Source organism: Blennius ocellaris (assembly GCF_963422515.1).
Source record: "Blennius ocellaris genome assembly, chromosome: 5".
Classification (NCBI taxonomy): Eukaryota; Metazoa; Chordata; class Actinopteri; order Blenniiformes; family Blenniidae; genus Blennius; species Blennius ocellaris.
The window spans coordinates 28,236,610-28,305,763 of record NC_137654.1 but is presented as its reverse complement, the minus strand read 5'-3'; the positions used below and the strand labels follow the sequence as shown (position 1 = coordinate 28,305,763).

At 44.9% G+C, this 69,154-nt stretch overlaps 7 protein-coding genes across 9 annotated transcripts in view; 4 read left to right on the top strand and 3 right to left on the bottom strand.

Moving 5' to 3' along the window:
* The first annotated feature begins 4,232 nt into the window (after positions 1-4,232).
* On the top strand, positions 4,233-8,547 carry mmp9 (matrix metallopeptidase 9). The gene is made up of 13 exons (XM_080496168.1): positions 4,233-4,481; positions 4,766-5,004; positions 5,151-5,299; positions 5,536-5,664; positions 5,782-5,955; positions 6,050-6,223; positions 6,349-6,522; positions 6,611-6,766; positions 6,860-7,067; positions 7,156-7,295; positions 7,384-7,534; positions 7,619-7,722; positions 7,829-8,547. The coding sequence occupies exons 1-13, from the start codon at positions 4,344-4,346 to the stop codon at positions 7,951-7,953; spliced, it is 2,061 nt and encodes a 686-aa protein (XP_080352294.1). The 5' UTR covers positions 4,233-4,343; the 3' UTR covers positions 7,954-8,547.
* A 1,317-nt stretch (positions 8,548-9,864) lies between these two features.
* Positions 9,865-22,488, top strand: LOC308130644 (zinc finger protein 335-like). Of its 3 annotated transcripts, none has more exons than XM_080497059.1 (28): positions 9,865-9,972; positions 11,777-11,970; positions 12,072-12,348; positions 12,434-12,511; positions 12,728-13,771; positions 13,851-14,030; positions 15,102-15,170; positions 15,283-15,541; positions 15,614-15,791; positions 15,899-16,011; positions 16,552-16,570; positions 16,697-16,813; positions 17,100-17,176; positions 17,262-17,422; positions 17,526-17,746; positions 17,855-17,954; positions 18,945-19,033; positions 19,110-19,366; positions 19,456-19,570; positions 19,645-19,842; positions 20,222-20,364; positions 20,452-20,591; positions 20,725-20,822; positions 20,916-21,002; positions 21,144-21,227; positions 21,316-21,375; positions 21,471-21,576; positions 21,890-22,488. In XM_080497059.1, the coding sequence occupies exons 2-28, from the start codon at positions 11,779-11,781 to the stop codon at positions 22,000-22,002; spliced, it is 4,575 nt and encodes a 1,524-aa protein (XP_080353185.1). In that variant the 5' UTR covers positions 9,865-9,972; positions 11,777-11,778; the 3' UTR covers positions 22,003-22,488. The 3 variants fall into 3 exon arrangements, with proteins under 3 accessions (XP_080353185.1, XP_080353183.1, XP_080353184.1); XM_080497057.1 differs by having other exon boundaries at positions 14,979-15,170; XM_080497058.1 differs by lacking the exon at positions 9,865-9,972 and adding an exon at positions 10,156-10,594 and having other exon boundaries at positions 14,979-15,170.
* Positions 22,489-29,218: 6,730 nt separating this feature from the next.
* On the bottom strand, positions 29,219-30,802 carry prok1 (prokineticin 1; the record flags this gene model as incomplete). The annotated part of the gene is made up of 3 exons (XM_080497229.1): positions 29,219-29,338; positions 29,660-29,785; positions 30,728-30,802. 3 exons carry the CDS (start codon positions 30,800-30,802, stop codon positions 29,219-29,221), a joined length of 321 nt encoding a protein of 106 aa, XP_080353355.1.
* A 2,775-nt stretch (positions 30,803-33,577) lies between these two features.
* Positions 33,578-36,409, top strand: lamtor5 (late endosomal/lysosomal adaptor, MAPK and MTOR activator 5). Its single transcript, XM_080496829.1, has 4 exons — positions 33,578-33,690; positions 33,771-33,832; positions 34,754-34,871; positions 36,127-36,409. The coding sequence occupies exons 1-4, from the start codon at positions 33,656-33,658 to the stop codon at positions 36,185-36,187; spliced, it is 276 nt and encodes a 91-aa protein (XP_080352955.1). The 5' UTR covers positions 33,578-33,655; the 3' UTR covers positions 36,188-36,409.
* A 2,596-nt stretch (positions 36,410-39,005) lies between these two features.
* slc16a4 (solute carrier family 16 member 4) lies at positions 39,006-53,565 on the top strand. Its single transcript, XM_080497161.1, has 9 exons — positions 39,006-39,069; positions 42,452-42,583; positions 43,448-43,580; positions 43,694-43,837; positions 43,914-44,075; positions 44,153-44,779; positions 48,792-49,003; positions 50,820-50,913; positions 53,292-53,565. Exons 2-9 carry the CDS (start codon positions 42,467-42,469, stop codon positions 53,498-53,500), a joined length of 1,698 nt encoding a protein of 565 aa, XP_080353287.1. The 5' UTR covers positions 39,006-39,069; positions 42,452-42,466; the 3' UTR covers positions 53,501-53,565.
* A 5,402-nt stretch (positions 53,566-58,967) lies between these two features.
* Positions 58,968-63,478, bottom strand: rbm15 (RNA binding motif protein 15). The gene has a single exon (XM_080496231.1). It carries the CDS (start codon positions 63,351-63,353, stop codon positions 60,810-60,812), a length of 2,544 nt encoding a protein of 847 aa, XP_080352357.1. The 5' UTR covers positions 63,354-63,478; the 3' UTR covers positions 58,968-60,809.
* Positions 63,479-67,424: 3,946 nt separating this feature from the next.
* alx3 (ALX homeobox 3) overlaps positions 67,425-69,154 on the bottom strand; it is a gene marked incomplete at both ends in the record, with an annotated part of 4,552 nt that continues 2,822 nt past the window's right edge. Inside the window, 3 exons of the mRNA XM_080496210.1 lie at positions 67,425-67,799; positions 67,887-68,012; positions 68,119-68,393. Of these exons, the coding sequence (XP_080352336.1) occupies positions 67,425-67,799; positions 67,887-68,012; positions 68,119-68,393 (776 nt within the window). The remainder of the gene's footprint in view (positions 67,800-67,886; positions 68,013-68,118; positions 68,394-69,154) is intronic.

Below are 69,154 nucleotides of genomic sequence, written 5' to 3'. Positions count from 1 at the left end.
TCTATCTCAGGCGTGGACAACTCAGTTTTTTTTTTTTTTTCAAAAAGGCAACGTGAAAGAAATTTTCCCCGAGTGTTGAGGTCAGAGACACAAGTTGACTTGAGTTTCAGTCGATTAGAATTATCTCTTGATAAAAAAGCGTTTTGTTACGCAATGTTTATAAGCTACCGATGCTCTGCGTCAGTTTCTCTCTTCTCTGGAAATCATGATTACATTTCTCTAAACTTCAAGCTCAATGAATAAAAAACATTAAAACATTTTCTTTAACCGTGTTTCTTTCCACTGTGAAACATTTAGGGTGAAACAATTGCTCGTTCTGTTAGGCAAAATGCTAAACACAACTAATAATGTAAAAATAGCCAAAAACATGAAAACTGTGACTATTTTAGATGTAGTAAACCCAATAATAATATAAATAAAAGCCACATGTGGCCCGCCCACTTTATGATGCCCAGCTCTTTGAGCTTTATTTAGGTATTTTGAATACAATCATCATCATCACAAACTGAACGTCATCACAGCATTTCAATTCATCAAAATATCTCTATTTAAGGGATTTTTTTGTTTTTGTTTTTGTGATGATATATTGGAATCCTTTCATTGTTTCATGCTCTTAGTTTCGACCTGTAATCTTGATTTTGTTCAAGACGTCGGTAAAGCAGAAGTGACGCTCCTGCACTCTGCCTCGGGGTAAGATGAGTCAAAGCCGAGGCCTCCGGCCGCCATCAGATGACTGTACACAAGGCTTAGGCTTCCGTCTCAATGGAATATTTCTGTCCATCATTTATTACTGTTTGTGAGTCACAACAAGCGAGATGGTGGGAGCGACACTCCATTGCTTGTTTTGATCAGTCGAGGTATTTGGTTGTGTATTGTTGTTTTGCTGCTCGTGCTCTTTGGGATCTTGGTGTGCCTATCCCTGCCCACAAGCTCAATATAGGGACGAATAACAAATATTCTGAGACACTGCATTAGACGCACTGTTTTGGTTTGGTTTTGTCGTAATGAAGAGAGCAACACGGAGTGATTAAAAATAACACAAAGGAAATGCAGAGGCCGTCGCGGGAAAAACCAAAATAGACTGCTCGCGGAGTTTAGTGGGGTATAAAAACAAAACTATTCCCAGAATAAGTGCGAGGCCCCGCAGACTCAGCAGGACTTGGTAAAGTACCTGGACGCGGTGATGGGGTAACGCTGGCCCCCACATCAAACGCAGCGACGGTCCAGTGTGTTGCACAGTCTCACAGTCCCGCCGCAAAATCAACAAACCAGCCGTCGTAAAACACAGCACAGCTGAAATAGGAAGCCGGCCGAGGAACCACATCAACTGTGGCAGACAGGAAGCGATCGTTGCCTTTATAACTGCCTGCTAGAAACATACCATGAGGCATAAACAGTTTGCTTTAACAAGGCAGTTTGAAAGCGTCACAATTGAGACCAAACTTGCTCAACTCGCCGTAGTGACAGTGCTGAACCCAATGGAGTGAAGAAACGAGGCTGGCGAAAGAAAAATGTGCTGAGGTTTGGTGAAAATACACAACTTTTGTATACGAGTGTCATAATCAAAGTGTTTCTTTATCCCGGAGCTATCGCTGACCTTAAAAAGCCAACGTTCAGATGTGTGGGATGTGTGTGGGTTTGTTTTTTTTTTGTTTTGTTTTGTTTAGTTTTTTTTGTAGTAGTATCTGCTTCTCCGTCTGCACCAACGGCCTGAGGAAAAACACAGTGATGTGATGTGATCGCCCAAGAAAAAGAGGACTTTTTCGTTGTTGCATGGCAGCGCCATGTGTAGGTTAACCTATAGACGTAAAACTCGTGAGCCCACGTGAGTGGCGAGCGTCTTCACCCCGCATTATCTGACATTATCCAGTCCTGCCATGACGCAGTTGGCCACCCCACAGGCCCGTTTGGTGGCTTGAGCTGCTCCAGAGGGCAATTCTGGGAGGAATGCCATCTTGAAATGTGTATTTTTCAAGGTCCTCTGCCAGACGTCCTTTTAAGGGAGCGAAGTGGCAAAGCCAAAATGAAATGTGGCATTTGTTACAATGCGCGGAGCCATATTCATTAAACCTTTGACGCCATGTGGAATCAGTGGCAGATGTTTTCAAAGGAGGTCCGGGGATCCTCCAAGAAGCCACACAAACACAAATAACCTTTGAATGAGCAAAAAAGAAAATAAAAAGATGCCTCGAATGAAAGAAGGCTGATGAACAGTTTTTGATTGGAGGCTTCAAGCATAATCCCTTATGATCGAAAATATAGTGCTACAACAAAACCAACGTTGTTGTTTTTTTGTTTTTTTTTGTGCCAGACAAATGTTTGATGGAGATACTTATCCACACCCACGGAAAACAATTTACATTGTTTAATTAATGGGCAACTGCATTGAGCGTTTTCCAGGAACAGCCAGTTAAATTAAATACCAAGAATACCACATAACTGCTGCACAGCCTCAAGTAACTTTAGATACTCTCTGCAACCCTCATATATTCAGGCCTATTGCTGTTTGACTGCAGTGTGTTGACAGGACTAGAATCATGTATTCGTCATTGAAAACCACAATTAATATATAGTGCATGATATCAGAATACGGAAGCTGACCATCAAGATATGACAACATCGGTGAGAACACATCACTATTAAATTGGCAAATGAGTCAAGAGTGTGAAAATGTGCAAAGCGACAACCGCATCAGGAAACAATGAAAATATATATTAAGAAAGACATGTCCACCTCCTCTTTGTTGAGAAGTCTAAAATTTCCATTACCCACCAAAAAAAGGCGTTGTATCTAATTCTGTGTGCTAATGAAGCTTCCTCTATTGAAGCCATTTCTGCACAGGCCCTCGCTTTTTTTTTTTCTTCTGTTTTTTTAATTTGCACATCATTTAAAAATCATGTCGGGCATTTGAAAAACCCAGCAGAGTAACTAAGTAAACATGTTTGCACAGGAAGACGGAATGTCAGCAGTGTGTTTGCTGAATTTGAAAAAAAAAAAAGAAAGAAAGAAAGAAAATAAAAAGCCCTTCATCTGCAGTTTTGACCATTCGTGTGGGAACAAAGTGATTCATGACATGCTGGTTGAGACGTATCCCCGCCCACCTCCATACCCACACATCAACTCAAATATCAACATTTACTCTGGATGAGAAAAAGAGCTACAGAAACGTTGGACAGGTGCTTTCAGAGTTACAGAATAACACGTTGTTTTTGTATAAATGGTTAAATCACATCAGATTATGTGTAAGTGTGTATGTGAGCTATAGAGAAGTTCGATGATCATCTGAAGAAATACCCAAACACATTTGTGACTAAATGACTGAATGACGAAACACAAAGGCATTGTAAATTAATTGAGTCATCTGCGTTGAGACACATGTTGCATCAGCAGCCGTGTGAAAATAAAGATCTGGTCTTACCAGTAAAAACACTGTAATACTACGATTTGTTCATTATATTCTATTGCAGAAAAAAAACATCAATTAAATGAAATAAAACAACTGTTTTCCTGTAGGGGAATCCACATTGGGTTTGACTGACTTTGATGTTGCATTGCAGGAAACATTATTTTTTTTAATTTAGAACTAAAAAAAGTGGAACAAAACCTCTTTTTTTTATATCAAATATCTTTTTATGCATCAGAATAACAGAAGTGTCTGGCCAGGTCCCATGATGATTATGTACGAGCTATAAAAAAAATACTGTAAGGTGTAAGAAAAGCTTTTTCCATCCGGTGAAAAGATGATAATAATGCATGTGGAGGAAATAAACAAGAAGTAGATTTTTTTTTTTCTGTTTATTGTATTTATGGGACTGTTTTAAAGCAGATCTTCATGGTTTTCAAGGTCATTTGGTGACCTATTTTTTTCAATTATGTTCAATCATTGTGTGTTTCATTAGCTGAAAACAACACAAAGCTCACACACACACACACACACACACACACACACACACACACACACACACACACACACACACACACACATGTTGACCATAATTGGTCTTGTCCACCTCTGTCACTGTTCACTCGACACATCAGCTGTTGGGCAAAAGTCTAAATGTGAATATTTTGGAAATTCCCCAGGTCTGCTCAGCCAGTACAGGCTGCTAAGAGATGTAAGGAGGAGGTATGAGGTTAGAGGTGGGCGGGACGGGGCGAGGTGACTAAGAGGCTTCCCTGCATAAATACGAGGTCCGCAACCCCAAAGAGAGACGACAGTGTGGAGACGGCGGCAAGAGGCACCAGTCAAAACACAGAGTGAAGAAAAAGCAGAGAGAAGTATTTTAACAGCTCCTTTTTTTTTTTTTCTTTTTGGTTGTTGTTTTTCAGCAGTCGATCTCACCATGAGATGCTGCACTTTAGTGGCGTTTTTACTTTTGGGGATAAGCGTGCAGGATGGATGGAGCATTCCCCTCAAGTCTGTCTTTGTCACCTTCCCGGGAGATATCATCAAAAATGTGACGGATACAGAGCTGGCAGAAGTGAGTAACAGATGGCTCATTTTGTTTGATAGATGGAAATTCCCCCTCCAAAAAGAAAAAAAAAAAAGAGGGAGCCATCAAGCTGTGCAGAAAAATAATTACCCAAACAGAGTTTGCTATCATCTTGTCAAGAACTTTATTTAGACTAACTGAAAGGTGCAACAGAGAAATAAACAGATGTTGTAGAATGTAAGAGTTTGTTGGGGTATTTTTTATTATGCATATCTGTATATAACCATCTGCATGTACTCACAGATTTCGTTTCTTCCCGCTGTGTTTTGTAGAGTTATCTGAAGAAGTTTGGATACATGAACACGCTGCAGCGCAGCGGCTTCCAGTCGATGGTTTCCACCTCCAAGGCTCTGAAGAGGATGCAGAGGCAGATGGGGCTGGAGGAGACCGGAGAGCTGGATAAACCAACCCTGGAGGCCATGAAACAGCCCCGCTGCGGAGTCCCCGACGTGGCCAACTATAAAACCTTCGACGGAGACCTCAAGTGGGACCACCAGGACGTCACTTACCGGTGAGTGGCGAGGACGAACCTCTCACGGGAGTCAGTGACGCCATCATGAATTCATGTATTGAAACCAGCACGGACGAGTTCCTCGTGCTGCTAAATCATCAAGTATCCCCTCGGACATTATCAATGATATGTAAATTCCTCCACAGGATCATCAATTACACTCCGGACATGGAGAGCTCATTGATCGATGACGCCTTTGCCAGAGCCTTCAAGGTGTGGAGTGATGTGACCCCGCTGACCTTTACCCGCCTCTTTGACGGCACTGCGGACATCATGATCTCATTCGGAAAAGCAGGTACAGACGAGTCAGGCGTACATTTAATGAATCTTTATATAAGATGATATACTGTCTGTCTGGACTGAGAACTCATCCAGGTACTCTTAAACAATTGTGTATAAAAGAAGGATGGATATACTCGGGTTCAGCCGTCTGTTTGCAGCGGGGAACAATGAGCTGATTTCACATGAGCTAGTTTTAACGAAGCGCAACCTGAAAATGTCACACTGACTTTTAATGCATTCTCCTATTAGACCATGGCGACCCTTACCCATTTGATGGGAAGGATGGCCTTCTGGCCCACGCCTATCCTCCTGGTGAGGGCATGCAGGGAGACGCCCACTTTGACGATGATGAGTACTGGACCCTGGGAAAAGGATCAGGTAATCAACGCTGACAACATGCGGTTGTCTCCCCCAAGTGTTCACTTCACAGATTGCATTAAATATATCCTCTTTTTTATCTCTCTCTCTCTCTCTCTCTGTCTCTTGACAACTCAGTGGTGAAGACTCGCTTTGGGAATGCAAATGGTGCAGAGTGTCACTTCCCGTTTGTTTTCGAGGGGAAATCTTACAGCACGTGCACCACAGAAGGGCGCTCGGACAACCTGCCGTGGTGCGCCACCACCGAGGACTACAGCAGAGACCAGCTGTACGGCTTCTGCCCCAGTGAACGTAAGCCCGACACCTTTTGTTCTCTGTGGGGAGAACCACGGGTCAGGAGTCAGTGTTTGTGATTAAATACTGAACCTCTAACTCCTCTCCACAGTTCTGTACACGTTTGGAGGAAACGCCAACGGGGCGGAGTGCGTCTTCCCCTTCATCTTCCAGGGAGAGGAGTATGAAGGCTGCACCACAGACGGCCGCAGTGACGGATACCGCTGGTGTTCCACCACAGCAAACTTTGACAAGGACTTGACATACGGATTCTGCCCCAGTCGTGGTGAGTGACCGCAAACCAACCAACCAGCCAACCAACCGCCGTGCGTAAAAGCGCAGCAGGACGCTCGGCCCTGCAGAAACTGGTTTAGTTTTAACTGTTTGTTTGTGACACACTTGTTTATTCAGACACTGCTGTAATCGGTGGAAACTCTGAGGGAGAGCCCTGCCACTTCCCCTTCGTTTTCCTGGATAAGGAGTACAACTCGTGCACAAGTGAGGGACGCAGCGATGGCAAGTTGTGGTGCGCCACCACTGATAACTACGATGACGACAAGAAATGGGGTCTCTGCCCTGATCAGGGTAAGATACATAAAAAACTGACCGAGTACAGATTATTGAGATGTATATATTGGATCTGTATTAATCTGCCATGTCCATACTTTTGAAGGTTATAGTCTGTTCTTGGTGGCGGCTCATGAGTTCGGTCATGCTCTTGGCCTGGATCACTCCAGCATTAGAGAGGCTCTCATGTACCCCATGTACAGCTACGTGGAAGACTTCTCCCTGCATGAGGATGACGTTGAAGGCATTCAGTATCTCTATGGTAAAGTCCAGATATAGACTTCCATCTGTGCCAGTTGTCCAGCAATCTTACACAAGCTTAATATTTATATTTACACTCTTTGTTGTTGTCCAGGGAGCAAAACAGGACCCGACCCCACTCCCCCACAGCCCAGGCCCCCCACCACTTCACCTAACCCAGGCCCTGACCCCACTGACAAACCTGTACCAACCGACCCCACGACGCCCGTCGTGCCAGTGGACCCAAGCAAAGACGCCTGCAAGCAAACCAAATTCGACACCATCACCATGATCGACGGAGAACTGCACTTCTTTAAGGATGGGTGAGCGGCTTGTCCTTTCCTAATGGGTAAAACTCACATTTTTAAACGGGAGGAAATCTGACGTCTCAACTTCCACGTTGATCAACAGACTGTACTGGAAGAAGAGCAGCAAGAGTGAAGCAGAGCTCAAGGGACCTCTTACCATTTCCGAGAAGTGGTCCGCGCTGCCAGCCGTCATCGATTCATCCTTCCAGGATCTTCTCACCAATAAGCTGTATTTCTTCTCAGGTACGGTGCCATCGCAGTAGTTAAAACATCACTGCCATGTTAACAAATACCACAGATGTTCCTAATTATGGTAAACTTTGTCCTGCAGGGACTCGATTCTGGGTGTACACAGGAAAGAATGTGCTGGGTCCTCGCAGCATTGAGAAGCTCGGACTCCCCAGCAACGTTCAGAAAGTGGAGGGAGCTTTGCAGAGGGGGAAAGGCAAAGTGTTGCTCTTCAGTGGGGAGAACTTCTGGAGGTGAGTTTGAAGTGTGCGCCTCGCGAGTCACGAGTCTGCGTATATGCGATCTCACTCTCTGGATTGTGTGCCTGTTCAATGAAGGCTGGACGCAAAGGCCCAGAAGATCGACAGAGGCTACCCAAAATATACTGACGCTGTATTTGGCGGCGTTCCCAATGACGCTCATGATGTATTCCACTATAAAGGTAAGCAGATCTGCTCATATGATCGATCACTAAATAAGAGTGGGGGGAAAATGTAAGACCTCCTGTTTGTATTATGTTAATCAAACATCAATGTGTCTCTCTTAAGGTCACACCTACTTCTGCCGGGATCGTTTCTACTGGAGGATGAACTCCCGCAGGCAGGTGGACCGCGTCGGCTACGTGAAGTACGACCTCCTCGGCTGCTCAGACTCAGCAGGCACTCGCTATTAAGCGACTAGACAGATGAGCTGGGAATTGTCTGTAATGTGGTAGCATCCGTTTCATTGTCCGTACGCAGGTGTCATGGGGGGGAATGTGATACAGTGTTTGTGTGTGCCGGCTCTCTGGGATGTATGTAGTTGACCTTCATTTGGTGGCGGATGATTATAAGAACATCCAGCTCAGTGTACATCGAAGTCCAGCAGAAAGCAAAGTGCATCGTAAGGCCCTGCCCCGGCCTCAGTCCGATAATCTGTGAACTTGGTTTTTAATGACCTGAAATTTGAGAGCCGCAAATTTTTGACACAGCTGTCTGGATCAGCGTCCAATCATTTCCTCAATGATTTCCATGTCTGACAGGTTCAGACTCCTAACATAAATATTTTGATATTTATAACAATATCTTAACATGTTATTTTTGTCTCAACCTTTTTTTTTTTTCTGTAATAATGTGTTTTATTCTGAACGAAATGGCTTCAAGGCCGAATACTTGCACTGGACGACAATGCATGTCTCCTTCACTGAAAATATTTATGAATCTAAAATATTTGTTTTGTATTAAAGTTTTAACTTTACATGCAATAAACATTTGATGGGAACAGCCAACCAATCCTGTCTGTCATCATTCCAACAGCTTTATTCCTTTCCACACCCTCTACTATTATGTATTTATCCAACAAATCCAGACCAACAAAAACATAGGCACATAAGTCTGGGATGTTAAACGAAATCTGTCGTTACAACAGACCAAAGTTTTCTTCCTTCTTTTAATTTAGGTATGAGAACATTGTTCATAAATGGGAAATAGAAACAAACGAAACAACACTTTTTCAAATAAATTAGAATTTTATAGTGTCTGCACAGTGGAGCAGATGTTAGCACTCCAGTGACCCTGAACGGTGGATGGATGATATTTTATTGAGTTTTTATAGGTTAATAATAAAAAAAATGTAAGATGGCCAGGCATTAGCTGTTATCCTGGAATGACTTCTGTGCTTTTAGTTTAGAGTTGGATAACAACACCCAGAATGGCTTTGTAGTAATTCAGTCGTAAGTGTTTCTATTACTTTAGCTTTTAGTAGTTTTATTTCATTCATGTCATACAATTTATTAACTTTGTCTCAAAAAATGTATAGCACCAAACCAAAGCATATATATTATACAGAAGAGGACAAGTGTTTTTTTTAACACACACACCTATACATACACACACATATCTATTTCAAAATATCTGAAAATAGCTTGGAAGAAGTAAAGCTTATTTAATCACACTCCTCTTCTCTAGTTTTCAATAATCCTAATTTCACATTTATTTAGACTGCACAAACACATGCACACACAAAACATCTACACTAAAATATAAAATTATGCATACCAACAAACATATAAATAAATAAAACAATTCCATTTACTTGATGATATCTGTGTTTTGGAATGTTCTGTTTTTGGAATGTTTACTGTTTTAATGAATTTCTTGAGAAATGAATGAGCTCCAGTGAATAAACATTCAGTTTATAAAGAATTTAATCCTCAGATGGGATGTTTTAAGACACACCATGTTGCCATCTTATATAAAAAAGGTCTGATGAGTAATAAGTTTGAGAAGAACTTGGAGTTTAACCCACAAATAAAAACAAATGCATATAAAATGACTTTTATAAAGAAAATACAACCGATTTAAGTGGACGTGTATTACTCCGCGCCCTATTGCGTAATGCGCCTTCCTCTTAAAACAATAGTCCATTAATTGAATCCAAACATCGCGTCATTTTCTCAATTTTATGGAATCTAATCTCCGAAAAATAATTAGTAGGAATACAACGTACAGTTGCACGAAATCACATTAAAAGGGTGAGCAAGAGAATATTAATTCTCAATAAAAATAAATAAGTTCCGGTTGCACGAGCAGGAAGGAAGCGAGGAGATACTTATGGCGCCCGACTAGAAAGAAGCAACAATTATCGGCAACTAATTCCTGCTGGATTTTAACGCCTCCGGAGGTTAGGACGCCCTTCAGCTCGAAAAGACACGGTAAGAAAAAACGTGTTGAGATCGCGGAGCCGCGGAGGAGAAAATGTTTTCATTTTCTTCAGGGAGAGTTTTCGGGCGGTCTGCCGCAGCTCAGGCCCTCGAGGTCCCCAGTAGAGCTTTGAGATTGCCTGAGTGTAAAAAGGGGGTCGACTGGTGGAAAATGGCGACGCGGAGCAGGCAGGACAGAGGGCAGCTAGGCCCGCTTTAAAACAGCTAACGCGTGTCGCTCCGCTCGTCCTTACCTCCCCCTACTCAACTTGTGCACACGCTTTTTCCAACAACAATCTGCCGAGAAACAACCAAAAGTGCCATTATCGTTCCCCAGCAAGCTGTATATATGTGTTCATTTTATAAAAACGAACATCGAGGGAACGGCGACGCCGCTTAGCCTGTTCTGAGCTAACATGCTAACAACAATAATCTGGTGTTTACTCCAGTTCGCAAGCATAAACATTGACAGAACATGGACTGATGTATGTTAAAAGTGGATATTTATCTAACTTATCATAAATCTAACGTAACCGAGTGTAAATATTCGACATCGATGCCAACGACTACCTTGACAGCGCTGATCGCTTTGCTACATATTTACACACTGATGCATATTTAACATTGAACAACGGTGAGTTAATTTAAGTAGAGACACAAAAGCACGATTAAAAGTTTCCGTGAAAGCATGACCACGACGAGAAAGTAAAAAAGAATGGTGTCTGTATCCGAAAGACTTGTGATTAATGCCTGTATGAATTTATTCTTTGTGCAGTAAACCGTTATTAACTAAGATTTACATGTTAAAATCATTCTCTCGACTGTTATTCAACCTATATGCTGATTGTTTAGTTTGACCCCTGAGATTGATTTAGAGTTTAGCGTATTCAGTTTATTCTTAACATAAGCATTGTGTGTGTGTGTGTGTTCCCAGTTAATCACTGGGAAAACACACTCACATTGTCACCTTCAGGTAATTCAGGGTCACCAGTTAACCTCCAGTTCCATTTATTGTAGGAGAAAACCAAAACAAGCATGGAAAACACAAACTCCAGACCAAAAAACCCAACCTGGAGTTGAACCCATAACATTTCTGCTGTGAGGCGAGAGTGCCAGCCACTACACAAGCCTCTATATGGGGTACACTTTACTAATATTGTGTTGGACCCCCTTTCTCATCAGAATAGCTTTATTTCTTAATTTCCTGAATTGGTGGAAATACTCAGTTATTTTTATCCATAATAGCCGAACTACTTTGATGTGATTTGATCTGAGTGACCTGCTGCGTTATCCTGCTGGAAGTATCCAGTACACTGTCGTTACAAAGGTATGGTCATGGACAGTAGCCTGTTGGAAACGCTCAGCGATGCTCTTCTGCACACTCCAGATTGTCTTTCATCATCTTGAACCAACCCTTCTCTAGCCTCTGACAGTAAAAAGGCATGTTTCTTGTGTTATGATGGTGAGCACTATCCTCTATTCTGCTGCATGCTGGGGCAGTATAGTGGCCAACACCAACAGGCTCCACAAACTCATCAGAAAAGCCAGTGACGGGGTGGGGTTGGAGGGACCCTGTGCAGGTGGGGTCAGAGAGGAAGATCCAGTCCAAACTGAGGTCGATCATGAATAAAGTCTCTCACCCCTCCATGATATCATGGTCAAAAGCAGAAGCTCCTTCAGTAACAGGCAAACCCAATGAACGCATGAAACGATGCATAAACATTTGTTTGCATCCTCACACGATGCAGTCATGGTGATGTTCAAAGATGCCACTTTGAATTTATTGTTGACCCTACCATCTTGTTTCTCTGTGCAGGTATGGATGTGGAGGAGAATGAGGTGGAGAGCAGCAGCGATGCCGGCCCCTCCGGGATGGAGGAGCCGTCTGAGAGCGGCATGGGTATGGAGTCATCGGAGGCCATGTCTGCAGACAGCAGCGATGCCGCCGCCTCTCACGCCACCGCCCCAGAGTCTGACTGCCACGTGGGACAGAGCTCGGAGGGACTTGTGGTAATTGACCGTGTGCATGTGTGAGAATGCCACAATGCAAATAAAAAAAACCCAGTCAGGATATGTTTTTCTAAAAAGTGATCTTCTGGTCTACATTCCAGGTGTTCATCCCAGAAACCAGCTCCAGTACAGATGTCAGGGTGTCTTCAGTTCACCTCCCGGACTCTTCCTCAGTGGCTCAGTCCACCAGCGTGTCCAGTGTCTCCACAGTGACTCAGTCAGTGCTGGTGTCAGAGTCCGCCCAGGTGCTGGTGCACTCCAGTGCAGTGTCCGAGGGAGCCATGATGGTTTCCGACTCAACCGCTTCTACCTCGTCTGATTTGGGCTCTGCCATCGACAAGATCATAGAGTCCACCATCGGCCCAGACATCATGAATGGTATCTCTAAAGCGACTCTCGGAGGCAAAATGAAGTTCAACTCCAAACGTATCAAACAATAAACATTTCCTTCCATTTATTTCAGGTTGCATTGCAGTGACCAGTGCAGAGGACGGAGGTGCAGAAACTACACAGTATCTCATATTACAAGGACCAGATGATGGTAGGTTCTCACCGTCATAAAACAAGCAAATCGGGTCATAAATCTGTACAACGCAAACTTTATTTTTCTTATAACTTGCAAAATACACTGACACTGTTGACCCACACCACAACTATGGGAATTCTTATTAATGCTTTGTACACAATCCATCTTGCATGTATTTGTCTGGTCCTATGGTAGCCCAGATGTCATCTTCTGCTCTGTTCCATCGTATAGCCATTGAAGCTCTCGCTGAAGGTCCCACCTCCACCTGCCTGGACCAGGGAGACCTGCAGGGCGGCCTCGAACCCGACGACCAGCCCGGACACTCGGGTTACCCAGAGGACAGCAGCAGCCAGCCCGACCAGCCCCAGCACTCCCACCCCTCCCAGTACATGGACTGCACTGCGGACGGCCCGGACCAGACGGGGGAGTCTTCGTCTTCCTACGTGGAGTGTTCGGAGCCCGACCAGACGCGCTCGCAGTCCATCTTCCCCAACTACGGCAGGAATAACAGCGACCACGACCTGCCCGGCTACGTGGAGTGCAGCGGCGCCGACTCCAATCCCACCAGCGGGAGTCGGTACGTGGTTGAGTGCAGCGTTGGGTACCTGGAGTGTTCAGTGGATGGGGGAGAACAGCCGCACCACTCGCGCAGTTACATCGATAGCAGCGCAGACCACCGGACCCAGTCCAGCCGGCAGTATGTGTCGGCGTACGGAGGAGAATGCGTTGCGGCCGCAGACTCCGAGCAGCCCGGCTGCTCCCAGTACCAAGGCGGGGACGACGACGAGGATGACGAGCAGAACCAGGATCCAGATCAGCCTCAGCACTCGCAGCAGCAGCCACAGCACTCCCTCTACATGGAGAACAGCAACGGCCCCGAGGCCTCCCTCTACGCTGACGACAGCTCCTCGTCAGACCACCCGCAGGCGGACACGGTGGGCTCCGGCGGACTTCCCGAGGGACTGGAGTGCAGCGAGAGCCAACCGGGTCCCTTCATCAGCAGCAGCGGGACGTACACCTCAAATCCCGAGCAGCAGTGCTCCCAGAGCCAAGAGGAGCCGCAGGGCTCCCAGGATGGAGCGGGGCTGGTTAGAGACATGGAGACGTCCACAGTGGCAGCAGGCTCCGGGGACCGGCCGCCGAACCTGGCCGAGTTAGAGGAAATGATGGAAGTCGTGATCGTACAGCAGTTCAAATGTAAAATGTGCCCTTACAAGAGTGCCTCCAAAGACACACTCATCAACCACATGAGAGACAAGCACTTCAAACCTGCGGGTACGATGGCGGCGACACATCACCAGGGCCACTTGGCCGTCACTTTTATTTAGGTCTGGTTTTATTTCTGCCCTTTTAGGAGAAATGCCAAAGAAACGTAAACGTGGCCGACCTCCGAAAAGTGAGACGTTGGCCCGTCAGAAGGCAGCGAGGGAGGAAGAAGAGAAGAGGAATACAGGACAGATGAAGGCCGATGAGCCCCAACAAGCAGAGGAGGAGGACGGTATCGTGGACGCTGGTGCTATTGATGATCCTGAAGGTCAGTGAGAAGCTGTTTAATCCGACATAAAGAGTATGTTTCTTTTAAAATTCCAACTCCAAATTGAGAAAAGTTGAATCAGGATTGCCAGACAGAGATCAAGCACAATGGATCCAGAGACTGTCGCTCGAGAAATTGTGACACGAGGTACAATTTATCAAGAAATTATTTATTTGTTGAGTGAAACTGAAGATAATATAAAAATAGTGCTTATTTTACATGTGGCCGCTTGGAAAAATGAGTTGCCCACCCCTTCAGCTGTGAGTAAAATTAAGAACAAAAACCTATAACAAAGTGCTCAAACGTCCATCGCAGGCTGTAGAGTAAATAAAACCTCCGCTGAAGGACACCTTTTTTTTTTTCATTTTTCATTTTACCAGAAAAAACCTTGTTGAGATTAAAAATCTCTTTTTCAAGAGTGTCCTGGCCAAGACAGGCAGCAGTACATTGAAGTTTCAGACAAAAGAGACACATAAAAGACTTAAAACATAGAGGAAAATTTCAATACATTTAAAAAACAAAAAGGTCCACAAATTAAAATTAAGTCTATTATTTAAAAACATCTGCAGACAAATGTGTCACATATTCACAAGTGTGGCTCTACAAACACTTTTACAAGCATTAATCTTAACTACATACACTCAACTATTATAAATCACACAAAAATAAATTCCCAACATAAATGCTGAAGGACCATTTTATTAATCATCAAAAGTCTGAATGTTCTTGTATGAGGATTTGGATTCTTCTAAGCGATGCTGTTTCAAAATTAGACATCATTAAGTTATTGTCTCCCAGAAGCAGAATTGGATGTCTGCTATTGAAGAGCTGATACTTTGCAGTGCCGTCGATCCGAGAATGTTTTTAATTAATTGGAAGAATTAATTAAACTCTTAAGTGCAGTGGCTTTAGGCAAAATTAGTTTGTGACAGTGTGGCTTATCTCCAGTTGACAGTGACTACAGCCCAGTAGATGAGGACGGCAAAGGGAGACCACCTGCCATTCTAAAGAAGACCACTACTCCCATCTCCTCCTCCTCCTCATCCTCATCTTCCTCCTCTTCATCTCAAGGACGCCCTCGACGTAAAGTCGGCCGTCCGAGGAAGTACTGCGTCTTAGATGAAGGCTCCAGCAGCAAAGGTGGGTTCGACCAAGAAAAACGAACCAAAACAAAAAAGAACCCTCACGCTTAATAGAAGAGCCACAAGCCTTCACATTTCTTTAATCTTTTATATCATAATTTCCTTCACAGAAGCGGAAGGTGTTGCTAAGAGCTGTGCGGGAAATACCGACACTGGAGCGTCTGAGGAGGCGAGTTCCTCTGGGTTGGGCAACGGCCCGGGTCTGCTGGTCGATGGAGACGCAGCCGAAGCAGCGGTGAGCCAATCAGACTCTGAGAACAAAGACCCGTCATCCAACATGCAACCAGAGGAGGAGTTCTTCCCCAGGAAACGAGGTCGGCCGTCCAAGCGCTTCCTTCGCAAGAAATACAAGAAGTATATCAATCGAAAGTGAGTGTCGGACTAGTTCACTTTATCAATTTTTTTTTAAATGAAACTCATTATATCTTCACTATCTTGCAGCCGGTACTATAAATCTCTGAAACCTCTGCTGAGACCTCACAACTGTTGGATTTGTGGTTCTCGCTTCCTCACCCAAGAGGACTTGCGCTTCCATGTTGACTCTCACGAAGGCAACGACCCCGAGCTCTTCAAGTGCCTGCAGTGCAGCTACCACTGCAAGCGCTGGTCGTCACTCAAGGTCCGCCGCAACCAGACAAAGTTCACACCTTCACAAGCGTGTTTTTGTTGTTGTCGTCGTTGTTGTTTTTCTACCGTGTCCTAACAGTCCCGCTGCCTGTTTTGCAGGAGCACATGTTCAACCACGAAGGCAACAAGCCGTTCAAGTGTGAGGAGTGTGATTACTCCAGCGTTTACAAGAAGGACGTCATTCGACACTCGGCGGTCCACAACAAAAAGAAGTGAGCAAGTCGCGTGTGAAACATTCTTTAAAACCAGGAGGGTCACATACAGTCCGATATCCAGTAAAATTGAGCCATAATAACTTAAATTTAAACTGTCAGGTTTTTCTTCATTGTTTGGTTTCACAAAACCAAACAATTACTATTGAAAATGACCAGAATGTCATTATAAAGCTAATTTTAATGAAACTTCTGGTACAAAGTAGTGTGAAATGTCACAAATACTTCTTCCATAGCTGTTGCATTATGCATGTGTTTACAAACTCACCCTGACAGCTTAGCTTTGAGGCTTGTTTGATATCTTTCATGGCAGCATCACCGAGATCTCAGCTCAGGTCTCACTGTTGTGTGCGTCGCTGCTGTTTAAGAAATTTGTTAAAACAGCCATGTTTTCTTTGAAATTCTTGCAATTTTCTTGGTGGTTTGGCCGGATTGGAGCTTTCTGCAGGCCTTATGTTTGACTCCCCTGCTCTAACTAGAAAATAGCTTGTGTTTAGAAACGATGACTGATTTCTTTTTTTTTTTTTTTCGATCTTGCAGGAAAAAGAAAACTGAGCAGGTAAGACTCAAGTTTTGGTCTCATTAGGGCTCAATGATGTATATTTATAAGCTTCCCGTATATATCCTGAACCGCTGCGGTGTTCCGTCAGCACAGCAGTGTAACCGCTCTTCGTTTGTGTTGCAGGTACCTAAAGTGTCTGAATTCCCCTGCCCTGTGTGTCACCGGGTTTATCCCATGCAGAAGAGGCTGACTCAGCACATGAAAACACACAGCAATGAGAAACCGCACATGTGCGATAAGGTCAGAACAAGTTCACACTATGCGAAGCTATACAACATTATCATATGGTATTTATTCACATTTTAAACTAGTTGTGCAAAGAAGAGTTTCTATAATGTAATTTAAGCTCAACATGTGAAGTGGCAGGAAACTTTCCTCATGTTTTTTTTTTTTTTTTTTTTTTTGGTAATATGCTCCTGGCATTTATCAGTTGATTGCAAGGTAATGTTTAGGAAGTGGCAGCTAAAGAATTGCAGTTTTTCATGGTAGAGGTTTGTCGCTGATGATGCCTCTTTTGTCTTCACAGTGTGGAAAATCCTTCAAGAAGCGGTACACGTTCAAGATGCATTTACTGACCCACATTTATAGTCTCGGGGACAATAAGTCAGTACTGAAACCTTCATTATTCACATAACAGAGAATTCTCATCCTACCATGAATAATGACCTTTTGCTTTTTCCTGCACCAGGTTCAAGTGTGAGTTCTGCGACTATACTTGTGAAAACAAGAAGCAGCTGCTCAACCATCAGCTGTCCCACACCAACGATCGGCCCTTCAAGTGTGACTACTGCAAATACTCCACCTCGAAAGAGGAGTTTCTTGTCTCACATTTGGCCATCAAACACACAGGTCAGTTCAGAAAAGAAGGAGAAAAAAAAGCCTTTTTTGGAGCAGCATATTTTTCTGTTGACCTCGTCTGACGATAAAAATGTTCTGTGGCGAATCTCTGCAGGTGAGAAGCCGTTCTCCTGCGACATGTGCCACTTCATGACCAAGCACAGGAAGAACCTGCGTCTGCACGTGCAGTGTCGCCACCCCGAAGCGTTCGAGGAATGGTCCGTGTCTCACCCCGAGGAGCCGGTGAAGAAGCGACGCAGACCGTTCTTCACGCTGCAGCAGATCGAGGAGATCAAGCAACGACACGATGACACGCCGATGCTGCAGAACACTATTGTGAGTCTCTTTTTAAAAGTCTGTGTTTTTTGCTTTACCGGGAAGTCATTTGTGTGCTGTGTTTTGTGAAACGTGAAGTTCGACCTTGTTTGTTCCCTTCTTCATCAGGTCGCGGTCGATTCTGCAACACTACAGGCCATGCAGGGGATAGAAAATGCCTCGGTGTCCCAGGACGCTTTGGGAAACACCACCATCATCTACGAACAAAGTCAGAATTGATTTCTCGAGATATTTTAACACGTGTGACATGGTACATTAAGGACAGGCGCTGACTTCACACCTTTGTTCAAATTCTCTTTATTGAGATTTGCACAGAACAAAACGATTGTTGGACAGTCATACACAGCGGTTCCGTCGCAAAGCAATATTTCTCTGCAACAATTATCAGACTGTCTCGCTGTAAAGGGTTCCCATGTCTTGTGAATGGTGTCTAACCAACTTTTCAAAGAGAACTTAATCCTCTCCAAAGTAATGCATTGCAGTATCTCCTGAATCCACATGTTATGAGTGTGTGGGGTTTAATGAGTCAGCAGGTGTCTGTCTGCACCTATTGCAAGCGTCAGTCCGACCAGGGTGGATCTTGGCAAGTTTAATGTTGGTAAAATACACTATGCAGAATTTTACATTCTCAGTAGGTGTATTTTGCACAAATACAAATTGTGTGATCACTATTTAATATCTCCTGCCAATTTTCATCAGATAAGTGAATCTCAAAGAAGTGTTGGAGCTGAGATGCCACAAAGTCCTTGAATTTTTTGTCCAGATGCTAAATGAGAGTTAAATCTCCCGAGATTATTGGGCGGGCTGCCCTGAGAAAAGCTTATGTGCAAAGAAACCAGACCATGATTAGAGATTAAAATACTCTGGCGTCCGCATGACAGTGTGTCTGAGGTGCAGGAAAAAAAATCAATCCACGAGTTTGACCCGTGAAGATGGGAAAAGAAAGAAAAGACTTTCCTGGAAGGACGCATACAAGCCAGAATAAGACAAAACACACACACCCCTATCGTTATAGGAATATAACCCATGAATCTTAGCTTCGATAGAGCACCATCATGCTTCTACATTACTCCATTCAAGAGTTTCCAAGAAGGGAAACCTGAAGAGGTCTCGGTCTCTTTCCACTCTAAAGGGCATTTTAGTCAATGTAAACGAGGTCCCAACATTGGCAGCAGCTTCACACCTTTCTGTTCGTCAGGTGAATCCGGTGATCTGTCTGCTCAGAACGCTCTGGACCTGCTGCTCAACATGAGCAACGCCCGGGAATTGGTTGGAAACTCATTGCAGGTTAGTTCTTCACAAATTCAGACGGTTTCGTGAGACAAATTCTTCTTGACAAACATTCCCTGATGGTTTTCTTCAGGTGGCCGTCCTGAAGTCTGAAGGCAAACCTTTTGAGAAGGGAACGTGGAGCGCAGTCAGCACGGCGCCGGGCCAGGCCCAAAAGATTGTCACCTTCCATGTGTCGGAGAACGGAGAGACGGTTCTGCAGGAGGCCTACGAGGCGGCCAACTCCGCCACCGGGGAGCTTGCACACATTGCCATCGAAGCCTACGAGGGAGGAAGTGACTTCAGTGTGGTGGAGCAAGCGGCTGAAGAAATCCACAGTCCTGGATACAGGTGATCAAACGTCGCGTGGAAGGCTATTCCGATGATTTCGTACGATGTCCTAACACCCATTTTTTTTTAAACTTCCTGTGTCTCTGCAGTAACGGCGACAGCAGCCCCTCCCAGGCTTTAGAGGTTAGCGGCCCTGAGAGCCTGAAAAGTGACAAGTATTATCTCACCTCGGCGCTGGCAGAGGGTGTGCTGCAACAAGTGGAGGTAGTTATCACACCAAAGCGTTCAGTGTTCGGCGTAAAGAGATCCTTTTCTGACCGTCACTTGCTCTCCCTCAGCTGAGCAGCGAGCCCCCGGCCTCCCCGTCGGCCACGAGCCCCCACAGTCCCGGCACCAAGAGGTTTTCCTGCCGGATCTGCATGGAGTCCTTCCACGGCCGCTCTGACATGGAGAACCACAAAAAAGCGCACTTGGATGCGAACACCTTCAAGTGTCCCGACTGTGACTTCACCTCCACGTCCTGGCCCGAAGTCAAGGTGACTCCCCGACAGTCGCGCAGCACGAGCCGCGATCAGATCGATCGGTTCTCCGAATGACGTGATCGCAATGACGGAACGAGAGTGACCGGTTCAGCTTCAAGCCCAGAATGCTTTGCATTGAGAAATTCACACATGATCTCAGATCCGACTGAAGATTGTTTAGATGACGCGAATGTAACTTGATCAACATCAATTGTGCTAGATATGGCCCATGCAACTGTAACTACTGGTAATTACCCGTCTCTTTAAGAACGTTTACATTAATCCATAATTTACTTTCAGTTGCAGCAGTGATGTGAATGAATTCATTGAGCAGGTTTCCGTCCATAAGGCCGACTCCCCCGCTGACTGTCGGTGTCCCGGCGTTTTGTTTCAGTCTCACATGGTGCAGCACTCGTACCTGCGTCCTCACAAGTGCCCCAACTGCAGCTTTGCCTCCAAGAACAAGAAAGACCTGCGCAGACACGTGATGACACACACCAACGAAAAGCCCTTTTCTTGCAAAGTCTGTGGACAAAGGTGGGAGCAAAGCATTATGTTGTTGATGGATTTACACGGAAGTACAGACCAGCTGTCAACATCTAATGTGTGTGTGTGTGTGTGCAGGTTTAACCGTAACGGTCATCTTAAGTTCCACACGGACCGTCTTCACAATCAGGATCATCCAGTTCGCAAAAGCCGGACGTCCTCGAATCAGCAGACCATCATCGTGAACAGTGACGAGGAGGCCCTGGTGACGCTGCAGTGTAAGAAACGGCATGGCGGCTGAGTGTGTGTTACTGGAACGGCATTAATAATAAATGACTCCCGCTTCAGGCTGCACTGTACAAAACGATAAAGCCCGGCGACTGTGTGCGTGATTTGTTTTGTGTGTCGCAGCTCTGCAGACGCATCAGACGGTGATCACCCCGGAGCGGCTGCAGTCGCTGGGACAGGACCACATCATCGTAGCTCAGGACCAGGCGCTGTCGGACCAGGTGACGGCGTCACACTCCGCACAGCAACACACGGTGACGCTTGGTTTTTTTTTTCCCGCTGCCAAATCTAAATGTCACGTTGCGTCAATTCAGGAGGAAGGCGCATACATCCAGCAGATCACGACTATAGACGGGCAGACGGTCCAGCACCTGATGACGGGAGACAACCAGGTGGCTGAGGTAGGAGCAGCGCCGCGTGGTTGTGTCGCGCCGCAAACGCCATGACGGAACCGTGTGTCCACAGCCAAACTGCTGCTGTCGAGCGTTAAAAACCACCAGTACGCGTTTGTTTTTATCTCATCATCACGTGTCCCGTTTCAGGTCCAGTATATAATCTCACAGGATGGCGTGCAGCACCTGATTCCCCAGGAGTACGTGGTGGTGGCCGACGGCAACCACATACAGGTCAGAGTTTTTAACCCCGCGGTGGATGAACTGAGCTTTTTTTTTAAAAAGGCAACCTTGTTCTGACGCTCCTCTGCCTGTCGCTCAGATGGCCGACGTACCGATCATCCAGTACGAGCACGAGAGGGCCTTTCTGCAGGAGCAGCAGGTGAGACGGATAACCCCAAACATCTCCGGAGGGATTTCACTCTTTTGAAAAGCTCACTGCAGTGTGTGTGTGTGTGTGTGTGTGTGTGTGTTCAGATTGCTGTCAGTCATGATGGTCAGATCCAGTACCTGCCCGTCAGCTCGGAGCAACAGGTGGTGAATTCTGAGGAAGCGGAGGCTGCTTCTCACTCCGCTGTCACAGGTATTCTTCTTTTTATTTAGCTGAACTGGTTTTTTCTCGTGTCCAGGGTAACTTTATAGATTTTTAAAGGATAGGCAAAAAAATAAGCCTTGGCTTCAGCCGAGACCCATTTTGGCTAAAAAGAAGAAGAAAAAAAAAGTGCAGGAACTTTCTCAGCCCTATAAACTGAAATTTCCATTTCTACACTGTAACCGAAATAAACCATTCATCCATTCCTTCTGTATCCAGTTCAGGGTTCAGATGATTAAAAAAAATGCTGTAATCATTATTAAAAACACCAAAGTGTGTAAACGACGTTCGCTTCTTCCCGCAGACGCAGCCGCGGCTCAGTCGCAGACGGTTTACACCGAAGCTACGCCCGAGCAGCTGGAGCAGCTGCAGCAGCAGGGCATCCAGTACGACGTCATCACTTTCACCAACGAATAAGGCCAAACGGACGAGTGGAAGCCATTAATGGCCGACGGAACACAGACCTCGACTTATTTATGCATCCAGCCTCGTTGGCTTCGTTTCTTTTTGCGAATTCCGATTCCTGCACTCATCGCTTCTGAACTAATCACGGAGGCTGTGCATTAAAGAGTTAAAATAAACAAGGTTGGTCTGTCCTGTAATGTTTACGTGCCTCAAACGCTTCGATTTGCAAGACAATGGTGTGCAAGTTGAAAAGTGCTAGATAAGTGAAATCCATTTAATGTCAACAAGAGAGTCTGAACACGTTTTGGAAAAGTGTCAACAAAATAAAAGTCTGTTCAGTTTTTGACCGAAGTGAAAAGAAAAGGGATTGTTTATTTTTGACCTGTAATTATATATGTTAATTGTTTAAATTCTGTTAAACATTGTGTTTGATTATTATCATGAATGTGTAAATATATTTAGCTTTTTTTTTTTTCTTTTTCTTTTCTTTGTATTGTGGGCTCCACAATACGCTTTGGATTGGTGATTATAAAGTCAATAAGCTGCAAGTTCACACCAAATAAATCACTTTATGTATACATGTAGATATCCTTTATTGTGTTCAGATTTTTCAGAGTGACGTCATGTTTATATACTTTAAAATAATATATGATTCTTCGCAGTGACTCAGTAAAGCAAAGACGTGGTAATGCATGAATTCAGCAGATGCAGTTTTGGAAATTTTAGCAATAAAATGCAATGTTTTACCAAAAGTATTTGCTCAGCTATTCAAATAATGGAATTTAGGTATTCCAGTCACTTCCATGGCAATATAATGTGTTTAGTGTAAATGACAGAATGTGGGGCCTCTAATAGAATCAGCACATTGATGTTGACTGTTAATTGCACTGAGGCAAAACAGTACGTTGGATGTGTGACGGAGGCGCCGTCGCAGCCTCAAGAGGAACTCGTCTCGCTGTCCTCCAGCTGATAATCGCGCCACTTCCTCTTCTCTCCCCTGAGGAGGAGCCTCCGTTCCTTCAAAGTGGAAAACTGTCAAATGAAAAAGTGCAGAGACTTTGCGAGAGTCACACCAACGATGAAGTCTGTCCTCGTCTTCATTCTGTTATCGGGTAAGATCAGACTCCCTCCCTCCAGTGCTCCGTGCTTTTGAAGGTGCCGCTAACTACATGTGTTCGTCCTGCAGAAGTTTCTCTCTCAGGAGGGCAGCAGAGGATCCAGGAGTTTGAACAGATCCTGCTGAGACTCCCCTTCCCTTCCTTCTACAACGGCCACAACAAGTCCTGCTGCAAACTGTATCCGGGCGGCTGCTACCGGCTGCTGGACAGCGCCGGGTACAGGTGTGACCTCCTGAGAGGAAGAGTGACGAAGGCCGAGGGCGACGGCTGGGTCGAGTTCAGGATATCAGACGTGCGATTTGGTGACGGAGGCTACTACAGATGTGCCGTGCTCGGGACCCAAAGCCACACCTACAAAGACTACTACGTGGAGGTGCTCGGTACGTCGTCTCCAGTTTGCATGTAACATCACACTGTGACGCTTTGACGTTTTGTTTTTTTGTTTAATGTATTTACACTTCTTGCACTTTGCAGAGGGGTCCCGTCGCCACGGCCAGACTCAACCTCCTCTGACAGGAACCGTCGCGGCGTCTTCCAGCTCCTCTGGCCCGCCGGACCTCAGCGGGCCCGTTCTGGCACAGGACCGCAGCGAGAGCGCCGGGTATTCACTCACTTCCCGCTCGAACTGTGCAAACCGACAATGGGGGTGGGGACTCGCCGCTCAACCTGCGCTCCGTCGTCTCTTCCAGGGTCCCCTGGAGCTTCGGTTTACCTTTAGTCTTCATCGTGTCGACCGCGGTGATGATTTCCACCGCTTGCGTGATCGGCGTGGTTTGCCACAGGGTCAAAGCCAAGCGTCGGTCGGGTAAGCAGTTTCCCGAAATGGGTCGTCTGCCAGTTCTTTGTGATGCGGCGTGATGTTGTGTTGTTTTCCTTTGTAGACAAGTATGGAGAAATGCTGTGTGACTCACTGGAAGGAGAAGTGCCGGTAGGTAGAAAAAAAAAACAACAAAAAAAAACAGGGAACATGTGGAGTCTGTGACTCACGGTCAGGTCGTGACTGACCGCGCTTGTGTCTTTCAGGAGCTCGGCGGCGGCGTCGTCTACACGACGGTGGACTTCAGGGCTCACGAGAAGCCGGACGAGCTTTACGCAAACCTGACGACACACAGAGGAGCGGCGGCGGCGCCTGGAGCGGAGCATGATGGGACAGTGGAGTACTCCACACTGGCACTACGCCGGTGAAGTCAGGTTCAGCCCTGCACAAGAGTACATGTTCATGATGCGTCCATGAAAAGAGAAATGAATGTCCAATAACGGCCTCTTATGAGGTGACAGTGTTTTTTTTTTTTTCTGGTGATTCGAAGGAAACGCTGTTGGCAAAGCTGAACGTGCTTGTTTGTGATCTCCCTCGACTCACACCTTTCTCTCACACCAATTCTGGAGGTGTTGATTGACGTTAATACATGTGACGACGCCATTTTTCAACACTTTTTACTGAGCACTGTCACATTTTGCATGAGGCCAAATAATACTGGACATTGTTTGATTAAGTTACTTCTATTTGCATTGTAATGTTTTTTATTTTTCACGTTTTGTAGGCCAGTTTAAAAAAACCAGGCAAATGTAGTTTGCCAACATCAAACACATTTTAGTTCAGGGGTCACAATTTCATCTGGAGTTGACCTGGACCGGTAAAATAGTATGATAATAACCTTTACATTTCAACTTTAAAGTGTTTCTTTGTTGTTGGTGCAAAGTATCTGAGATGAAAAGTCGATGAAAGTGTCTGTATTTGTGCAAAAACTAAACGATTACAATGGAAAATGACTACAATCAAACCCTCTGGTGCAAAATACAGCGAAATGTCCGAAAAACTTGCATGTTTTTACAAAGTCACCCTGACAGCGGGGCTTTGAGGCTGATGCTACTTTTCTTTTATGGCAGCGTCACGGATATCGCTGTGTTTTCAGTGTCCGCTACCTTTAAAGAGAAGTGTGTTTAAAACTCCTTCCTGTCCTCTTGCGGACCCATTTTGGCCCTCGGGCCTTATGTTTGACACCCCTGCACTGGACTGTATATCTCAGTTTCCAGCTTTAGTTTCTTGATCGTAAATCTTCTCTCTCTTGTTTTAATGAGAGCAATACTGAAATACCTCTTGTGATTGTGAAGATTATTGATGGAAATGACATTAGACGTGCTGATTTGAGAAAAATGAACTTTGTTAATGATCTTGTTCGCCCCCCTGTTGTCAGATTTCGCCGTCAGATTGTCTTTTGTCGCGCCGCCGTTGCTCCTTATCGGCTTCATCAGCTCGCTAATCTCCTCGCGGTGTCTTCTTCCTGCACACAAAAAGCTGGAAGAGTTCTCCTTTATATCCTTTGTAAAAGGTCAAGTTTCTCTCAGCAGCGAATGAGCGAATGAACGGACTGATTCTTATTCCTCTGACATTTTAGTACGAAACAAAAGGGAAAAAAAAACATTCTTGTACCGCTGTTAATCTGTAGCTAAAACTGACTCGTACTTTAATAAATCAGCAGGATCCTTTGGGTTGCCTGGGCGTGCACGTCGTTTCACTTTGTGTACTTGGAATGACTTGTGTTGTGACGCAGACTCGCTCCCTGACCAATTCATCATCTCCCACAGTCCAAGAGAGCGCCCCGTGGGACTGGAGAAGACGAGATTTGTTTAGTCGACCCTCCGCTGCAGCGTTGAGAGTTTCCCCCGATGAGGCAGGTGGCGGTCCGGGTCGACCCGACCTCACAGGCGTAGGCAGCTGCAGGGACCGTGAAGGCCTGAGGGTGACATCAGGCGAGCCCTGGACGCCCAAACGCCGACCAGCGTGGCTCTTATTTATTGGTATTTCAAAGGTTTTCCAGCAGAAGCGACTGAGCAAAACCTACTTAATTATTTTCATTGGAGAACTTTTGACGTCAGGGTAATAAAATGTTTGTTTACACGGGATTCAGAAAAAGAGAAAAACCTATGTCGGATGGTATAGCATGACGATATGACTCACAGCTGCTCGCTGCTCAGTTTAGGTTCCAACCCTGGAATAAATGCTGACCGTCCAACACTGACGGCAGTGCCAGTGTCAGTGATCGGATATCAATTCGAGCGCAGTCTGTCCATAAATACAGTTTGCAACAACAACGCAAGAAAGCAGCAGAAGATGAAATACAACTAAACTTAATGTTTTTTTTTCTTCTTTTTTGAAGAAATGCCAAACTTTTGTTGCATTTTGTGAGTTGGTTCATGCGACAAAGCTGCTCTGAGCCACGGAAAATGTACTTTATTGAAAACGGCTCCCGAGGTGGAACTTTTGGAAAATGCTCCGTCTCCATGGAAACGAGGGGGAAAACGCAACTCCATGAAGACAATCAGGCCCCGTCTCCATGTGGTCGGCGGAAACACTGCGACTGCACATGAACGCCATGGTCGTAATATATTGTTCTTTTGCAATCAGTGCAAATGTTTCCTCCATCGTGTCATGACTCCTAGTCAAAATTCTCCTGGGACATTTTATTTTGACGGTCAACGTTAAAAACAATCCACCTCAGTCGTCTGTCCACCAGAATGTCCATGTTCTCTCACCGTTAATGTTCATATCCGATGAGCATGTGTGTGTAGTTTCATTACAAAAATTCACAACAGCACCCACTAGTGGCCAGACATGAAAACGACATTGTTTTCTGTGTTTCTGCCTTTCCCATGTTAACGGGCATCGTTTTTAGAATCTTGCAGTGTCGACGGGAAACTTTTCTGCCACAAATATTATATTTTCACTTGAAAGGTTGTCGTCTGAACGGTTACTATGGAGGGAAAAAAACGGATCATAAAACAAAGATTGTCGACAGTAGCGTTGTTTTAAAAACCACCACACACACATTTCTGAATATGATCTGAAGGCTAAACCTCCGTCGTCAGTCTGCGCGTTCGCTGTAGAACTAACGCCACACACGGGTTGGCCTCCACCAGGCGGCCCACTTCGACCATCCCACTTCCCACTTCCCACTTCCCACTTCCCACCAGTTTGACAGACCTCAGCGACGCCTCAGTCCAAACAGACTTTCCTTTTTGTTCCAGCGATGTTGGAAACCTTGACACCGGCCGGTCGGGTATCCAGCCTGGAAAATTAGAAGGTGGACGACTGACGTGAGTTGTCCCACTTATGATTAATGGACTGTTTCATGCAGTAAAGCAAACGTATATAGAGATATTTCAGAGTGATTTGTGCCACTGTGGTACATTTATGCTGCCAGTACTGTGTAATGTGTTGAACTCTGTGGTTAAGGTGGAGCTTCAGTTAAAACAATTGGAGTTGTTTTGTTTCAGTCAGGGGATTTTATTCACAATAAACTTTCAATTCGTCTATACAGAGATGTTTTTTTTTTCTACACGGTATGAAAAAAATTGTAGTTTCCCAATGAAAAATAGTGAAACTTTTCCATTATTGGTTGGGCGTCACACCATTGTCAGACAACTGGAGGAATATCTACGGATGGTGGACGACAACTAGACCAAGTTTAAAAAAAACAAAAACCTGCTATAATCTTGTTTTCCAGTGGAAGAAGAAGAAGCTCCACACTGCAGTGAAATAACAACACAGTCCAGACTTACTGGGCTCATTACCAATCTGGACATTTACAAACAATAACTTGACCTTTGGGTGTTTTGGGTGTGTTTTCTTTTGTTTTGTACTTTCTTCTTCACTTTTTTTTTATTTTTTTTGTAGTTTTGACCTTTAAACAAAGTGAGAAGCGAATCAACAAAATGTACGACATTCAGGTGGAAGACACAATCGCTCTGCTTCAGTTTCTATGGTTTAACACTTTAAATAAGGATGATTCCAGACGATCCCAAACACTTGTTGAATGTCGAACAATAAATGGAGGAGGAGGTTAAACTCGCCTCTTCATGTTCTGACTGTTGGACTCCGACGAGTTCATTTCCAACCACGCAGTCCAGCCACAGCAAACTAAGTTTGCGTTTTCAAATGTCTTCCTACATAAGCTGATTATCGAGAATTAGCTGGAGTTATGAAAGGTGGGATGATGCAGGACGTCTTCTCAGATTGTAAACAGATGAACCTTATTTCACCTGGAGGCCAGTTCACATTAAAACTATGTTTAATTTGAATCAGCAGAAATTGTACCAGTTAATGTATTTTGGTCTTAAATCCACAGTAACAAGTCATTATGGGTTTTATTGATTGGATTTGTGAGGAGAGAGTCTTATTATACATGTAAACAATGTTGAGAGGAAAAATGCCACAACAACGTCCTTTAAAAGCTGCCAGAAGTTTCACTTTTATTATGCAACACGTCATTTAATTGAAGATATGATTGGTTAAAAAAAAAAGTGAATTACAGTTCAGAATGAGCATTTTAAAGGTTGACATGCAGACGAGAGCTGATATGGAAGAGTTTACACTTATATATACCGCTCCAGAAAAGTAATTTATTCTTATTTGTACTGTCACCTCATAATAATAGGACACAACACACTGGCATGTATAGCATTAATAATTTGTAATTGAAAAGATCTGTTTATTTTTAGATTATTTTTCAAAATCCAATGTGAATTCAGGTCATTTATTGTCATTTTCTATATCATTGCTTTATGAATATTCTGTCTATTAAGCATCAAGAGAGACTTTAAGACAACCACTAAAACATGTGAGTTGTATACAAACGGTCATATTCTCATTGTTCTTGCAGTGGCTGGATTTTTAAATCTTTTTTAAATAATGTAAAATATCTATGAATAGCATGTTGCACAAAAGTCACAGACTGAAGAATTACAATGCCTTGTTGAAACGTTTATGTTTGATACAGCAACACAACTCCACAGAGAACCATGCGACTGATACTAGAGGTTTATTGACAATAACACTCGTACATTTCTACAGATATATTGACACAAAACAATCACGAAATAATGCAGATGTTTTAAACGTCCCCCACCCCCCCGTTGATTCATTGAAATGTGCGAGCCTTGGCTCTGCTCATCGGCAAATGTACCGTCTTAGCTTGTATTATCGGCGCGCTGGTTGCCGTCGTGTGGATTAGTTTGTTTGAGTACACAAAATAAAAACAAAACATAAGAGTCAAGAGGAGCTGGATCCTGCTCCAGTCCTCGCTCCGATCTGCTGCTTCCGGCCCAGTTTGCTAAAAGTCCAGGTTTTTGAAGTCCTCTGTGCATCGGTACTTGCTGTCGGCGTATCTGGTGCAAAACAGGTGGGGCAGACAGGGGCAGGTGTGGTGTTGCCTCTTCCCCTGATAGGGAACCTGAGGGTGTGAGAGAAACAAAGAAGCAAGGAGTTTCAGAGATGGATGTGATGTTGGCAGAACTAATTGTTGCCTTGTCGGGATAAGAGATGTACGGTTCTGATCGCCTCCATCACTGTGGAGAAGATCAATAGCTTCTGCACTTATCAGCAATTTCTTTTGTTTGTTTGTTTTTTGTTTTTTTTGGGGTGGGCGAAAAAAAACCCTTCCAGCTTTTTTTGAATCAATCTGAGTGTCTGAAAGACGAGAAGAGTGAGTGAGTGAGTGTTTAAGCAGATGTGGAGGTGCTGTCGGAGTGATTGTGACGGCGGCTCTTTGCACCTTGTGGCTGAACGGGTGACATTCGTCGCCCTCCACGCCTCTGGGGACGCACATCCTCAGACCCCGCAGCCACAGACTGACGGCGCAGCACAGACCGAAGCCACACTGCACATCCCGCTCACAGGCCTGGAGGACACACACACACGCATACAGACATGCACACACATACACACTGATCAAACAGTTATGTGAAATATTATTCTCCAGAGAGATATTCCAAAAAGACGTTGTATTTATTGCCTGTCAGATTTCTAATCTATTTACGGAGCAGAACCAATCACGGGACTGAGATAATTTCCTCTGGACTTTCCAGTGGATGTGGAGCGGAGGTGGATGTGGTCCCTTGATGGTCATTAGTAATTAGATTTCTACAAAATCATTCAGAACAACAACCTGATCTATTTGAATATATGTATTTTTATTTATATATTCATTTACATTTACCCACTGCAAGAAAATGTGAGCCCAAATGTAAGATATAAACACTAAATTTAAGAAGAAAACTACATTAAAACTAGTGTACATATCAGCAAGTAAATTACAATTTTTAAATCTTGATTTAATATTATACTTTCAAATCGAGGACTAAAAATAAGGTAATAGCTTTCTAAACAAGCCAAAAATTATCGATCATGTCTCATAGGTAAGATTTTCAATCTTGGCAATTTCCAAATAATTTGCAGTGTATGAAATGATACTTTAAAAACAAGAGCTGTAAAATGTTGTCAATTTGAATTGCACTCATAAAATAACCAATTTCATATAAAGACAGTCTAGTCTGTTGTATTTCATTATGTTGTAATGCATCTTCCGCTTCTGAAATACAGTGTGAGACCATTGCTATTCCCTGGAGTTCTTCCGATAAACATCTTTCACAGCGTTCAGGGAAAGCGCGAATCATTTGTCAAAACAAATTGATGATTTTTGAATAATAGTACCCATTGGAAGTAATTCACATTTTCGTATTTACACTAGAATAATCTGGTGTCTTCCTGAAATTTCCCAGGAATAAAGAATCTAAAGAGATAAAGAAATGTTTTTGCAGTTCGAAGGCGGTCGGACACTCACCCCGGTGATCACGGCTCCTCTTGACAAGCTCAGCGACATCAGCAGGAAGGACAGCAGCATCACCCTGAAGCTCATGACAGCAACAGGAGAACTGGACTCTTGAGACGGCTTCGGCACGACAACTGTGAACCCACACTGGATCCCCGAGTCCTCAGCCAGGCGACGGGGGGGAGTCTCTCTCTCTCTCTCTCTCTCTCTCTCTCTCTCTCTCTCTCTCTCTCTCTCTCTCTCTCTCTCTCCTCTTTATTCACCTGCGACCCCCCCCCCCCAACATCCCCCTCCCCTCCTCCCTCCACAAGTCTGAAGCCTCCCCACGCCCAGAAGCTTCGTCATCATAGTCACTCAGATGACGGCTGATGGATGCTCTCTAAATTTAGACCTCTGTCTGTTGAGCAGGTTTTGAATATACGTAAAAGAGCATTTCACATTTTCCATGACTCAAGGAATTCAAAAAGTAACACAAACATCAAGATGTGATGACACTGAAGTGGCAGAAATCCGACTCTCCTCCAGGAGAAAAGGGGGCACAGGTGGTTTAGGGTTTAGTGTTTAGAGTTTAGGGTTAGGGTTTAGGGTTTAGAGTTTAGGGTTAGGGTATAGGGATTAAGGTTAGGGTTTAGGGTTAGTCCCCAGTCACTGGCAATTCCGAAGCAGCCTGGACAAAACAAATGAAAATCACAGCCATGTAATGCGTTCAGTGAAATCACCACAGGCTGACTCATGGTCTGGACTTCAACTCGGCCAAATGATGCTCCTCATTTATTATTATGAGGTCTTTGATCCATGATGCTATCGGCTGTCATCAGCTTCACTTCAGACATCACTTCAAACGTCCTTTCCACAGTCGCAAATAAATCTGCTTTGCTCATGTGGATTCATTGGGTTTTTCTCTGTTAAATGCACCTCGAAATGACTGTGTTGTATTTGGTGCTATATAAATAAAGTTGAAATGAATTGAATTGAATTAAATACCTCCCCGATTTAATGAAACATGTCACTTTTAACCTTGTCTGTGGGGGGGGATTCTCTTGTCAATGCTGGGAGTGGACAAAACGAACAAAAGCTGATTTGATGGCGAGTTTTCACTCCTCCTCTCTGAGATTGCTTATTAGGCGATAATGTCAATAAACAGACACCAGAACAGGAATAACGACTCTTGTTTCCCTGAATTATAGTAAATATCCCCCAGTATGACGGGGCGGTGATACAGTGACTCCCAGGTCTCTATTTGGGATTCAGCTCATTTGCAGATTTACTGGGGCTGTGAAGTGACTCTATAAAACAAATAAGACCCTGTATTGATGCCAACGTCTCTCTGCTTAACAGTGAAGATTATTTACACGTTTTATGCACAAGCAGGACAGTGCCGGACATGGAAGGAGGAAATCACATGGAGCCTATCAATCACTCTGCATGCGTAAATGTGCAATTGTGCATCTGTTGGCCTACGTGCATTCTGGGACAGTGATGAGCAGCTGGCTGTCGGGGCGGGTGGGGAGGGTGTGATTTAAACTGTGGGAGGAGAAATATGACTGAGAAAAGAGGAGAGGCAAAGATAGAGAATTAGAGGGGGAGGAGGAGGGGGGTAGGGGGGGTGGGGGTGAGGAGGAGCCCCCGGGTTAGTCAGCAGGACGTTACCCTGCTGCTGTGCAGGTGATGGATTCCTCCGATGCAGAGGCCACATAATTACGTTCAGCCATTTCTGCCCCGTCAGCAGGAGCAGTGAAGCCTCACAGTCTTGGAACAGGCAGCAGAAATCATGCAGCAAGTTGAGTCCGGAGGATAACTTTTTTGGAGAAAACATATCGCAAGATCCATCAACAAAAGGCTACAAGAGACAATAAATCCAGACTATTAATGTTAGTTTTGTTTTTTGGGTTTGCTTGGTTTTTTTTTTTACATGGAGGAAAAAAAGACATTGGGGATTCGACTGAATCCTTTTTGCTCTTTTGTGTTAATTTATATGGAAATGTGTTTTGTTTGTGATTATCAAAAGAGTTTATTATTTCTCCAAAGAACTCATTTAAGAGGCTCAGACATAAAACACACAAAAGATGGATGTTCTTGATGTTTTTGTCGATTCATAACATGTATCTTCCTGTACTCTGCCATAAATGAACTAAATTCAACAACCACGTTACGACAATATCAAAATCAGCGATCATCTGAAAATAATTGCAAGACTCAAAGGATTTCTCGCCAAACAAGATTCAGAGAAACTTTTCTCATGCATTTCATTTTCAGAAGGCTGGATTATTGTGATTAGTGTGTTTACAAGTCTCAGTTGAAAACGTGTCAGATAGTTGGAGCTCATCCAGAGTCGGAGCATATTGCACCTCAGCCTCAATCTCTGCACTGGCTGCCTGTGTGTCTAACGTTCGACTTCAAAATCTGAGCTTGTCTATAAAGGTGTGAATGGCCTCGGGACTGAACACATCTCAGACTTATTTGTAGAATATGAAACATCCAGTCCCCTGAGGTCATCAGGAAGAGGTTTACTCTTTACTGCCATAGAGTCAGAATAAACCAGTCCTCTCCTGTTGTTTATTTCAATTAAACTGTACATTTTACTCATTTTATTGCCTTTATCTTAATAAAGTTTTAACTTTATTAATTCCCCTTGTTATGCCTTTCTTAATGAATGTATCCGTTTCTATCTATCTATCTATCTATCTATCTATCTATCTATCTATCTATCTATCTATCTATCTATCTATCTATCTATCTATCTATCTATCTATCTATCTATCTATCTATCTATCTATCCATCCTGAAAAGTCAAATCGTGCTTCCGGTTGTCTGGCCCTCTCTGGGATCCGTAGCACGTGACGGTCAGCTGACAAACCCGGAAACGTCGAGGAGGCGCACAACAACAACAAACATCTTCACACAAACTTTAGATTTTCTCATTCTTTTCGGAGTTCAACGATGGAATCAACCCTTGAACAACATCTCGATGACACGTAGGTTAAAGACGCTCCTTTACTGAGTGTGTTTGCTTGATTTTGTGCCGTTAAAGACGCCTTTTGTATGTTTGTTGCAGCATGAAGAACCCGGCGGTGGTCGGAGTGCTCTGCACGGATCAACAAGGACACAATCTGGGTTGTAAGGAAACTCATCTGCAAGTTATTCATAACAAGCTGGTCATTTAAAAGAATTTAAAAGAGGAAAATATGTACTCCGATGGTCAGTGGTGCCTTCTATCGTGATTAATTCGTGTAAACAGCAATGAGACCCCAGAGACATTCCCATTGATCGTTTATTGAATAAATAAAGCAATAATGTGTGGAGAAACGACAATATGAGCAAGCATTTTTTCTAAGATTATGCCCTTGTATAATGGCTCCAGAGCCTCAATTCAATTTGAATTCCAAGGCACTTTTCTAGAGAAAAACACAACTATTTCTTAGTTGTGAGCAAGCAGAGATGACGTGGGAAGTAAAAACTCACTTGAGAGTGAGAAAGAAAGAAGCTTAATGCAGTAAAGTTCTAAAGCCAATGGCAGCTTTGCTAGAAAATGAAAAATTCCTTTTCATTAGTAATGTGGGTTTTGCCAATCATCACCAATCTTAAGACAGAAGGCAGGAGCTTTTACCTTTTGTTAACATGTGCAGTAAACTGGACACAAGTTTAAGTTGAATCCATACTGATTATTATCCATCATGTAATGGGAAGACGACGTCATTGTCATCAGTCCTGCAGTTAATTTGTTTGTAAAACCACTGTGTGTAAGTTATTGGATAACAACTCATGTATTCTTCATTGTTTTACTGAAATTATGCTGTAATGAAATGCAGGGCAGATTTCATCTCGTCCGATTGCCATCACAGGGCTAAAGATCATTTAAAGTCACAATAAAACTATGTTGTGTTATTTAAAAACTACTTAAGGCTTGAGTGGCTCCCATGGTCTTCAATTGCGTTTTACCAATAAGACGAAGACATTGACACATTTAAACGACCGCCACTAAGTAATTGATGAGTTTTAACCCTTGCTGTTCTCTTCAATGTTCTGTTTTCTGTCAAGGCCGCGGGTCCTTGTCCGATGAACATGGCGGCGTCGTGTCTGTTTTGGCCAAACAAGCTGCAGCTCTCACCAGAGACCCGACAGACAGCCCGACGGTGTGTCTGGAGTCTGAGTCGGGGTGAGCCTGGACTTTACTGCTTGACTGACCTTCATCTCTCTCCCTTATCCCCTCCTCTCGGTGGATTTGAGCGATATCTGTGGGGTTTTGATTAATACGTGAGGAGATCAATAACTGCACAGTGAACTGCTGAAACAGATCCAAGATCAAAGATTGCGTGTCGATAGTTTGCGCCTCTTGCCTGCTCAAGGTCGTCGCTGAGCGGTTTTGCTCTGCAGCTCTGCTGCCATCTGAAGGCCTCTGCTGTCAATAATCGGTGTTTGTCAAGGAGTCGTACACAGGTGACGTAATGGCAGGAAAATCATCCCTCAACCGGTAGAGTGAAATCCAATACTTGAAGCTGATAAAACGGATGAAGATCAGTGTTTCTAGCAGGATTTGCATGAATGAAAGCAGAACGACGGCAGCAGCGTCATAATAACATGAGAGGATAACATCAGAGAATTGTAATGAAGCAGTTTCTATTCCTTTATAAAAACGTCATGCAGAAAACCCACAAAAGCAACATTAGTGTGATTAATCCAATGGTTCAAAGTCCAGAGGTCACAGAAAACCTTTGATCATCCATCACACTCCACAACTGATCAAAACTCACGGTTCTGAGGCAAAACTCATATCAAACAACAACTGCCAAGACTCAGTTGCAGCTTCTTCTACTTCTCCTAAACTGAACCCGAACCGCACTACATCTGTGGACCGAAGCCAAGAGAGGGAGAGAAAAGATGCTTTCTGGAGTTGTGGCAGTGAAACTGGAGAGGTCTAAAATTAGAGCTGCGGGATCTGTGGCAGACTGCAGGGGGCGATGTGGAGATGCTGCAAGATTTCTGGAAGTGAAGCTGCTCCCAAGTTTTGCCACAATGCAGCAGCAGCAGCAGCAGCACAGAGGAGCACGTGGACGAAATGTCCTGCAGGTGGAATCACCTGCGCTGCGTTTGTCAGTCTGAACATTCCAGGGTTTTGCATTAAAATGCATTAATGTTCTTTTGAACTCAAGGGTGTTGTAGCTTTAACTAATGTTTATATGCAAGACTTTTCAGAATCAGAAACGGATTTATTGTAAAATTATAAATTAGTGCAAACAAGAAAAAAAAAACTGGCAAAAGAAAAAAATAGAAACAAATTTATGAATTAAAGTGTTTTTTTTTGTGGTTTAAGCTCCATTAAAATTCAGCCAAAGATACCTGAAAACTGATTTAACCTTTGTCAAACATATTGTTCTTCAGGTGTGTTCATATCTTTTTTTCTTCTTCTATAGAAACATCCTGGTGAGGAGTCATGGGACCATCACAGTAGCAGTTCACAAGATCGCTTCTTGAAGACTTCCAGGACTCCCGCGGGAGTCTTATTGTGCAGGAACTCGTGTAAAAGATTCACAGTCGAAGCTCGAGGTGTCCGATTATATATTTAAGTGCTGGATTCTGTTTTGATTTCCTTAAAAGCAACAATCTGTAGTTAAAGTATTTTGATGAAATGTTTGTTATAACTCAGTCACAGTGTCTGCGTCTTGTTCCCTTTTCCTCCTGCAGTTATTAAACTTTAACGTGACTTTCAGCTGCCCTCTCTGTGTTAAGTATTCATTAAATTCTCCTTTGCTCGTCGCAACGCGGATAACCAATTCATTTTCTTTGGCTGATCGGAGACTTTCCACCCCCCCTTCCTAAAACAAAAAAACAAAAAATAACTGCTCTGAACCCATTAACTCTTAACTTGTCAGTTGAAGATGGGACACGAGGGTTCTAGAAATGGGTCGAACACGCGCGTGCCAAGGTTGTTTTTTTTTATTGTACAGAAACTAGAAACACATGTGTGATCACACTCGTGCACATGTTGCCTCTGCAGCTGATTGTTCAGACTCGAGCAGAAATCTGCTGCGCTCACACCGCAGAGGTGTGTGTTGTTTTCTTTTTTTTGTTGTTTTTTTTTCTCCTCCTCCATCTCCTCCCTCTCCACCCCATGCACCCTCGGATGGGGTTCAGCGCTACGTCTCGGGTCACGTGACTCTCCTCGGTGAAGGCTTCTCCCCGCTGCGGCTCCTCCGCGCGCACACCGGAGCGATGCTGAGGCTGTGACCGTGTGTGTGTGTGGGTGTGTGGGTGTGTATGGGTGTGTGGTTGTGTGAGAGAGAGAGATGCGCCCCGGAGCTCTGAGGCAAAGTTATGGCCCGGTCATCCCCGGAGGAGAAGGTCCCGCCGCAGCCCGTGTCCGGCCAGAAGTGCCCCTCCGGTGACGCGCACGCCCTCCAGGGACGCACGCGCAGCCGCGCAGCCACAAATTATTACGCGTCAAGTCAAAGTGATTGAAATCGACGCGAGGCAGGTCGAAGACACAGGTATGTGCTGCAGCTTCTTGTGTCCTTCAATGAAAAACCAAACCGCTGTCTTTTTATCGTGTTGAATAATTCATATACATTTTTAGTTTGGATCTTGAGTTGATTTGTTTTGTTGGTTGTTTTTATTGGTTTTTGCTTTGTTTCTAATATAAGCATAGAATTTAAATATTTCTTCCGATGAGTTATTCCAAGAACTTAAAACTTTTTCAACCACAGTGCGTCAGAGCAGCATTCTTTTTCTTTCTTTTTTCTTTAACCAGGCTTCTTATGGCATCGTTTCTTATAATTTGTCTCCCAAAAAAAGTGTCAGTGCGCCTGAGTTTTTCTCCCCCCCCCCCCCTCCCCGTGCGCGCTTGTCTCTCAGTAATGCAACAGGCCTGCAAAGTTAAGATAACGACTTACTCGCTGCTCCACACGGTGAGACCACCCCGTTCTCCCCCCCATAATACGGTTTTGTTGCTGCATGCACCTTTAAGCCAAAAGCCTCCTCCAGCTTAGATACCCTGCATTTCATGCATAATCTCGCCAGTCCACAGGCACAAGTGAGGCTCTCCACGTTGTAATTGTGTGTTTTCTTAATTGATTAAAAATCAATGTAAGTAAATAAATGAACACATAAGACTCTTTTTGTTGAACCAGATGATTGTAAATGTTTTGGCCTACTTTTCCTCAGGTGTCGGCAGCCGGAAAGTAGGTTACTGACAGGTCTCCACATGTCTGAATTGTCTCATTAACTAACTTGGCAATGGGTTAAATATTTTATAGAAAGTTTTGTAAGTTTTTTTATTTGATGCTGACACGTGAACTGTGGATTCAGCATTTGCTCTGCAGTGTCAGAAACACTTCACAGACTGAGGCTGCAGAAGACGATAATTTTACCTTGTTGTCATGGGAGGTTCTATCTACATCTCTCTCTCTCTCTCTCTATATATATATATATATATATATATAGATATATAGATATATATATATTACAGTAACATCAGATCCTCCTTTGAAGACTTTTACACAAATTATTTATTGTTTTTTGTGTTTAAGCATAATAAAAAGTTAATTTGAAAAACAACGTTGTCAAACCATTTGTTTTAGTTGTTTTGTTTTATGTTTTATGTTTTAGGCTTTGGAGAAGTGTTTAACATACACATTGTTTAAAACAAATTTTATTCAGAATCAAAGCAATGACAAGCCTTTGCTGTTTACTGTTTAATAAGACACAATAACCAGGAGAGACCCGCACACCCAGTATGAATGCGCAGGTATTTTTTGGGTTGGTTTTTGTTTCTTGTTTGCAGAGACTTCACTGTGGAAACAAACTCACACTGAAGAGGCGCAAAACACTCTTTAAAATCTGTCTGAATTTGGTCGGTGGGGATTCTTGGTGTTTGTCTCTACAGGTGTGAGTGTTTTCTTGAAGAGCTGGTAGAATTTCACACGTCAGCTGCAGCAAAGCGTCTCCGTCGGGACCGTTGAATTTGTACTCTCTCGTCATCGTGGTGGGATTTTAAGTTTGTTTTTGTTTTGCTTGGTAGCGCGAGAAGCTTTTTGAAGTGTGAAGAATTGGCGTTTTGGATTACGAGCATGTTTCCCATTCCCGTGGGCTTTCTGCATACTTTCTCTTGATGCATACGATAAAAAACAACTATACTCAAAAACTTTACTGTTTACTTGGAGTCAGTCACGACTTTCGACTTGGTGTTTCATTAATTACCGCTGTGTTCCTTGAATTCTGTCCTAGATATTAAACCTCGATGCAGCCGGTGTTCCAAGTGGCCTTCGACCAACGTGAGAATGACGCTCAGTAAATAGGATTCCTGAGTTTCCTCCTCACCTTCAGTGCCTTCAAGGCGAACCACCGAGGCGACATATCAGGTACTTCCAGCAGCTCCTCCTCCTCAAACACAGCGACGAAACAAGACACATGAGCCAAGCTGAAGCTAAATGATGAGACGTTTGAATTTACGAGATGTTTCTATTCTTTTATTGTTGCACCGATGATTTGATTGGGAGGCGTGAAACTCTGATTATTATCTTTTAGTTCTGTGATCTCCAATTCACTTTTGCAGCTTTAACAAACACGGAGATCTGTTTTGGGTAAAAGCTATAAATTTAATCGTGACAGCTCTCGTGCTCAGTTCGTATGAGACTGATGGAGTTCAATGGAAAGTTTAAATATCTTTTGTGAGATTAACTGTGAGATTAAGTGTTAAAAATGTAAATAATACCTCAGCGTGACGAACGACGTAAAGCATTTTTATTTAATTTTTTTATATTTAACCAATATGGTGAAATATGGTGCAATATGGCCACAGTCACCTTGAAATAGTTTTTTCCCCCAGTGGAGACAATAGTCGTCTTTCTATTTTCACAGACTGGCAGGTGTGGCACCTTGTCACAACAAGCTGTGAACATACCACAGACACTTTTGTTTGCCTTTATACTTTCACTTGTCTCGATGATGAGCCACATTATTAAAAAACAAACATATGCATCAGTGCTGAGCTCAAATGTAATACATTTTTTTACATACTTGTATTAAACAAGTGATGGTTTAGCTTGAGTTTGGTTTGAGCTTGAGGAAAGTACACGTTCGGAAATGACTTTTTGACTATTGACACTTTGAAATCGCCCTTTGAAATCGTCTCACTCTCAAGCCTCAATGCAGAATAACAAACTACTCACTCCAAATTCCTATAGAATGGATATATTCTCCCTAACTTGATAGATTATTAATGAGGCTTTTCCTGGGCGCTAAAGACTTTGGAGCTCAGTTTGATTTATATAGAATCAATTACAACATAAACATCTGCAGATCCAGACCCACAAGTGGTTTTTCTGCTTCCTATTGGAGTCATTGGCTCCAGTTCCACTGGCAGGACTGTACAGAGAAGGTGAGTGCAGAGAGGAGAAAGCACTGACTCAAGGAGAGTGATTGCCTGTCGCTCTCTTACATCCTGGAGGTGGGGAAAAAAAAAAGATTTGCTAAACGTTTAACATCGTCTCGTTTAAAAAAAAAAGAAGAAATTATGACTCCAGATGTACGTTAAGTGACATCTGCGCTCAGACAGCGTTTCACAGAAATCTTAACACTGGAGGAAACTCCCGACAGTGGAAGTCGTAGAGAGCGCGTCTCAGTGTGAGCGGCGTTAACGCGGCACTACAAAGCGGTGAACTCCAGTCCCCGAGAGCTCAAACCCCGAGACTCTCGGCACATTCACAAACATGCACTCAAGCACACTCTGAGGACAACTTGTTAACGGCACATGGAGAGAGAGAGAGAAGCGGGGGAGTGGTAGGGGGGGAGAAATACTTTGCTCGCACTACACTGGCCCAATTCATTCCAGTTTTAATCCGCTCTGCACTCTCTGTTTAATTTGGTCCTGGCTTCTCGTACGTGGCTAAGTCAGACTGAGTCAGTGATGCCGGATACAATAGGCTGGTGACCAACAGCGTCCATCACCAGACTTCACATATGTTTACAACGTGGATCCAGAGGGGACGTTTTGATGCAGAGGTTCACACAAGTTTTAAACGTGCAGTTTTGGGTTTTTTTTCAATCAGATCCTCAAAGTCTGTCGGTGTGGGTTTGTAAAAACATGCAGAATGCAACAGCTGGAAGAGACAGGTTTTTTTTGTTGTTGTTGTACATTTCACTTTATTTCATAGCATTATAATTGGCTTTATGTTGAGATTGTAGTCATTAGGATCGACAGTTTCATCATGTAAACTGATGCTCCTGTTTACATGCTGCTTACATGCTCCTGAGCTAAAATGTGATCGATACGCCTGAGATACCAGGACATTATGTCTTTCGAGAAATTCTTCATACGTGAACAAAACTCCCTCATTACTTTGTGGTTTTGAAACAAATTTTCCATGAAAAAAAGATTTTTTGACGTCTTAATCTAATGCTTTATTTAAAGGAATTAATGTGTTTAAACCATATTCATCCCTTGTTGGATCGCTGGTTACTCCCACATGGTCAAGCCATGATCGAATGAAGGTTATTTTTTCCCCCTCCAGTCTTCCCTTTCACTGCTCGTTTCTTTGCGGGATGCATCGTCTTCATAGACACACACTGTCTGTCTCCAACCAGACGACTTGTGGTTAATATTTGATCAGAGCGCACTGTGGAGAAAAAGCCATCTCACTACTTTACACTGGTAAAATTATAACAATGACGGCATGTTAAAGTATAAATGATGCATCCCCGCGAACAGAACACATCCTTTAGTGATACAGGTCGGCTGCTTGAAGATTAGGACATAAAATTATATCTATAATATAAACACAAAATGCCTCTGCACCTATAAAAAAAAAAAGGCTGCAAATGCAGTTTTCTGAGTACATGGATTCATTTCTGCCATACATTGATAATTATACCTGCTCCGATTTGTTGATGTTCTTTTCATCGCAAATGATCTGTGGGACTGCCAAAGCTGCTGTTTCATTTTAACGAGGCTTATTATTAAAGCTGCTGGCACAAGTCGAAGCCTTCGGAGGAGGATCCATAGTGAACACTTTCCAGGAAGAATTCGATGTACTTCAAGGTCACATGCTGCCCGTTGGGATCTGGAGACGAACTGCAGCACGGCTGGCACAAAACCCAACCCCCGGACAGATTGTTTCTGAATCAGCTCACAACAGGAGCAAAGAAAGTTCATTCAGCGCTGCAGCTTGTATCTTAGATATTCCGCTTATGCATGCATGGAGGGGGTGCGTCAACACTTCTTTACCGCTGCTTATTTATAGATTTTGGAATCACAAGCTCTTGTAAAGTCACTCTTTACGCGTCAAACGTCTGTCAGAGGGTTTGAAACATCATCAGGGCACATTCTGCCCCATAAAGACACTTAATATAAAACCTCCAGAGACGTATCGTCTGGTGCAGGAGATGTAATAAAAGCAAAAGAGGTGGAAGAGTAACCCGGCTTAGTTGTGTACTAACGGACGGTTTTCACGGCTGAGAAAGTTAATGCAACATCCCCGTCTTCGGTCACTCGCCGCCTGGATGTTCACCGCGCCGTAATGATTACAAGCCAATGTCCTATACAATCCTGACATTAAGTTTTGCTGACGTTGACTTATTCTAAAACTAAAGATGCACAGCTCATTCCAGATTCCACGCAAAACTGACCACATTTCATGGAAAAAGGGTGAAAGGACGAAAGTTCCTTTAAAAGCTTCTCTGGTCTTTAGTTAAACGAATCAGCGTGACGTGAAAGTGTCTGATGTTTCTTCCTTGTCTCAAAAGTCTTAGCAGGTCATCATGAATCTGTTCAGGAAGGACGCCATGGGCACAAAGAAAGAGAAGGAGAAAGACATCCAGTACGAGGACCCGCCCGACGGAGGCTGGGGGTGGATGGTTGTGCTGCATTGCTTTCTGGTGAGTTCACCTCAATCTCACCTCCGCTGCTTAATTTCTACATAACGTTTAAGTGTTTGTTAGATACAGTTTGGGGTCGTCTGGCTCGGCTGGTGGAGTGGCCGTCTCTCATTTGGAAGGTTGGCGGTTCCATTCCCCATCTTTCCTGCATTGACGTGTGAATGTGATTAACTAAATGCTTAAGTGGTGGAAAAATGCTTTATAATGGATTCTATTGGCTCAAGGGCACTTCAGACAGGGGATTGAACCTGTGACTTTTCAATTAAGAGACGACGCGCTCTACCAACTGAGCTATTGCTGCATTTATTAATGTTTTCACCGTTTACTATTTTAACCATGTTAGGCCCGTTGTGCTGCATTTTAACCTACAGTATGTACAATACTCTATAAGTAAAGACTGACCAATTGATGAAGACAATCTAAATACTTCTTCTGACACAACTGCTGCTATTACCACTACTCCTACTTTATGTATTGAGGTGAAATGTTACGGTTTTAGGAAATCGTTTTTAATGGTCTGTGATTTATATACATAACAAAACAAGATTCTGCAGCGTCTTATCGTTTTACAATCAATGTATCGGAATTGAGTTCATGCATGCCAGCAGAAGAAATAGGTTATTTCATGAGAGAAGTGAGGAAAAAAGGGGGAAAAAGAAATAAATGAAGCTGTTTCTAATAACAATAATATTAGTGATTATTCTAAATTAAGAAGAAAACTAAATAAAATAATGAGAAAGTATTTTGCCATTTTCAAAAGACATGTTCACAGCGTCTTTATATCGATTCTGTACCTTTTGGAATCAAACCCGACAAGAAGTAATGTGAGAACTAAATGCCTTTTATCTGTGTTTCTCCAAACAGGTGAATGTCCTCGTGATGGGAACGCTGAAAAGCTTCGGGATCTTCTTCGTGGCCTTCCAGGACGAGTTCGGAGGCTCAGCGGAGAGCATCAGCTGGATCGGTTCCATCATGTCCAGCCTGCGTCTGTCTGGAGGTCTGCCGGCCAAAACGGCTCCTTTATTCACATATTTAATTTTCCTGCTTCTCACTGATTCAGACGCTTTGTAGCTGTGTTGACTTTGAGTTTCCCCCCCGACACGTTTACAGCGCCGCTCGCCTCTGTGGCCTGTGCTAAGGTGGGAACCAGAGTGACCTCCATCGTGGGAGCGGTGCTGGTGAGCGGCGGCTTCCTCATGAGTATTTTTGCCAGCAGCGTGGTTTTCCTCTACGTCAGCATGGGCGTGGTCGTTGGTGAGTTGGAAGTGCTTGACGATAAAAAGGCCGAGTGTTTTCTGCCGTGTGTTCTGACGACGTTCGCTTCTCGTAGGAATGGGTTTTGCACTACTTTACCAAGCCTTCTCGGTGGTCACAGCTCTCTACTTCCGGAAAAGATTAGCAACGGCGTACGCGATCGGGCGCTCCGGGATGGGTCTGACCTTCGCCCTCGCCCCATTCACCCAGCTGCTGCTGGACCAATACGCTTGGCAAGGTAGGCGGGATGAGCGTGCGAATGAGCGGAGGCGCTGCAGCGCTCGGGAGGTGTTGAACTCTTCATGTCGCCCGCAGGGGCGATGCTGATCCTCGGCGGTCTCATGCTGAACCTGGTGGCGACCGGGATGCTGCTGCGACCCCTCAACGTGAAGCCGCCGGTCCCCAACGCTACCTCTTCCTCCATCCAAAAGAGTCCGTCCCTCTCGGTCAAGAGCTCGGCGGAGAAGGACACGAAGAGCAGCTGCTCTCACCTCTCCAACGGCATTTCCAAATCGGACTCTCACCCTCCGCCCGCCCCCACCCCCACCCCCTCCCCCACCCAGACGGACTGCCAGCAGCCGGAGGACCGATCCCCGAACCCCGAACTGACCAGACTGGTCCTGAACGGCGTGAACGGCCACGAGCCGCTCCAGAGCGCCGGTCAGTGTAAGCCCACGAGTCCGGACGGCTCGGCGGAGATCAACGGCAGCATGAATGGATCCACCATTATTGGATCACACACCAGCATGCAGAGCGAGGCGACGGCCCTGAAAGCCAAAGTGCTGGATTTCTCCTTGCTGAAGGACCCATTTTTTTGCATCTACACTTGGTCGCTGGTCTTCAGTCAGCTGGCCTACTTCATCCCCTACTTCCACCTGTCTGCTAGAGCCAGAACTCTGGGCATCGATGCAATGGACGCCTCCTTCATCATCTCTGTGGCGGGTGAGTTTGATAGTCATAGAAAAAAATCCAAGATTATTTGCGCTTTTGTTTGTACACCTGTCTTCCCTTTTTAAGCATGCACATTAAGAGCTTCGGTTTCTTTGTTCAAGCTTCTGGTGTCTTTTTACCAAGCTAACAATTCTTGTTTTCTTGGTTTGGTTCCAACGTTAAGTCAGTCCATTTGGAAATGCAAACAAACAGATGGACAAAGACCATTCGAAAAATGCCGATTCAGTCTACTTCGGAGCAGATATGGTTGGCGTACAAACAAAACACAGATAAACAGAAGACGGACGGGTGTCAAAGCTGCTGACTTGCAGCAGATCTTTAGTCGATGATGGTGTGTGCAACAGTGGGAACCGCTTTTCCACATAAGTTATATGGTAGATTTAAAGCCAGAAGATTCTGTGGCCTCGTCTGCATTTCGATCTTAAAACACAGTGTCACAAAAAAACAACAACTATGATCCGTTTTAATAGCAAACTGGCCGCTGATTTTCCCTGATTTTGACTGAATCTGCCACCAATGCCTTCATCTTTTATTGTATTTATTTATTACAGTTTCTATTGCTCAGAACTGGTTTGTTTTATCAGTGAAACTTCTACATGAATTCAGGTTGAGGTTGCCTACATGTCTGGCAGTGACGGTGAAGTGGCCCAGGTTTCTTTAAGACTGGATCTAAGAAGTGATGCAAAAAAAATAGCGCTCAACTTCTAGGCATTAATTATTTGTGAGCTGCTCAGGCTCTGCAGTCTTATGTAATGAATGTGCTTACATAAAAGCTGAACTTTGGTCCACTGGCTGGGACGGGAGGGTTCAGCAATATGCCATTGATGAGGCCACTCCATATGAGCAGAAAACAGCATTAACATTTTGACCACATGTGCGTGTAAATCTCTAGGAGTGCTTGGTCAGGCTTTGTGAATTATTGAAGTGCTCCAGATGGGGCCGGCCCGTTTCGCAGCCACACGTTTCACTTTCATAATCTGCCCCTTGATAGTCAAACATCAGCCGGCCGGTGGAAGCACCGTTGCCTCTAATGAAAAGTTTCTTTTCGACGGCCATGATGAAGCATAAAATCAATTTCTTTATTGATGTTTTAATGGAAGAGATGCTGCCTCAGCAACATTAGGGACGCTCAGGTATAAAAATTTAGAGTTGGTTGGTGGGATGAAATGCTTTTTTTGGGGGGGGGGCTTTTAATGATTTTGTTCGATAGAATAGAATAGAAATACTTTAGTCACCCCCAGAGGGCAATTCTTTGTACCGTTGCTCCACACAGACTAAACAAATGAACAGAAAGTCATAACAAACACGATTTCCTGATGACGATTAAGATGATTCTCGTTCATCTTGACGGAAATAAAAGATCTGTTATTATAAACTATCATGTAGAGACAAGAAATTACAAGATGAATTATCAGCACTGGGTTGCAGTCAAGAGTTTAGTTTAGTTTAGTTATTTCATTCATTGTAAAAAAAAAAAGAAAAAAATAACAATTCAATTCAATACAGAATAAAAGTTTTCAAATCCTTGAATGAAGATTAACTTATAAACTCTGCACCTTCATCTCAATTAATCCTTTACATTGAAAAAAAGCAAACAAGTACAAGTGTATAAATAGGACAGGCCTGCATAATATCCACAGCAAACCAACAAGCAAGAATGAAGTGAGTGAAACGTGGGTGTCAGATCATACGGAGTGAATGAACCTTTTGAACGAGCCTCCGCCATGTTTCAGTAACTCAAGCCTCTCCAGTGACTCGCCCAGATACGTTTGGTTCCGGCGAGCGGCAGCGACTGACAGACTCTCCCGGGCTCAGACTCGTTTGTCACATTCTCTGGTCACGTGCGCCGCAATGAGGGGGAAAGTTAGACGGAGCTAAAGAGACGGGGGCGCCGCCCGCGCCACAAAGCCGCCATCCCAACTTCCCGCCGTCCCGCTTTCTACCCGACCCGGCGCTGGCCATAAAGGCCCATTGACTTAGCGAGGGGGGAAGGAGAGGCCGCCACCGTCCGGGCCCGTCTCTCCGTCGGCTCCTCGGTCGTCGTCGTCGTCGCCGCGGCTCGCCGGCGTCGCCAGGCAACGGCTTTGCCGAGTGAAGTTGTTGGCGCGGTGACAAAGAGGGGCTCCCCGCTTTGTTTGGGCTCAGATCTAAAGTGGCTGATACTTTGCAGAGGAGCACTGAGCGTACAAAAGAAGAGGCAAGACGAGCAGGCAGCCGCTCCGGAGGAGCCAGGAACACCAACATGCTTTTTTTTTTTTTTAAAAGAAAGAAAAGAAAAAAAAGAACCTGCGCTTTCATCTTCACGGCAAAGCGGAACAGGAACTCCATTCGCCCCGCAGTGGGTTTGATACAGCCACTAACTTCTCTACCTGTTATCTAATGGCCGAGAGTCGAACAGATGAAATGTCCCCGGCGCTCTTTGTTTCAGGTGCCATTCGGCGGGGCCACAAATTAAACCCCATTGTGCCGAGTTTGAACAGGAACAGCTGCAGGGCTCGACCAACCTGCTGAGGCCAAAACACACAAACAAACTCGCAACGTGTCTGAATGCAAGCAGGGGACACCCCGGGACACGTCTCCAGTCGCCGCGGGAGGACACATAAACACTGCACAGCTGCCTCATGTCATCTCCCTAACCCCAGCTGGAGGGAGACGCTTTAGGTCCCGTTATGTAAAGAGAGCAGAGGTCCTCGGTGACGAGGCGTTTTTTATTGGGCGGCCGGGATGGAAGCGGCGCGTTTTTTTTTTTTTTTTGCCGCAGAGGCCGAGTGAAGAACAGGTAACCCCGATCTGCACAGAACCAGTTTGTTTCCATTGATCAGCGGCTCAGCGCCGGCTGCTCGTAGCTATTCCTGCGCCGGTCAATACTCCCCTGCAGTTTCCGCATCGCCTATCACGTTCCAGTTGACCTCAGCAGGTCCATATCTGCCCAGTCATCATACCTTCGAGTGGAGCAAACAGCCAGTCCGGCGGCCGGAACAGAGTCGCGAGTAGTTTTGCAGCGTGTCGAACAGACTAAATATGTCGTTGCCACCAACTGCTTCTGGCACCTCGTCCTGTCGGGACAGGAATCGAGAGGAGTTCCACCACCGACAGTAATGCAGATCTTTGAATTGCTGCTGGGTGTTGAACTGCAGCTTCAACTGACACGCACGCACACACAAGCGTAGACTCACTGTCTTCCTACCGACGCTTTTATAATGCAATTATTACTTCCTACTTACTAATAAGCCAGCTCGTGAATGCACACAAGTCTCCACCTGCACCTCCAGTCTGGCGGTTTATTCACTTGCATTGATTTGTCTGGTATTTACAAGAAAGTCTCAGCAACTCAGCTCAACATGTTGGTGACTTTTGTTCTGCCGCACGACTGTGTGCAACTTCAGCGCAGTGACAAAATAGCCTCAAAGTCATGTGGTCAGGGTGAGTTTGTAAAAACACCCATAATGCAATAAGAGAAGAAGAGAAGAGAAGAAGAGAATATTTTTTTTGAAATTTCACATTATTTCGCATCAGAAATGTTCATTAAAATTGGCTTTATGCTTAAATTTGAGTCATTCTCTGAAAATGTAATGATGCATAGTAATAACAATACATTTATCTTCCGTAGCATTTTTCAGGATACTCCAAAAGTTAAAAAAAAACCAAAACAAAACAAAACAGAAAAAACTCTTGACAGTTAAACATTAAAAGCAATCTTTCAGATTTGCGTTTTTTTAAAAGGGGTTTTAAAGTGTGGGAAGTTAAATCCCTTGCTTTTAAAGTTTCATTGCTTTTAATATTCAACTGTTAGACTTTTTCATCACGTATATTCTGTGCCACAACAACGAAAAGCATTTTTCTACACAGTCAACACAGGTGCATTTGGCTTTAAATACAAAAATGAAGAAAAAAGAAGCGACTTGAAAGTGGAAAAGCAAAGAGTTAAACACGCTGTCTGTACTACATGTAAAATATTCCTGTCCTTAACGCACCTCCTCATTTCTTCCGGACTGTGTTGCAGGTATCACAGAGACCATCGCCCAGTTGGCCTCGGGCTGGGTGACGGACAAAAACCTGTTCCATAAATACCACTACCACAAAGCCTATCTGATCCTCTGTGGCCTGGTCAACCTGCTTTCCCCGCTGGCGACCTCCTACATCCTGCTGATGGTCTACGCCATCTTCTTCGCCATCTTCTGCGGCGGCTACATGGCCCTGCTGCTGCCCGTCCTCGTAAGGAGAGCACACGCTTCACACGCATTGATTAAGCCCGACGGCTCGTCCACAGGCCGCGTGTGCGTGCCGGTGGTTCACCACGGTGGCCGAAGTGCGATGCTGGCGGTTAATCGTAAAAACACCCATAATGCAACAGTTGTAGGGAGAAGATTTGTAGAAATGTTACTGTATTTTGCACATTGACATTGACTTTACATAGATATTATAGTAATTTTTAGTAGAAATGATTTGATTTGGTGAAAATATATCAATTTTCATCACTTATACTCTTCACTACAAATAAGAAACATTAACATTTTTAATTAAAGGTTATTATGACACTATTTTCCGGGTTCTGGCTCCTGGATTGGTTGAACAAACATTAAGAACAACTGATAACATGTAAACAATTTACAATAAAACACCAATTAATAATGCTTAGAATGAAAAAGAATGAAAAGTAAATGTAAAACTAGCAAACAATTCATCGTTTGCATGAAACAGTTGGTGCAATAAAACTAAAAGCAGCTTCTTCAGGTTTGTTATTTCTCTGGAAACGGAAGCAGGTTTTATCTAAATGTCCTGGAGATCAGAAACGTAGATTTGACCTGAATTAAAAAAAAAACTTCCCTTTTAGCAATATTCACACTGTTTAAAAACTTACCACATTACTTCAGACTCTCGTCTCGCCTCGTTTCTACATTGCAGATTCAATTCTGGGAATAAATTCAGGTTAAAACAGGTGGGTTTTAAAAAAAATTAATTGATAAGAATTAGTAAAGTTGCTTAAAGTTTTGCAGAGTCTACAGAGGCACCCCAATCAGCTCTCGGTGTCACCGACTTTCCTCGTATCCCGCCACCACCGCCCAGTTCTCACATTATCGGTCCGTATTTTTATTAATCTTTCATCAGAAGTGATAAAAACGTGCATGTGAAGTGGTTTCATTACGTCACTGAGTCACCTTGGAAAAGGAAAATGAAAATCCGGTATCGGTTAAGCCTGGGAGATGTTGCCAGACGAGCGTTCTTGGCGTGACGGCGCAATAAGTCAGGAGGAAATCCGGTGGCCTCGGTGTTTCACCGTCGATGCGAAGCGTGTTTGTGGCGCCACCGTGTCGGCGGTGTGGCTTGTAAAGGCCGGGACACGCCCCAGGGCCCGGAGGAAGACCTATTATCACTCAGTCAAGGTTGATTATTGTGTTTGTCTGAATCGAACAATTCATCTTTTTCGTTTCTTTTATAAGGTATTTGTAATATATGATTATATTTGCTGACACTTTTTAAATAATACAAAGAAAATGGACGATTCCACCAACAATATGACTGGTGGATGTAAATTTTAGCCCCTTTTTACTTGATGTTTTTAAATAGCGAAGCAGTGAACTAAACTTGGAATCGCAGTTATTAAGCTGCACTGCTACCTTTTAAATCAACTCGTGAAACATTGGTGGAACTAATTTCATTTCTATTGTCTTTACGAGGCTTCTCTTTGATTTGGACTTCAGATTTTATGCTTTTTGTTTTGCAATATATTGACAAATCTGGAACAAAAAAGTGCTATTTTAAATGGTTTTACAGTTTTTTTTAACTATGTCAACCCTCTTTTAGTCTTTTACTCACCGTGAAAGCTTAAAAGAGAAGAAGAGCTTCTTTTTTTTTTACAAGCATCACATTGTCTTTTACTGGACGTGTTGAATGATGTTGTGAGCGCTCTACATTTGCATGTAGGCATGTTCATTACAATGGCACTGTGTGGACTGGCAAACAAAGAGGAGCATGGCCGTTAGGGTGTAACCGGGCTTCGGGATTAACTTGCTGTTTTTCGCCCCTGCAGGTCGATCTCGTGGGATCTGAGAAACTCAATAACTCCATGGGCTTCTCCATGTTCTTTGTTGGCCTGGGCTGCCTCACGGGGCCTCCGCTGGCAGGTGAGTGGATCACATCATGGAAAACCTCCAGCAGTCAAACATGTGCTAACCTACTTTCTCCCAAATTCGCACAATAACAGACACATAATGTGCCACATGTGCGACGGGGCCGGCGGCCACAAGGGGACGTCCGGACACGTGTTTCTGTGTATTTTTTTTTTGCGTTCCTGCGTGAGTTTGAAGCTTAATGTATAGGTACCAGTGAAAGAGTTGGCAGGCTTTTTCTCTGAAACATCACTTTTTTGGAGGGGGGGTGATGTTGTAGCATGTATTTTCTCAGGGGGCCCAAAATTCCTAGTAGGGCCTCCGAGAGTGTGTCTGCCTGCCTGTGTGTGTGTATGCAGTCACCGCGGAGTGTGAAAACTGAAACGGACAGGAGAAAAACAACCTAAAGTTAGCGCCGCCCTCGGTGCATACTGGAATTTTGGGTGTGCTTCAACCAAAATGTATATGGAGGTTACTGGGTCACGTTTCGTTCTGTTTTGGAAGAAACTGTAGCGAGCCCCCTGAAAGCAACAGGCCGGCGGCGTTCACCTTGACGGCGCGTCACTTTTTTAACGGATGGCAGGTCGCCCTCAGAGAGCCGTTTCTGATCTGGGATCAGTACTTTGTTGCAGTGTTTCACCGTTGCGTCAGATTGCTGCAGGTTCCCCCACGTGGCTCACTCATCACCTCAAATGGCAAATGGCTATCAAAAAATCTGCGCGACACCCGAGTTGCAGCGTGAATTACAGCAAAACACACACATACACACCTTTTTTTTCTTTAATTTTTTGTAAAGCGACTGCAAGTGAGGATGTGTGTGTGTGTGTTCCTCTTTTATTCACGCTCTAATTCAGGTGTCATACAGATAGTCCAGCTATGTGACCTGACCTGTCATTCACGAGAAGGAATCTGCCTTTTGTTACAGTGTTTTAATGTTGTGCAAGATTGTTGCGGATTCCTTCTCGTGGTTGACTCGTCAGGTCAAATAGCTGGACTATAAAACATCTGAATGACACTTGAATTAAAGCGTGAATCACGAGGAGCACACACACACACACACTCACCTGAACCCTGTGCACAAAAACATGCCGCGGGGTTAGAAAACCTCCTCTTGTCCTAATTGGTAACATTTGGTTGCAGTTAAAGCGAGGGGAACCTTCAACCTAACGACTGGGTTGTGCAATCCCCTCAGAGGAGCTGATGGATTTTTCGGGGGTTTGAGAAAAAAAAAAAAAAAAAAAAAAAAAACACAACTCATGACTCCTTCTAAGGTGGTGCAGGAATAGCATGTGGCTCTGTTTACCGTCCCCGCTGTTTAAGGACGAGACGGAGGGTTTTCCCTCCGGGAACGGGCATGATAACAGACTCTCCTGGCGAGGGTGACCCACCTCTTCTGTTTGCGTCAATCACAGTCGCTCGTTTGAAGACGAATGCCAACAAAGTCGCCCTCGTGAAGCGACACCAGCTGGAAGGAAAGTATGTCAAGGTTCATGTCAAAAGGGGGCTTTAATGCACAGAACCAGCATGGGGGTGGGGGTTACCCAGAAGATCTGAGAGGTTTCAGGGAAATAATAAGTGGTAGCATAAAGCAAGTCAAAACTTTTGAGTTTTCTCGAGTTGCACTTTGCAGTGACACACCAGGCAAATCCACACGAGGAAGAAAATCCCCGGACGAACCGAACGAAGATGGCATCAAAGGAGCGGGCGAAGACATGAGTGTGCATAATACGCACTGGAAATATCTCCTATCCATCACTGTCAGACACTCCGGGCCACCCGCTTCACCCTCCACACGTCTGTCGGTGTGAGAGGTCACCGCAGGCAGAACCAGCTCAGCCTAAAACAGGACGCCCCCCCCCCCCCCCCCGCCCAACAACCCGACCTGAGCTTCCTCTCTGTCCACACCTGAAGTATCACTTCACGTGAACGCTTGTATCGTGTGTCTGTGTTTCACTTGTTCAGTTTGAAAAGAGAAGCTTTTTTATTTATTTATTTTTTTTTAAATCATCTTGATTTGTGAGTGACTTGTTCGATCTTCGTTTTGCAGCCAGGAGGGAAAACACTGAGTGAAAGCAACACGTGTAGAAATGTAAAAAAAAAAAATGTAATAAGGTTTATTGATAATTTCTCCAAACACTAGAAGGTTAGTGTGGTTCATTAGTGGGAATTCCTTTGTTTCTTTGATTTCTTTTTTCATTTCTGTCGGTGAAAATATAGATATTTTCATCACGTATACGCTGCGTCACAATAAGGAAACACGTTACAGTTTAAATTTAAAGGTTAACGTGGCACTAGCTTCCCAGTCCCGCTCAAGAACTCATGAACTCAAACGCATTTTACACTCCTGCCTTAACGCTTCCCCGTGCTGTTTGTCTGTTTATTTGTTCCTCCAGGCTTCTTGTACGACTACACTCAGACGTACGACTGCTCCTTCTACCTGGCCGGGCTCTGCTACCTGCTGTCCTCGCTCTCCCTCTTCCTGGAGCCGCTGGCGCAGCGCTGGAAGTCCAGGAAGAAACTGCTGCAGGTCAAGAGAGCGGAGAGCAGCTGCAAGACCAACGGCTGCTTCACCCCCGACCGCCTGCAGAACGGCGTCGTGTAGGAATGAAGGCCCACGAACCAACGTGCTCTGGACTTATCTGGGCCCACACGCCTCGGACTCCCGCCTAACGTCGGGACCTTGATGGTAATTTTCCCGCAGGAGGCGATTACCGAACCTTTAAAAAAAAAAAAAAAAAAAAAAAAAAAGCCAAAACGTCAGTGGTCTTCAGCACACTCTACCCCGCCTGACGCCGACGCCGAGCACATTTTAAAGTGGGCAGACTGAACTTACACTACGACAAAACTCTTTTGTGTTACTTTTCGCCACAAACTGCGGTTTGATTGCACATCCAGCCACGAGGAACCAAACTATGCAGTGGATGTCGAGATCCCGTTCTCATCTGATTCTTCGACCGGAAGCACATATCCCCCCCCCCCCCCCCCAACCCGAGGATGTACATTTCCCTCGTGTTTTCATCAAAACAAAACAAAAAACACAAACAAAAAAAAAAAGCCTTTTACCTGTATCTATAAGCCTGTACTCACTGATATGCACTTTGGGCCAAATTGTGATTATGCTGCATGACATTTATTCCGACCTTTAACTGCCAGAGAGCCGGGACGCCGGGGCGGCAGCGACACCGGCGACACGACAACCTGTTAATCTGCTCATCCGAAGCCAAAAAGGCCCAAATAGTTCCCATGAAACTATTGCAGGCATGTTGCAAGCATCTAACCTGTACTCACTGACGGTGGCACACTGATGTTCTTGTATTTATATCTTTCTTCTTGACGTCTCGGACACTTTTTATATCGATCATCTACCGCGGGCGTAATTTCAGACGGGCGCCAACGTCGGGCCGTTGGCGAAGATGTTTTAACCCTTTATAATCCCCCCCAGGCATGTTTTCCTTTCGGTTGCTGATCTGCAGAGTACCGATTAATATTTTGCCTCCTCCTACTGGCTTCAAGCAATTCTGCCTGCACTTGGTAATGTTTACCTCGTTTTTCAAACCTTTTATAACTGCAGTGGATGACCGCAGGATGCAATGTCTCACTTTCACAAACTATAGCGTCGATTTGGCTGCTCCTTTTATATATATATATATATATATATATATATATATATATATATATATATATATATATATATATATATATATATATATGAGGCTGCCACAGTAAGCCAGTGTAACCTGCACATTATGCATGGGTAGTTTTTACACACAAGACTTAACCACCAATTCAATTTAGTTGTTAAATACAACTTTAACCTCATTTTTGTTTTTTTTTTAATGATGATTCACCTGCTTTCGTTCGGCTTTCCACGTTTTAACCTGCGTTCGATGCTCATTACACTGACATTTAGCCTGCAACACTTGATCTCCTTCAATTCAAAAGCATTTCCTCTCAGCTGACACTTCTTCTCCTTAAATGTTGGAAGCATTTAAACCAGATGGCACAAATTTTGACCTCTCACTTTTCTGCAGTCACTTCAGGCTCATTGCACTGAGCTGCTCTATGCAAGTGCACTCACACAGAGATTCCTTCTTTTAACACACACACACACTCGCGTTTCAAAACCTCGATACGTTTTCTACATATGACATTGGGGCCGAAGGACACCCGAGCCGATGAACTCGACTTTGACCAGCAGGTTTTCTTTGTGTTTTTTTTTGTTTTTTTACCCCCCCCCCCCCCCCTTTGCTATGTGATAAAGTTATACGTCTCTTAAATCTCTGATCAGCTGTGCTGGTGGCGTGACGTTCACCACGTCGACACACAGCGCCCAGACAGGACTGTTGAAGACGGCTGTGTGGACTCTACAGTGCCTGCAGGTAGCCAGTTAATGGCAATGCAAACTTAATGTTGTGTTTGTACATGAATTTCTATTGGGTGTTGAATCTTTTTTTCTTTAATATATATATTCTAGAGGGGTTTTTTTTGTGTGTGTGTGTTGTCAGTGGGCTCCTCGTTTTTCACCAGGTTGCCTTACAAGTTCATGTATCTTTTACTAACTTTTTCAGTAACGTCGGCCAAAGATCACACTAGTTGCTAGTCAAGTACTTTTGTACATTGCGTACAATTCAAGCAGCGCCTGATTCTGTTATGTTCCAGGTTGAATTGAGGACAGTGCCAGAATCCTGTGGACGCGTGTGTTGCTGTGCTGCCCCCTAGTGGCAGCAGGGGGTCTCTACTTCAAGAATCCTGTCGCAATTAGCACCAAATTATTCCCCCTCAGCTCGCTTTCACAATACAGAGCAAGGCTCTTTGTATTGTTTCTATAACGACAGTCACGCACAAAAGCTCTCCTGGCTCACGAGTTCCATTCACCACCGGTATGCTCGTGTGATTCAGCTCCTCTGGACATTTTCGACCATAATTCTTCCATGAAAAGTATCCAATGCTTTAAGAGGAGATTTGGGTTTGGTTTGTGATGCTTGGAACTGTGTGCTCGAGCAATATCTTGAAATAACTTTTGTGTACTTTCAGAACACCACTTGATGATGAACCGTTTCCGTCAAAGATGCCATTTCATGTTTTGTTTTTTGCTGCAATGAATATGCATTCATGGATGATGCTCTGGTTTTAGTCACAACTCGGGCTCCTGGATTTAGAAAGTATGCTTAACCAATCATAGATATCTCGCTCCGAGCTTGTAGAGTTCATTTGTAAAGCCTTGTAGCGGTGCACAGGTCGGCTGTAATAAACTGATGGCGTGTGACTCGCCGTGTCGTCGTGATTCAGACCGCAAACAAACACAAGAAAACACAGATCACAGTGAATCCAACATTTTATTTACACATCAATTCATCAACAAGACGACTCGCGTACATTCACATAACACGTGTGTTGTAAAGTGACAACACGGGATTGTTCTGGTATTTCTATCAATATCCACTTTAAAGTTAGTGTGACGTTATTCATTCAAATAAAAAAAGACATGACTTACCGGAGGCGACGCGTCCTGGAAACAAAGTGACGCCCAGAGGACCTGCGAAAGAAACAGACGGACCAGGTTTAACCTCAACACCAGTAATCCGGATACTAGAAACATGAGTTTATAAATCAGAAAATTCAATCACGTTTTGACCACAAAGTTCAACTTTGTGTTTAATATTAGAATAAAATGAGTGACAAAGTGTATAAAGAGTGGAAATGTGTGTCCATCAGTGAATCAATTCAGCTTTAGATAGAAAACGAAGTCAGTAAACAATGAACTCACCACAACTTGCACATCTATTGTCGGTGGGAAAATAGCAATCCAGCTGATGAAAACTCAAGAATTGGTGATAAATTACATGTGGCATTATAATTATTCAGATTTCAAAAGTCAGATTCAGATTAAAAATCTGTTAGACCTTACAATTCTGTGTGGGTGGAAACGATTAATTAAAATATCAAAGCTTTTCAGTATATAGTTTTTCTCCGCAAATATCCCCCCACTGTTCAGTAATTCACTAATGAATAAATATTAAAAACACTTTCTCGTCACCGCCTCCGTTATTAGATACTGAATCTCATTCGGTAGTGCAAAGTGATGGTAAATCTCATGATTTACACACTGTGAGGCAGTATTGACCGAAACAAGGCCTTTACTTTCCACTTGCTGGATTTACAGCAGATCTTTAATCATTCAATGGATCAATGTTGTCGGAGGCTGCGAATCAATAAACCGTTTCATTTAAGCTGAGAAACAACAGAATTAAAGGAAGGAGTGGCGTTAGAAATGTTTTAAGCGTTTTAGACAAGCACTGACACTATAGGTTTATTTCACTGAATTTTAATGACCTACAATCTAATTGCTTTCTTTTTTAATCCGATTTGCTTTGATCATTAGTTTTCTTAGCTACAATCACTTATTGACTGGTAAATAATATCAAAAGTACTATCACAAACTAATCAAACTATTTGAAATCATGCATATATTCAGTTAACGTTGTTATTTACCTGTTATGTGATGAAAAAAAGCAAGTATTTTAAACCAAAATGCACCAGTTTTATCTCACAAGTTACCTGATAAGCGCTTGATGAACATCTTAATATTTAGACGCTATTAATGGAAGATTTCTAAGTCGATTTCCACTGAACAAGTGCAGTATTTTATGTTTTGAAGATCGATGATTTAAACTTCCATAATTTCTGCTACTCTTTTTTTACTTTAGAGGCTCAACCTGAGTGTTTTTGATGTCTGACTTTAGTATCAGTCGCGAGTTACCTTGTCGGGCCGACGGGTCAATAATGCTCTACATTTGTGCTAGAGTACTGCCGACAACCTGATTAATGCCGATGGCCGTTAATGGAACTCAGCTCGGTAACGACGCTGGCTGGAAGCGAACGCATCACTTTGCATTTGCTGTTGGAAAACATTGTGGTGTTGACACTGGATACTCACCGGCGCCGCTCAGCCACCGACACAGAGCTGGCAGGCGGCGCTCGTTCACCTTACTCACCATCACCATCGTGCCGTGTGTTACCGAGAGGCCACTTCTGTCCTGGAGTCAGGTGGTGGAGGAGGAGGTGGGGGTGGTGAGGTGGTGGTGGTGAGGTGGGGGAGCAGATGCTCCTCGGTCCTCAAGATGGCAATGTTTCTCCGGTGACGGCCGGCCTCTGCATTCACACTGACACAGCTAAAATAGGTGTTTGGAGCAAACGGCGTGGGGGTGGTGGTGGTGGTGGTGGGGGGGCTCTCTGAGCAGAGCTCCCAGGAGGATAGAAGTGGGTGGTGGTGGTGGTGGGGGGGGCAGGGCGGGCGTCGGATCTGTGGCGTGGACTCCTTCCAGGCGACGTCTGGAATCTTGCCGTTTGAGCCGCAGCAGAGCTCAAGACGACGGTGAGGAGGAGGAGGAGGAGGAGGAGGAGGAGGCACGGCCTCTTCGCCCGTCTCCTCGGAGAGCGTTCAGTCGGACAACACAAAGACTCCTACGCCGCGGCGCGAGCCGATCCTCTTCCCTCAGACAAAACAAATCAATTCAAATACCTGGGCGGCGTGTGGGAACGACAAAAACACGGCGCCCCGGCGGGTTCAGCTCGGCCTCTGCAGCGAGGCAGCTGGACGCTACAGACCTTTTTTCAGAACAGTGGTCAAACCTGGCGATCCGGACCAGGAACAACGCACACGAAACCTTCGAGAGCAAAGAGCCCAGCGGGAAACGGCCGCCGCTGGCGGCGGCGGTGGCTCCGAAAACCCTTCGACTTCCTGTGCCGCCGTTTCCCGCCGCCGCTGTAAAGACGAGGACCAGCGAGGCTCCTTGGGTCCTGGTCGGGTGTCACGTGCCATCAGGAACAACGGCGGGGGGTGGGGGGGTGGCAGGACGAGGACGAGGAGGAGGCAGAACTTAAGAGCTCGGCGCTGGCCTGCAAGCAAACCGTGATCCTCACATGAAACGAGGGGAAGAGGGAGGAGGAGGAGGAGGAGGGGGGTTTTGTGGGCGGGTGGGGTCTCTCCTCACCGGGTTTGCTATAAAACACATCGTCTCCCCTCCTCGTGTGACGGAAACAAAACGACAAACTCCTTTCGAGAAACACAATAAGGCATGTGGCAGCTTGCGTCTTCAATTCACTTCCATCGAAGAAACACGTTTCCCTTCAAATGAACAATTTATTGACAATCGGTCACATTAGGAGCCCAAAATGCACTCGCAGCTTCGGCATGGGCTCTACGGATTTTTCCTTTTTCCCCCATGACATCAAGGTGTACATTGCTCAAAATTTTTCCACTTAAAAACAGAAGTCAATCACAGGTGCAAGATGGGCGACACAACTCAAGAGGCGGGCCGCCCCCGGGTCGGCGAGGGCGAGCCTCCGCGGCTCGCCGCTCGCTCGCTCGTCTCCTTGGGAGTCCAAAGTTGTAGTGGATGCCAAGTTCACAATGTACAGCAAGTCCCTCCCCTTCCCCCACATAGGAATATTTTCAATACATGTTAAATCAAACTCAGCAAATTATGATGCATGGTAACTACTGCATGTAAAAAAAACAAAACAACAAAAAACAAAACAAAAACAAAAAAAACAGAAGCTGGTAAAACAAAACAGGGTAATAAGCAGGCCTCAGGGAAATGTTGGTGCACGAATTAAAAAATACTGTCAAATTAGAACCGCTAGGTTTTAAATGTTAAGTTACCTCTAAAACTAGAAGACTGCACAGAACTACTTACTGGAAAAAAAAAAACATTTTTTTTTTTAAAACAAACGTAACAGGCAAACATCCTCTCGGCTTTGTGTCCGTCGCTACAGGAAGTTTCCACAGAGCACAACCATTTCTAATGTCGGGATGCACAAAATAAAACATTTTTTTTAAGTAGAAAAATATCAATAAATTGTTAGTATTTCCTTTACTATGCTATGCGTACTGTTACGGGCTGCTCTCCGGGGGCAAACGTTCACATTGTTAGTATTTCATCATTCCACACAAGAGTTTTTGTTTGACCAGTGTTTTGTCCAAATTCCGAGGAATACAAAGCATGCAAACTCATTTTTTAAAATCGTCAAAGAGAACCGAACGGAAGCGTAGGAGAGTTTAACTTGTGACTGTCACACCGGTTTTTGGACAGATTTTTAAAAAAAAAGTGACCCGTCGGGCAGAAACAACATGCACGTGGCGGCTCGTCGTCAAGTGAACCGCGCCGCGTTCAGCCGTGGCGGTGTAGAGAATATCACAGCGAAGGCGGCGAGGTGCACTGGAGAGAATTAAAAAACAAACAAAAAAAAAAAAACCTTCATTTTTAAAAACATAGCCATATTCACCTTTGTCTCTTCTATGGCTGAGTAACAACAGCTGCACTGCTCAAGTCTTCTGATTCCCACCGAGTGAAGAACTGTGCAGGAGCTGGACACAACCACACCAATACAAACACCTCGAATAGTGGAACTGGGAATTTGCTTGGAAATCAATCATTTGTGCATCTTAACCAGAACAAGGTTGGTTTTTTTTAATGTAATTTGTGCCAATAAATACATCCTTATGATCGTGGTGTGAATAAAGGTGTTTTTTTTGTGGTCACTCCTTGCATCGTTTCTTAATTCTTCAACTTGAGAATAATTAAAAAAACAAAAACCTGAAATGTCAACATTAACTCCTACACATTCCTCTGTGTACTGAAACTTTTTTTTTTTTTTTTTTTGCTATTCATTGACCTTTTAAAATCCAAAAAACACACAACCTTTTTTAGTTATAGGGGGGCTCGGTTTGTCCTTTCAGTGGATTACATGGCAACATACAAAATCTAAGGAACCATACTAGTGTACCCCATGTCGCAGAACACACAGCATGCAATAGTTACTGACATACAGCAGATTTTATTTTAATACCACTTGAATTTAGTGTATTGAGATTTTTTTTTTTTCTTCTTCTTCTTTTTTTTTTTTTTTTACGAGGCTCCGCGGACCACAATCATAACCAGGTAGTCCTCCTCGCTTTTTGCCAGAGCTTTGGCCGATGAATCCAGGAACTGCTGGGAGAAATCACAGGGGGGGAAAGCATGGAGGACCCCCGTGTTGTCTTTATCTCGGCTCCCTCCCACCGGCAGGCTGATGACTCCAGCCGCCTGCTTTTGGTTGAGGTAAGACACCAGGTTGCGGAGCGGCCGCTGGGTGGAGGCCGCCGGGTCGGACGACGACGCGTCCTCCGTGGCGCCGGGCACGGCCAGCAGGATGGCGTAGCCGCTGGGACCGGCCACCTTGATGCGGCGCGACACCTCGTCGAGCTTGGGCTGGTCCAGGCGCAGGCGCTGCGTGATCTTCAGCTCGCTCACCTGCCTCCCCGTCGAGCTGTCGACGAGCAGGTCGCTGGCGACGCCGTGGTCGCCCTCCAGCAGGTGCATGTTGGCCGGAAAGTTGCTGTTCTTCAGCAGCAGCATGCCCTGCCAGGCCAGGCCGAGTTTTGCGCCGTCCGCTTTGGACGGCGGGCCCCCCTTCAGGCCGCCCTCGGAACGTTCTCTCTTGACCGGCCCCTTGCCGCCTTCGCACGCTTTGCGTTTACGCTCCCCGACAACCGAAATGGCGCTGCTCGACGGGCCCTTGTCGGAGAGGCCCTGGCCCTTCAGTCTGCGTTCGGCGCCACTCCTCTCAATACTACCGCGACGTTCTCGTACTGGCGAGGCCCTCTCGCCCCGCAGGGGCCGCTCCGAGTCACTGAAGCGGCCCCCGTCTCTGCTGCTGCCCCCAGGGCTGCCATCCGGAGACGCGTGTCTGCGCCTCACCGTCCGTTCTGTGCTGTCGGGCGAGTGGTCCAGGTGACGCCCGTCCTCCATCAGCCGCCGCTTCCGTGCCGGCTCTCGCCCCTGCAGCTCTCGCTCCAAAGACCAGGGCTCCCGAGTCCGCCGCTCACGCTCCAAATGCTCCAGCGGCTCGAAGGGCGAGGCACGTATCCGCTCGCGGAGAGCCGGGTTGGGCCACTCGGCCCCGGGAAAGAGCTCCCGCTCCCTGAAGTGCAGCGGCGGCGGAGTCCGTTCCCTGACCCTGAGGGGCTCTGCTGCGGCGCGGTGAACAAACGACTCGGCCACCATGTCAAAAGGCGGGATCGGGAGCGGCTGCAAGAACTGCTGCTGGTACCGATGTTCAGTGTCTGCAAAGTCCACTCGGAGGCGTCTCTCCGGGCCCCCCAGCGGGAAGCCCCTCATGTGTGTGCACGCCGCCTGTGCAGCGTCCAAACTCTCATACTGAATGTAGGCCCAAGTGTCCCCCTTTCTGTAGTCAATGGTCCTTATGGTGCCAAAACGGTCAAACTCTCTGGCCAGAGCCGCTAAAGGAACCCAGGGTCCGAGCCCCCCCACCCACAGGCGGGTGGTGGGCGTGGCCTTCCCATAACCTATCTTTATTTGATTGTGGCCCACTATTTTGCCAGACATACTGAGCTTAGCGCGGTGAGCCATGTCAAGGTTCTCAAATTTAAGAAATCCATATGTGCTGGTTTGCCCACGTGTCGGTCTCTTGATGTCCACTTCCGTTATGACCCCGAAGCGGTCGAAGGCCCTCCTCAGGTCCGCCTCTGTCACATTGATGTCCAGGTTTCCCAAAAACAACGTCCTGTTGGCTCTTTGGTCGTCCTCGGGAGATATAAAATCCTCCTCGCGGAAAGCGGCTCGCTCTGCTATGAACGCTGGACGCGCCCGGGCCTCAAACAGGGCGAACTCCCGGTCCCGCTCCAGGTCCCGGGGAAGCGGGGGCGGCGGCGGCGGCGGAGGGAGCCGCCCCAAGGCCAGCTGCTGCAGCCGGTAGTCTCTGTACCCGAGCCCGGTGGGCGAGAGGGGTCTCTGCAAGTGTCTGTGCCCCGGAGCCGCGGCGTACAGCTCCCTCTCAACCGGCGAACGGCTCCTCCGCCGGTTCACGTACACGGCCTCGATCTTCAGCGGCCGGTCGTACAGCACCAGCCGTCCTCGCGCGTGCTTCGCGGCGCGCGCGTCCTCCGGCTTCCTGAAATTCACGAAGGCGATGCGCTCGTCGTTGCTGCGGCTTATCTTCACGCTCACGTCGCCGAACTTCTTGAACTCGTGGAACAGGCCGTCCTCGATGTCCTCGTCGCTCAACTGCGTGCCCAGGTCGCTGATCTTCAGCGTCTTGTACTCGGTCTCGGCGCCCGGCGGCTGCACGCGCGGCTCCCCGCGCGAGGCGGTGCGCGCTGCCGCTAAATCCAGCGTCAGGCTCAGGCTGTGGTTCTTACCCACCGAGGCGGGGGCCGCGGACTGACAGCCGTGGTTGTTCCCGGCGCGGCTGTGCCCGTCGAAGTCGCGGTCCCTCTTCTCGCCGAGCAGGCTCCGTCTCGTCGAGCCGCCGTCGCTCTTCGCGGAGCTATTCCCGTTGTTGCTCCCGCTGGAGACGGACAGAGCCCCCATTTTCTTGCATCCTCCCCGGTCTCGAATATCGTCCAAGGCCCGGGAGCGTTTTTTAATCGGCGACCGCTCTTTACCTTTCATCTCAGTCCACTCGGAGACGGCCCGTGGGACGCTTGAGCTTCGCTGCGGGGTGCTTCTGCCCACCGATGCAGATTATTATTGAGATGAAAATCGGTTTTATTCAGTGACCCTGCGGCAAAACAACAACAGTCGCCATTTTGTACAGATTACCCCGAAGTCCCGCCCCTTGTCTCTGATTGGCTGGAAAGTGGGTGGAAAATGTTAAAGCGCACGTCAATCATCCGCCGAACTATTACCCAAACATGATGTTGATATTTTCTTTATTTCGAATATTTTTCCAAGATTTGACATTATATCCTCATTCTTCGGGCCTTCACAATCTACTATACTCACTTTTAAAAGATATATAAAGCACTTGCACAGACGTGTCTACGTGCATGGATCATAATGCTTTCTGTGTTTGTTTGTTTGTTTGTTTTTTGTTTGTTTAATTTATTCAATCCACTATTAAGTGATTGCAGTAATATTGCCAGAGTGTGAAAAGCCAGTCAATTCGCTGTAGAAAAAGAAGACAGTCGTGGTGAGGAAATATATTCGCCTTCAATCTGCCTGGTTGTCAGAAGGTGGCAGTATTTAAACACCAGATCAATAATAACAGTAGTCCGACTAATCCAGGGGTCTGTGGTCCTTTTGTAGTGGCTCCTTGAAGCGTGCACTAAATCACACCTAAATAAACATTAGTTTATCTAAACACCAAGATGACTTTTTGATTAGAAAATGGCACAATAACATAAATGGGGGAAAATGCTAAAATGACAACGATTTCTAAAAGGGAAAAAAAAGAGAAAAACAAGTTTAAAAATAAATAAGCTTTTGCTTATTTATTTTTAAACTTGTTTTTCTCTTTTTTGCTTTTAAAAGAAAACTTGCAAAAATGTCCTGTGGCCATAAGACTATAATTCCTCCCTGTAAATAGTATTTACTGTTTTCTGTTACTTCCATCATTTCTGTGCAGATATTAGTCATCGTTAAGCCTTGTGCAATGTAATGTTTAAAATTAGTCATTTAATTTCTATCCTGTCTTATTTGATATTCAACATTCTTTCTAATTATTCTGTGTGGAGCAATTCTGAAAGTAATTTTGCTCCGTGATTAATAAAGTATTCCTGTTCTATCTATTCTAAAATATCAAAATTATCCCAAAAATGCTGGAAAAGAAGGATGAAACTGCTAATACAAGGTACACAAACAGCAGAAAATGTAATGCAACATTTACCATGTTGAACTATAACTAAAGCATCATTAATGTAGCTTTAAACGTATTATTTAAATTTAAATTACTGTACAAATGAAACTTTATAAGCTGTTTTAGCCTAATTTTAAAGATTAGATTCAGGTTTTGCTGCTCCAGGAAATTTCAATATGGTGAAAAATATCCAAAACGGCTCTTTGGGTCATAAAAGATTGCAGAATCTTGGACTAATCCTTTAAAATAACAGTAGGTGGTAGAAGGGTGGTGTGTGGACAGAAGAAACTGCTAATAGATCTGATTAATGTATTTCATTTGGGATAATTAGGGGGATTTTAGATTGTTAGAGTCTTTTAGTAGATTACATCTGAACACAGATGTTTGAATAGCTCACTCAACTCCCCCCCCTAATCAAACATCAAACTGTGGCTTAAACAAAACACACACACCAAACCACCTTTTTCCACCTGTTTGTGACGTGTCATGTAAAAAGAGTGCGTTGCTCTCTGCCACCACACTGTTTAGTTTCGTGCCACGTGGTTAAAACCACTGTCCTTTAGGTTACAATAGCGTCTCTATGAGGCTGAGATAAATCTTGCCGGGATCAAAGCGCAGAGCAGCGACCGGCAGGCGGCTTTGCTGATTTTAATGAGCATTCAATCATATTTGGAGTCCATTAATGAGACGGGGGGCAGAGCAACTCCCAGACTCCAGTGACCCTGGCACACACAGAGATGCTCGGCTAATAGCTGCCTGCAGCATTGTGCCGGTCCAACTCTACATTTGTCATTTCTTTTCTAACAATTCATATGCCAGGCTCTTTGGAGGCTGATGTATGAGGTCGGTGCAGATCAAAGCTTTTCTCGGCCCGCTGGAACTTTAATGACAACTTGATCTAAACTTATGGCTCTTTCTGTAGGACGTAGTAATATTTTTTATTTTACTTACATGTTCTTGGACTATTTTACCTAAAGCGGAATAGTTCTACGATCCACTTTGTGAGCAACCCTCTCAGTGCTATCCTCACGCTGCTTAAGAATTAACATGAAAATCCTTAAACCATTAAGTCCTCTCTGTGTGTGTATATACACGCTTGGAGAGATTTGATTAACCCGCTCCCAGTAAAAACAAATATTAAAATTAAGCACTGATCCACCATCTGCTATTTCTTCAGCTTTCCTCAAGATGGCCAACTCCTGAGTCCCTTATCCCCACTGACAGCTCTTCTTATCTCCTCCACTTAATCTGGGATTTAATCAGGGGGGCTATGTAACTGCAGTAAGAGCTGCCGTCTCCCAGGGCCTGGCTGGAATTTAAGGCTGTGGGTGTGGAAAGTGTTTCTGATGGGTTTGTACGCTCCTCTATTGGAACCACATGTCAGTGGCTCTCACAAAAACCCCGTCACAGACCCGGGGAACAGCAGCTAATCTGCCCCAGCACGGCTGTCATAGTGGGGCAAGCAGCAAGAGAGCAAAGCCACTATAGCACCCCCCCCCCCCCAAAAAAAAAAAAAGCCATGTGTGCTTCTCTGGAGGGGAGACGGCGGTTGGGAAAGACTTTGTCCACTCTCTCCATTGAAGTTGTGCTCACACGAATCCGAGTGTGTGCCCACATGACATGAATATGTTGGTATTTGGTGATTTGCACCAGATGGCACCATGCGATTCAGTGTTTCCTCGGCGAACGGTGAAGGCACGACGGGACGATCTTCAGTAAATTATTATTAGGAGTATATGGTGGGACTAAATGGCTCCGTGTAGTGGTCATACGTGCCCCACAGCGAGAAAACACCTCTTTTGTGTGGAGTTTGCATGTTTTCCTTGTGCACAAGTAATGTGATTTTCTCTCACAGTCCAAAAACACGCATTGGAGGTTTATGTTTTACTTAAAAATTGCCTGCAAGTGTGAATGTTTTGATGGATTGGCACCCTATTAGTGTGTGTCGGCCACTGAGGCCCTGGATTTGATAAAGTGAGTTATTATCGCTAAAAGAAAAAAACAAAAAAACAGGTGTTCTGACAGGCAGCAGTGAATAGAATCTTATTTTTTTTCTCTTGAACTGTACCTCATTACTCAGGTGGCGAGGTGAACTGCTGCGGCCAGATGGGAATGAGAAATGTCTGCAGTGAGCAGTCGGTCGTCTTGCGTTATTATCAGTGGTCACTCGGTTAGTTTTCCCCTAATGAAGCTGCCAGTCTCTTCTGATACATGACGTGACTCCTGAAGGCCTCGGGAAGGGAAGCCAAGTCGGCAGCACATGTACGTTTTCCCCGTACGCTTCCCGCACAGCAGAAATCTTTGTGTTTATTGCAACCGCAGCTTTTAAAGCTTGTTTTTTTTTTGGGGGGGGGGGTACCACAGTTCCACTTTAAAAGCAGCACAGACGCAAGTTATCATGTCCTTAAAGAGTTGCGTGAAAGATCAAACGAGGCTTTCTGACATCGTTTGTGTCCCATCGTTTAAAAACGTTCCTATAAACAGTTGATTTATATGAAAGCCTTTATTACCGATCACACTATAAAGCACAACAGACATCAAACAAGGATTAATATGATAACTGCAATTTTTTTGGTTGTTTTTTTGTCGTTTTTTTACATGCTTAAATAATTTTTCCTCTTTGGTTTCAGCATCATGACGTCAAACTGAAACAACAAACTTCCTATTAATATGATGGGCTTCGTGCAAGGCGCTCAATCTGCCCCTGATGCTCATGTTTCGGGTCCAAGATGTGGGGGGTCTCCAGGTTGGCATACACAAAACGTTACGGGGAAACACTCGAGTCATCATAAGCTTGAGGTGGGCGTGTACATCTGGGGCTGCAGGAACATAATACGCTTTGGCTCAGTCAGTGCATGATGGGGGGGGAACTGGCACCGATGCGGTCATGTCGGCCAGGACAGGAGGCTGCCCGGCTCCTTGGCCTTCATCCGCAGCGCCACCAGGCCCGTCGGCTTGTACTCGGTCTCGGGCCCCTCCATGGAGGGCGACCCGAGGCCCCCCGGGAAGCTGTGGAGCGAGTAGAGGCCGTTGATGCCCGGGTGATGTGTCGGGTGGTGGTGGTGGTGGTGGTGGTGGTGCGGGTGGCTGGGGGAGGCCGGCATGCCCATGAAGCCCTGCAGATTGCCGTGGGGGTGAGGGTACGTGCTCATGCAGGAGGAGGGGATGGAGTCGGGTCCGAGGACGCAGCCGGCTGCCGGGCCGCCGCCGCCACCGCCGCCGCCCCCCGAAACCGGCCCCGGCCACAAGTTGCTCTGCATCTGGACGGAGGGACGGACGCCGATGATGCATGGAGGCTCATACGGAATTAATGTTGTGTGTGTGTGTGTGTGTCGGCGGCGGTCTACCTGGTACGCATCATGGCGGGGGAGGAGAGAGATGTCATACGTAGCGGCAAAGTGGTTACGGACCTCCTGGATCTTCCCGTAACGTTCCCGTTTCCTCCACTTCGCTCTGCGATTCTGGAACCAGACCTTTTAGCGAACAAAACAAAAAAAACGTCACCCAGGATGACAAAAGCATTTCTCCAGGCCACAAGACCGTCCCCGGGGGGGTTTAAAGTTTGGGAGTCGGACGCACCTGAACCCGAGCCTCGGTGAGCTCCGTCCGCAGGGCCAGCTGCTCCCGGGCGTAAACGTCGGGGTAGTGAGTCTTCTGAAACACCTTCTCCAGCTCCTCCAGCTGGAAGGTGCTGAAGGTGGTGCGATTGCGCCGCTTCTTGTTCTTTCCTGATAAGTCTATGGAGTCGGCGACGGAGTCTCCCTGCAGACCGCCGCCCGGCTCCTTCAGCTTACCGCAGCAGTCCGGACCCATCCCCGGGTAGCCCATGGTCTTTGGAGGTCCTTTGTCCCTGACTGAGACGGAAATCACATCTGTAAACTCTACAATCATATTTGCCAGTTCAAAAAAAAAAAAATACAAAATAAAAGTTTTTGACTGTTTACATTTTTAATACGGCATTTTAATTATTTGACAAATTTTTTGCAGTAATCAAGTTTTGGTTCAGATTTTTTTTTTTTTTTTGTCAATTCCCATCCTTTAATTCTATCTGAAAACTATTAATATTTAGGGTTTTTTACTGTGGCTGAAGTTGTCTTAAAAATATGTATTTTTTTTCAGTTGGATTAAAAATCCAAAAGTCTGATTCAAAAAATATTTTCTTACAAAGATCTATTCTTTTAGTGGGTTTTTTCCTCCTACAAATAAGCAATTATTTTAGCTGTTTTAAATTAAAAAACACAAGAAAACACGAGTCTCTTGAAACTAAAGGAAAATATTACTGTACAAAAAAAAGGTCGCAATTTAAACATTGGTTGTTCTCTTTTAACAAAAAGAACAAAAAAGAAATATCTAAAAGCACTTTTTCAAATGACGGAAATCCTGATTGTTGTGATAAAATCAAAACACGGATACAACTTGTACAGACTGCGACTTAATTAAAATAAACATAAAGCGAGAATCACATGAAACCAGTTAAGTGCGACTGAAATCTTTGGTTGTTTTGCTTGTTTCTCATCGCGATTCCCGAGTTCATTCTGTCAAAACAGGCTGAACTGAGAGACGTCTGAGAGTCTTCGCAACACACACACACACACACACACACACACACACACAC

Bases quoted from the DNA above. Each gene is read 5' to 3' on its own strand.
- slc16a4 (XM_080497161.1), top strand. From the start codon at position 42,467: ATGAATCTGTTCAGGAAGGACGCCATGGGCACAAAGAAAGAGAAGGAG. The intron at 43,838-43,913 runs GTGAGTTGGAAG...CGCTTCTCGTAG, and splicing joins CAGCATGGGCGTGGTCGTTG to GAATGGGTTTTGCACTACTT. The intron at 50,914-53,291 runs GTGAGTGGATCA...TTGTTCCTCCAG, and splicing joins CACGGGGCCTCCGCTGGCAG to GCTTCTTGTACGACTACACT.
- rbm15 (XM_080496231.1), bottom strand. From the start codon at position 63,353: ATGAAAGGTAAAGAGCGGTCGCCGATTAAAAAACGCTCCCGGGCCTTG.
- mmp9 (XM_080496168.1), top strand. From the start codon at position 4,344: ATGAGATGCTGCACTTTAGTGGCGTTTTTACTTTTGGGGATAAGCGTG. The intron at 5,300-5,535 runs GTACAGACGAGT...TTCTCCTATTAG, and splicing joins GATCTCATTCGGAAAAGCAG to ACCATGGCGACCCTTACCCA. The intron at 6,767-6,859 runs GTAAAGTCCAGA...GTTGTTGTCCAG, and splicing joins AGGCATTCAGTATCTCTATG to GGAGCAAAACAGGACCCGAC.
- LOC308130644 (XM_080497057.1), top strand. From the start codon at position 11,779: ATGGATGTGGAGGAGAATGAGGTGGAGAGCAGCAGCGATGCCGGCCCC. The intron at 17,955-18,944 runs GTCAGAATTGAT...TCTGTTCGTCAG, and splicing joins CACCATCATCTACGAACAAA to GTGAATCCGGTGATCTGTCT. The intron at 19,843-20,221 runs GTGACTCCCCGA...GTTTTGTTTCAG, and splicing joins CGTCCTGGCCCGAAGTCAAG to TCTCACATGGTGCAGCACTC.
- lamtor5 (XM_080496829.1), top strand. From the start codon at position 33,656: ATGGAATCAACCCTTGAACAACATCTCGATGACAC. The intron at 33,691-33,770 runs GTAGGTTAAAGA...TGTTTGTTGCAG, and splicing joins GAACAACATCTCGATGACAC to CATGAAGAACCCGGCGGTGG. The intron at 34,872-36,126 runs GTGAGCCTGGAC...CTTCTTCTATAG, and splicing joins TGTCTGGAGTCTGAGTCGGG to AAACATCCTGGTGAGGAGTC.